Genomic DNA, 72,089 nt, shown 5'->3' on the forward strand with positions numbered 1-72,089 from the left:
ATTATCTCACTTAATTCCGTTCCACAGATATTGATAGTCCATGTGATTCGATGAGGAGGTAAATGAGTAAGGAGTGAGTGCTGTGAGGCAGGGCACGAGGGGATCAGGTTGGGGTGGGAAGAAGGGGTAACATGCTAAGGAAAGAGTGTACTGCTTAGGGCAACCTAGAAAGAAGAAAGCCAAGAAAACTGAAAATGGTGAAAATAAAATGTCTCCCTTCCAACCTTGTCAATGAGCACAATTACTATCTCTCCTTGTTTCCCAGTTGCTCAGTAAATGGTGTTTATTGTTTCTTTAGAAATGATATTGGGGGGGGGGCACTGGAGCAATAGCACAGCAGGTAGGGCATTTGCCTTGCATACGGCTAACCCAGATTCGATCCCCAGCATCCCACATGGTCCCCTGAGCACCGCCAGGAGTAATGTGCCAAGCCAGGAGTAACCCCTGTGCATTGCCAGGTGTGACCAAAAAAGAAAAAAAAAATGGTATTGGTAGCCACCCAGTCCATCTTTCACTCACTCACGTTCTTCTAACACTCCTCAGCTGCCGTGTTCTGTGCATGCTATTCCTCCTTCCTGGCACTCTCTTCCTGCCATTGTCTTCCCGTGATAGACCTTATTCAAGGCAATATAAGATAACAGTATTGAAGAGTAGTTTGGATTCCCAGCCTTAGAATCAAATTGACTTTCAATCCCTGTTCCCCTAATATCATCTGGGCGATTTTAAATAAGGCATTTCTCTCTTCCCAAGTCTCCTACAAGTTAACTTGATTTGAACTCATACCTCATAAATAATTTATATGCAGTACTAAACCCTGGAACAAGCACAAAATACTGTACCAACTATTTTTTATTATTCCCCTTTCCTTCCCTGGGCCCATCATTATTTTCTGGACCAGCCTTTTCTGATCAGGTCATAATTCTTGTTTGCATTCTTAACCTTTCACTCTCCTTCCTTGCAATCATGACAGATTTAATTTTTAATTTATTAAACATGTTTACTATATTTGTATTCTCCACCGTATAGAAGGTTCTTTGAGAGCAAAACTGTATTCGTGTATTAAGCCTAGCTTTAGCGCAATGTCTGGCAGAATAGAATCCCAACCATATTTGTCCAATACATGAAAAAACGAATGAGTGATGGGGCTGGAGCGATAGCACAGCGGGTAGGGCATTTGCCTTGCACGCGGCCGACCCAGGTTCTAATCCCAGCATCCCATATGGTCCCCTGAGCACGGCCAGGGGTTATGGTCCCCTGAGCACGGCCAGGGGTAATTCCTGAGTGAAGAGCCAGGAGTAACCCCTGTGCATTGCCGGGTGTGACCCAAAAACAAAAAAACAAAAACAATTGAGTGAATAGGTTAGAAGGAATGGATGAATGAACAAGCAAGTAGGTTATTTTAACCTACTGTAATTAGAATAGGTAAGGGTGGGGCTGTTCAGCTTGCCCTCTGTCAACAACCCAATATTTGATCACTTAGCAGTTTCTTGCTTCTTTAGTAACAGCCAGATTAGTCGTATGACATTTTATCTGTAAATAGCAGCGAAAGTGCCATTAGAAATATTTACTTTTTAGAAACCAGATGAGTTGAAGTTAAATTCATATTCATTAACTCCTCATTGATGAAGAACAATCAGTAATCCATGGCTGAGACTGTTAAATATGATGACAGCAATGATAATTTTGTAAGTACTAAGGTCTGAGTATTATCACCTTAAATCCAGAACACACTGATCTAATGAGTAGAAAGTATTAAACTGAAACTCTTGAAGGTCATCTTACATGCCAAGTAAGAGATATTAAGAGAGCTCTCTCCCTGTTCCCTTTGGTCCAACCTAACTCTTCTGTTTCCGTGTTACAGCCACATACACAGCTGCCTAGTGGGGCCCCTCACCAATATGTGATGCTCTCCAGTCTCCTGACCGTGAACTGTGCGTGGACTCTTGAAGTAAGCCACAGAGCCTTTAAGTCTCCACCCATGACATCACCTTCCCATCAAGTCAACTCACATTTTACTCTAAAGAATGTTTTTTGACTAACACTCTTGGTGTCTGCTAACAGAGGATACTAAATTTATGCAAAGTCTACAAAATCCTAGGCAAACATAAGGAAAACCAAATAAAAGGCATTTAAAATTCTTTATGATCTCATTAGTAACTCACTTTGCTTCTTATAACTAAATATTCTTTCTTTTGATCATTGGGAACTTTAGAGTGAGCAAACAATAAATTCTTTATCATCAGTAAAGTGTATAGTATTGTCAATAGTCTTGCTCTTACTGAATATCTAATTATTGTGGTGAATGACAAGGCCTAGGCAGTTTTCCTTTGCTGGTCTTTAAAATGAGCAAAGATCCCACTACTTGAGGATAAAAAACTAAGGAATTTTGTCCTGAAAACAAGACAGGACTAATTGAAGTCTTCTGAGTACTCATGGATTGTTCTCTGTACCTTGATCGTACAGGACTATTTATCTGAGGAGTTCTCCTTGGTTTGTGGTAGACTGTTGTCTGTTGAAACAGTAAAAGTACTGTTAACTGCAATATGGTTATGTTGACAAATGCAAAAAAAAAACATTTTGCTTCCAGAACTTAGTGAACCTTTTTGAAGAAATCTATTATTTCATAGCAATTCTGTTACAAAAGCACAATACGCTTTAAAATTACAAAGTAACTGAGGAAAAAAAGTCTTATGTAACACTAGAAGCAAAAAAGAAAAAATACTGATTGTAAAGTCCTGTCTGTGCTAATACTATAACTATATAAAAATTAGACAACATATTGACAGTAACTGAAAGACAAGATTAAAACAGCCTGTTCTTATAATGGAAAAATTAGAGATAAATTTTCTCTTTGGCTTAATTTCTATTCTTGCTATTACAGTTCACTTGAATACAAGACTGTCAATTAAATATATATAGTGCTTAAAATATTAGGAATGATAATAATTAACTTGTAGTTTAAACATTAAAAATATACTGTACCTAAATTTAATGTGTAATACAAATCCATTTTGCCTTCCCTTAAAATAGCTATTTCACTAAATAAAACAAAAAATACTTTGAGCATAGTTCTTGAAATTAGTAAGAATTGCATTATCTCTTGTCATCACAGATAACAATCTCAGCATTTTAATTCTCGTGGGGCCAGGGAGATGGAACAGTGAAAGCTGATTTCTCTGGGTGTGATCACCCCCGTGTCCTGGGCTCCAGTGGGGGTGATCCCTGAGTACGGAGTCAGGAAGGAGGAAGCCCTGGGCACTGTCAGGCATGGCACTAACACTGCAAAAACCATATTTTTCCAATAAAAAAATGAAAAAAAAAAACAAAATCATTTTCTTTAGTAAGTTTTTTTCTTGCTATCTGTTAACTCAGAAAACTTCTCTGGAAAAACTGTCATATATTTAAAGAAATCCTCAGGCAGACTAAGCTAGAAAATACTTCATATATATTTGCCTCATGGTTATAAATGCTCAAAGATGAAATACTGGCCGAGAACTGACCACCAAATTCGAATCACTGAATTATAGGCCTACATATTCAACTCAGAAAATAACCACACAGTCCCCTGTTTCTTGGACCTGTTTATTCAGTGACTTGCCCACAAAGACCTGTTGCCTATAAACAACATAATATGGGGTTAGGCTAAGTCTCACTTGAATAGGCATTTCCTTCTGCCAAGAAAATTCCACTTACATTTTAACATTTAGAAATGTTATATTAATTTAAAATTATGGAATACTAAGTTTTATATTAATTTAAATTTAAAATGTCATCCATCAAAATTAGCTTTTGCATCCAGAGTAAAATTAAGAGGTTATGAGAGTTTTCGAATAGTGTGGACGTCACCCCCTTGAACTCAGGCCTGTCCTTGTGTCCCGTCTATGCAATTCAATGCAATAAAAATGTTTCTCACTGCATCACTTCCTAGAGCCGAGAGGTTAAACCCTACCGGAAACTATGGAAAGACCTCAGCGGTGGTCTTCTCCATTGGTTAGTTAACACCATTCATGCTAGACTCTCCAATAGTTCAGAGGTCAGGGACATGACTCAATGGACTAGCACATATGCATTGCATCTGGGGAGCTCAGGTTTGACCCTTAGACTGCAGGCTTCTTGAGCTCTACCGGGGGTAACTCCTGAGCACCAATGGGTGTGGTCTAAAACTTTAAAAAATATTTGAAAGCACAGTTCAATTAGGGATCAACTGGACTGCATGCCCCAAATTTTCTTCTGTATACAATAGGTTTATACAGCAGAGTTGGCAGTTGCAAAAAAGAAAAAACAGCTAAGCCTAAATATTTAAAGTAAATAAAAGATAAGCAAATTGCTGAGTAAGGGACTACCCAATATAGGGTAAATGGTGACATTGAGGATATTTATTCTGGGCTAAATAAGGACCACAACAGAATGGTTTGGGGGAGGGTAGGTGGGATACTGTAAAACTGAGTTTAGAATGAAAAGCTAAAAACAGCATGAAAATAAACTGAGGAGAGTTTAATTGGAATCACAAAGACTATTTAAACAGCTTAATTAGCCTGAACTAAAGCATTTATGACAGATATAGTTGTCAAATAATATAAATGGATAAAAAAATACAATTGCATTGATGTAGACTAGAGAAGAAAAGCAGTAGACAGACAGTTAAGAAGACACCCAAGTTTTAGTCAATATTGGTGGTGATGCCATTAATTTATCAGAAGACCAAAAGGACAAATTGGAGGGAAGTGATAGTGACTTTGGTTTTAATTTTTTTTAAGTTTTTGAGGGACTTACTCAATGGTATTCTGGGCTCTGTGCTCAGGTGTCACTACTGTTAGGACTCAGGGGACCACGTGGCTCCAGGGATTAAGTCCAGGCCTGCACTCTACTCAGCCCGTTGAACTACCTGTTTGTCCCATGAGTATGTTTTCAGTTACTACAGTTTGAAAGCATCTGAGTGACACGCCTGTAAAGGACTCTAGTAGGCCAGGGAGATGCGTGAGGGCCAGAACAGAGGATCTAGTGGTGCAGACTTTGAAAGGAAACCCTGCTTCTGCCACTGAAGCGGCAAGTCACTGCTGAGTGACCGTGCATGTGACACTGCAACTTCAGGCCTCTAGCTTTCTGTACCTGAGAAACAGTAACAGTGATTGCATTTTAGGTTTGTTGTGAGCATTAAGTATTATTTTCAAATGTGTGGAAATCACACACGTGCCTGAAAATTAGTAACACTGTCGTCCCATTGGTCATCCATTTGCTCAAGCGGGCACCAGTAACGTCTCCATTGCGAGACTTGTTACTGTTTTTAGCATATCAAATACGCCACGGGGAGCTTGCCAGGTTCTTCCATGCAGGTGGGATACTCTCAGTAGCTTGCCAGGCTCTCCGAAAGGGACAGCTGACCCGGGTTTGATTCCTCCGTCCCTTCCGGAGAGCCTGGCAAGCTACCGAGAGTATCCTGCCCGCACGGTAGAGCCTGGCGAGCTCCCTGTGGCGTATTTGCTATGCCAAAAACAGTAACAACAAAGCTCCCAATGGAGACGTTACTGGTGCCCGCTTGAGCAAATCCATGAACAATGGGACGACAGAGAAAGTGCTACAGTGCTTACTGAAAATTAGTAAGAACTCAAAAATATAGTCTGTCCTTGGATGACTCCAATAATCTCCTCCTGTTGTCCTGTCTCACTGTTTCATCTTTTTACTCACCTTGAATTATAATCAAAGAGATCTTGTTATAACAAAGATCAAATCCCAAATACTTAAAAATGCTCAAAAGACTCAGCATTTCTGATCCTAGGACATCTGATTCTAGCCTCTGGGCCTTTGCACTTATTGTTCCCTCTTCTGCAAATTCCTCAAAGTTGGTTCTTTTTTTAATCCTTCTGCTATTTGCTAACATGACATTATCTTATAGGGTTCTACCCTGGGCATTCTCTATCCAATTATTCTTCATTTTTATTTTGTCCATAAAATATTATCATTTGAAATTTAAAATGTTTGTAAATGTTTACCTTCTCTGTTCTACCCCCAAAATTAGAATTCCAACCTTTTATTACAGGTGGAACCAGCAGTCTGTACTTCAACATTCCCTTAGGGAATTCTCATGTAGGCTTAATTTGAGAGCCACTGCCTTAGAATATAAAACACTGTCTTTAATAAAACTGTTCTGAAGGTATTCCAAAGCAAAATAAGCTTCAACGTCTTCTTGAGGAAAGTTGGAATGCATGGACAGCCTCTCCCTGAGGTCTGCTTTAGTGGAAACTAGCCTCCCACTGAAGCATCCCAATTCTGTCACCTCGCCATTTGACCTTAAACAAATTCTTACATACATTTTACGTGAAAGTATGTGGATCCTTAAAAATGACATCTGCAACAACAAACATATCTTGATTGCATGTCTGGCTTGATAGACTATATATGTAGTAACTGGCTTATATGATGTCACTATATTTAATTATTAAGTGAATTGTTGTGAATGTGGATTTTCAAAAATAGAGCACAAACTTCTTCCCTATACTGTGGAGCAGACTGACTCAGAAATGTAGTCTTATGCTAATGAAATACTCTGACTTGCATGTTACACTGAAGCAAGCCAATTAACCTTTCTGGCCCACGTTGTCCTTCTCACTATAAAGGAGCCAACAATTGCTACTCTTTTTCTAAAGACAGATGTAGTAAAAAATAAGTGAGATGAAAGTTGGCAAGTGCCTGGAGCTTTACAAGAGGAAAACACTCCACTTAATTGTTCAGCCCACCATAAAGATGTCAGGCACAGACCAAATGGGATAATCAAATTCCACAAAGTCCCATCAAATCACTGGACTGCGAATGGCACTTAAACAACAGTCTATCTGCATTTCCACCATGCTACAGCGATAATATAAACACTGGGATCACAATTCAGTGGTGGTTCCTAAAATATAAAAAGTAAAACCTCTCCCCAGTGGATCAGTCATCATGCCTTCCCCAGATCAGGGCCGACACTTTAGTACCCAGGTTCCTGGTTCCCCCTCTGTTCAATGAGTCCTACCCACCAGTACACAGGAACCACTGTGGAAGTGTTGAGCCAGTTCCCTTGAGCTACTTAATCTCATACGGGCTTTTAGAGATATTTTCTACCAAGTGGAAGAGAATGACTTAACCTTACACTTCATTGAGGGCTCAATGACTGGAAGACATCAAGGATAACGGCTCAGGTTGAAGTAACTCTGATTTAAATCCCATTCTTTTCCTTTTTATATATGCACTGTCTTCTGTAAATTCAAGCAAGTACTGATGTGTTGGAAATAGCTCAAAGGGCTACAGCACATGTTTTGCATACTGGAGCTCCAGGTTCAATCCCTGGAACCATATAGAGAACAACCCCCAAGGACTACCAAGTGCAACCCCAGAATAAAGCTATTCTTGTAAGTGTGTGTGTGTGCGTGTGTGTGTGTGTGTGCATCTGTGTGTCTCTGTGTGTGGCATAATAGTGGAACCTTATAGGAAGTGATACTTAGGCTTTCATTTCATTTCATTAGCATAAGACTCCATTTCCAAGGTTTGTCATCCAAAGTATCGGGAGGATAATACAAAGTCCTTTGCAGAAGAAATATAATTTTCACAGACGTTCCAAGAAGAGACAGCATAAATTATATTCAAGTTGCTGAAAACAGGTTTGAGTAAGGCACATTACTCAAACCTATAAGAACCTGTAAGAAGATTCTGCATAATTTCTTGTTAAATGGTCTTGGCTTAAATATGAAAGCCACCAGTAAGATTTTATGTTAAAAATTGGCTTGGTTATATTTGTTTTTTAAAGTGGTTGCCCTACCCACCATTTGAAGAACAAAGGAGACTAAACATCCATTATTATTAGCCTATGAATTAAGGAACACTGCTCAAGGGTATGGAGAAGTGGATATTTTCTAGAGCTATATGGAAGAGCAATGACAAGAGCTGACAACTGATCAAAAGATAGAGGGGGAAGTGATGAATGCCAGATTAAATGCAGACGCCACTCATTGAGCAAGAAATCCTGGAGGACACGTTTATTGGTGTCTGGTGTTAAATAAACTAAGAATGAACTGCCCACAGCACTCTCAAGTGAAAGCATTCAGGAATAACATGATTAATTAGACCTGAATCTTTTTTCATCATCATCACTGTTTTCTCCCTTAGTATTCACAGTAGCTGTGAAGCAGTATTGAGGAATTTGCTTCTTCAGAAGAATTAGACTCATTTCTGTCTCCAAGAGTCTGCACCTGCTATTCTTGTGGAAGGGATCCAATTCCCCCAAATGGCTAATTTAGATGTCAGTGTAAACACTGCTTCCACAGAAGGGTCTTGTCTGAGCATCCAACCCAAACTCCACCCTGTCATTCCCAATCATCCACTATTAGAACTTACCTTCTTTTATTCATTGACTTGTTCATTGCTTGCTATTTATATTCTAGAACCATGTTTTCAATGTAGCTTTGTATATTTAAACTAATTAAAACTAATATTGAAGACTAGAGACATAGTACAAGATGTAAGCCACTTGGATTGCACGTGGCTGACCCTGATTTGAATCCTCAACATCCTATATTGTCCTCTGAACACTGCCAGAAGTGATCCCTGAGCATTGAGTCAGAAGCCCCAAGTACTGATAGTTGTGGTCCCAAAACAAAATTTAAAAAGTAACTTTAAAATTAAGTTCCTCATTTGCACTAATTACACTTTAAGTATTTAAGTACCTCACATGACTTTTGAACACCATATTGGCCAGCAGAGATACATAACATATCCATCATAGCAAAAAATTTTAATAGCTCTATTCTAAGATATATGCATTAATACTTTCCAAACTAAGCTCCCACTTAACCCAGCAATACCACTTCTGGGAATATACCATGTGGGTTCAAAAACACACAGAAGGAATACCATTTGCACCTCTATGTTCATTGCAGTAATATTTACAATAGCCAGAATCCAGAAACAACCAGAGTGCCTGAGAACAGACAATTAGATAAAGAAAATGTGGAACATCTACACAATGGAATACTACACAACTATTAGGAAAAATGAAGTCATGAAATTTGCCTATAAATGAATCAAAATAGAGTATTATGTTGACTGACATGAGTCAGAAGAAGAGGGACAGAGGTTGAATGACTGCATTCATTTGTGGGATATAAAAATATATAGTATGAGACTAATATCCAAGATCAGGGAAAACAGGAGCCAGGAAAACTGGTCAATGGTTGGAAATTACCACAAGTGTGTGAGGGGCAGAGGGTGGTTACGATGGGGGAGGATCTAGTATGACAACAATAGTTGGAAATGATCACTCCGGGTAAGAACTAAGGGTTGAAAGTAGGTAGAGGGATATGCATCATAACCTTTCAGTATCTGTGTTATAACCTATAATGCTCAAAAATGGGTGGGGGGAAGGGAAGAGAGGTGCCCACCATAGAGGTGGGCTGTGGGGGGGGGCGGTTGGTAAAGGGAGGGAAACTGGGGACATTGGTGGTGGGAAATTACCCTGGTGGAGAGATGTGTGTTGGAACATTGTATGAGTGAAACCCAATCATGAACAGCTTTGTAGAGCTCTATCTCATGGTAAAAAAAAAAAATTCAAACTGTAGACAATGTTTCATTAGTGGACTAAGAAAGCTGTAGGTTGTGCAGAATGCAGTAGATGTCACATCAAAACATGTCACATCAAACATAGGGAGAATAACAATTTCTCAAGGAAAAATGATATATATATACATATGTATACATGTGTGTATCCTTGGTGATAGTATAAACCATCTTTCCTACTTTAGATCTAGTCCACAAAAGTTTGTAGATAGTACTATTGTATAGTATGAGCTCAAATTCTTGGTTAAAAATGAACAAATGGAAGGTTTCATAAAGCTCATATGATTTAATTTCTTCCAAATTGTGTTCCTATATGGTAGTAATTTTTATTCATATTAAAGATAAGGAAACTAAAGTATGAGCATTAATCGCTTTGTCTAGATGGTAAACTTAAAGGAGTTATGATTAAGAGTTGCTCCAGAACCAGGGAGATGATTCAAAGATTAGTGCATGTGCTTTACATGTGAGAACCTGCATTTGGTCCTGAAACCAGATGGTTTCCCAAACAGGCATGATTCCCTTCCCTCCAGTCCCCCTCCCCCTACACACACACATACACACCCTTGCAAGCAATATACTAGAAGTAGACCCTGAAGGTGGCTGGATTTTTGTCCAAAAAGTCAAATTTGGGTCTGGTTGACTTAAAAAACTATCATCTTAACCATGGGGGCAGAAGAGAGTGGTTCTTAAAGGATGAGATACGTGTCACATGTACAGAAGGTGACAAAAGGTAAGTTTGAGTTTCAGGAAGTTTTCTGGTATGAAAGGAAAAAATGGAGAATGTGAAAAACAGAAGAACACCTGATAAAGTCAGAAAGAGAGTGAGAGACATAGAAGGACTGCACTCATTTGTGGACTATAAAGTAACAGAAACGGAGACTAACACCCAAGAATAGCAGAGATAAGCACCAAGAGGATTGCTCCATGGCTTGGAATCAGCCTCACATGCTGGAGGAAAAGGCAGCTGAGATAGAGAAGGGACCATCAAGTAAAGGGTGCTTGGAGGGCCCACTCGGGATGGGAGATGTGTGCTGAAAGTAGACTATAGACCAAACACGATGGCCATTCAATACCTCTATTGCAAACCACAACACCCAAAAGGAGAAAGAGCAAAAGGGAATGCCCTGCCACAGAAGTAGAGTGGGGTGGTGGGGATGAGGTGGTGGTGGGGGAGGGATACTGGGACCATTGGTGGTAGAGAATGGGCACTGGTGGAGGGATGGGTACTCTATCATTGTATGACTGAAATGCAAGCACGAAAGTTTGTAAGTCTGTAATTGTACTTCACAGTGATTCACTAATAAAATTTTTTTAAAAAGACCTTCCAGAAATAAGGGGCACAAGAAAGAGCAAGGTCAGCATTATAAAATAAAGAGTGAAATTTTCATAAAGTTAGTACTGAGCAGGAAGCTAGAGACTTTAGCAAGAGTAATTTCAGTGAAACAATAGATTCAGAATCTAACCACTTTAGACCAAGGAGTAAAAAGTAAATGTAGACTACTCCAGAAACATCATTTGTGAATACAATGAAATAAGGTGAAATCAAGGCAGTTTCTGGTTATTGATTTATTTTTAAAATAAAACATGTGGGCATGGGCAAGTTAAGTTTGATCAAAAGTACAAGAGTACTTAAAGGAACCATTCCTGAGAAGGCTGTGAAGTGATAAAATCCAGGTGATAATGAAGAGTTTAGACTTGAATAAAATGAAGAAACAGACTCCTTTTGTTTACTGAGGAAGAAAAGAGGAAATAAATTCTTATAAAGAAAAACTAGGCACATGACATTATGGGAATCTCTAAGGGCCTTATTTTTCCTCTGAAAAGCATGAGAAATCTGTGCTTTTAATGGAAAATAGAAAGGGCATGGAAAAATGTACTTTTCTAATCAACAAAACTTATTTGCATTGAAATATGTATAAACTCTCAAATATCTGCTCCTACTTCTAAATCAACAAGTCAAAGTTTCCATCCATCAGGGTTCCCTGAAGAACTGGAAATACCAATTTTAATGGAAGTACATTCAGTGAGGGAAAATGGAATATTAGACCTTCCAGAAGGCAGAATTGGGAGTGCAGCTCAGTACAATAGAAGGTGGAATTTGTGAACTTTTGGTGACATTGGTAAGCAAACTTCCTTGAAATGTCTGGTATCTCTTATCCCAACATAGCTGCTGAACCTGGCCTCATCCCTCCTGTGCAAACTGAAAATGCTGAAGAAAAAAGAAATCCAGCCCAGAGCAGAAAAAAAATATAATATTATATATTATAACATAATAATTGTAGCTCTTCTTATAGGACTTATCAGACCGTCATGGAAAACTAAGTTGTACCCTTTTACTTTGAACCTTACTTTGGGCCTTATTCGTTCATTGAATCCAGTCTTTACTTAGAAATGCTTAAAATATTAACATCACAAAGTTGTTTGAAATGAGATAAACACATACACTCAAAAATCTATTCAAAGGTGTCTTTAATTGGTTCTAAAACATCCCCACCACTGCAAAGTAAAAATAGGAATATTGAAATTAATTAATTTCCAATCAGAAAAAAAATAATCAGTTTCTCTTTACCTGGATCATTTGTCATCTCCATTTACACTGCCATTTGTGTAGGTTCTCATTCCAACTCCCTTTCTTCAGTGAGTCAACATTTCTCTCATCCTATAAGAATCTTATTACACCCTTCATAACCATAGCTTTGTTGCAGACACATCACAAAATCCAGTGTAGCTTTAATCTTCCACTGTAACCACACACTGCCTTAGCATAGAGCTCATTAAGTAAGCAAAAGGGACTTAATTAATAATAGGGGTGTAACAAGACACCTGCATTGCATGTGACTGACCCAGTTCAATTGCCAACATCACCTATGGTCACCCAAGAACTTTCAGGAGTAACCCCTGAGCACAGACCCAGGATAATTCCTGAACACTGCCAAGTATGTCATCGTGCCTGCAAAAAGTTTTTTAGAAGTAAATAAAAATGAATAAGTAAAAGGCCACACAAATGTTTGAAGGCAAAATCAGATCCCTACCTCACACTGCATCTCAGAAGAAATTCCATATATATGTATATACTTACATATATATACATATGTGTGTGTGAGAGAGAGGAGAGAAAATTAAATACAAAAAAGGCATAGGAGGAAAAGACAAAAGGAATATAAAAGATATTAATAATATATATTTTTTGCTTTATATATTTTAGATATATACATATATTTGCTTTTTGGGTCACACCCAGCGATGCTCAGGGGTTACCCCACTCTGCACTCAGGAATTACTCCTGGTGGTGTTTGGGGGACCATACGGGATGCTGGGAATGGAACCAGGGTCAGCTGCATGCAAGGCAAACACCCTACCCTCTGTGTTATCGCTCCAGCCCCAAGGATATTAATAATATTAAAGAATTCTGATAACCTGAAAGTATAGGAGACCTTTTAAAATTTTTTCATAAAACCCAGGAGCTACAAAAGCAATATTAGTGAATTCAACTACATAAAATTTTAAAAGTTCAATACATCTCAAAATACTATGCTCAAGATCAGAAGAAAGTTTCACTTTTCACTACAGAGTTTAATTATTTCTTCCTTGAAGAACAATCTTATAAATATAAGAACAGACATTTCATGGATAAGGAAAAGCACAAAGCACTACACCATTCATAATAAAAGGGGTACACATTTACTCAATAAAAGAGCAGCATTAAACAAGATTATTGGTAAAGATCAAAACATTTTTTTTTAATTTTTTAATTTTACTGAATCACCATGTGGAGGGTTACATAGTTCTCAGGATTATATCGGTTATACAATTCTCAAACACCCTTCCCTTCACCAGTGCCCATCTTCCATCACCAACCCCCCCAGTATACCTGCCGCCCCCTCCCACCTCCCCAGTCCCCACCCTTGTACATGATAAGTTTCACTTCGTTTATGCCTTATCTCGATTACAAACCATGTTTCAACACACAACTCACTACCGTTGTTGGGGTTTCCCCCAAAAAAGGAAAGCAGTCCTATTGCCAAGGAGGCATTTGATAGTTCTCCACTGCTAAGAATATAGAGATTTTAAGTCCCGCTGTTTGTTACATAACTTTTCTTTTTCCCCCTTGCCCCGAGCCACCGAGTTCACGCCTGTTTAGTAATCGCCACGCTGCCTGACAGGGGAAAAAAAAAACGGAAAAGGATGGTTATTTCCCGTCATCAGCAGGCGTGGGGCTCTGGCTTAGTTGATAGACTAGTAAAGTGTCTGCAAGCAGTTTCTGGAACCGAAGGTCTTGCGCTGGTATCGGCTCCGGCTCAAGATTCCACCAGCGTCCCACTGTTCCATGTACATAATTTTTCCCCTTATATCCCATTCCCACGCCACCAGGTCTGTTTGCTTAATGGACATCACACTGTAGTTGACGACACGCCGCGTTTCTTCCCGAGAAAGAAGAAAATTTCTTCTCAGCCGGCGTGGGGATATAGCTTAGTTTAGTCTAGAGAGATGGCTACCACTTTGATTGCCTTCAATATTTCAGCAACAGACTTACTATTCTTGTTAGGATCTCCCACAAAAGTCCGACCCATTAAAAAGGAACCATTACATATTGCTGATGCTAAGATGACATTAGGTCGAGTGGCTGCTGCCTCAGCCGCGCGGTTTTGGGTTTCTGTATAAAGTCCATGGAAAGTACAACCAGAAATAACATCACTACAAACTTTTCCCCTTTTATGGTGCTCATAAGATGGAGAAGCCTAGAGAGAGGCTCGGCGTCTCCATTTTGCGCTCAGGAAAACCGCGGATCCTGCGCTGTGCTCAGGAGGGAGGTGTGGAGAGAGAGAGAGGTTAAAAGAATTGGGGGATGCCCGGTTCCCACTGTTTCAGCGCACCGTGGGGTCTCTGGTCCCATGCCGGAATTAGTTCAGTGGGCTATTTGGAGTCCAAGGGCGCTTCCTTGGGCTCTTCCATCATGCTCGCTCCACAGCAGGGTCCAAAGGGAAGCACACGTGGGGGAGGTGGGTTTAAGTATCTAGCTGCTGTGGGCGGGGGTCGCCGCCCCCGCCCCCTGGGGTCTCCCACAAGCACGCGCGCGCCTCCCGTTTCAGCTGGATCGCCGTCTCCATTTTGCGCTCAGGAAAACCACGGATCCTGCGCTGTGCTCAGGAGGGAGGAGTGGAGAGAGAGAGAGAGGTTAAAAGAATTGGGGGATGCCCAGTTCCCACTGTTTCAGCGCACCGTGGGGTCTCTGGTCCCATGCCGGAATTAGTTCAGTGGGCTGTTTGGAGTCCAAGGGCGCTTCCTTGGGCTCTTCCATCATGCTCGCTCCACAGCAGGGTCCAAAGGGGATCAAAACATTTTTTAAAGAATATGTTTGAGGATGCATTAGCAAGCGTTTATTGAAACAGATACAATCCTGGCCTGCTACTGGGAATATAAATTAGCAGAACCTCATTTAAAGCTATTTGATAAAAATCACTGAAATCAAAGTATGTGTGAAGCAGCGTCTGACTCCTGGGTGTTTGTCCCTAAGTAGGAACCAGTAGGTGAATCCTGGTGTTTGTCCCTTAAATTTACTTCCAACGGTGAAAAGCAGAAAATTGGAAACAACCATGTTATAGAAAGAAATGGGAACCATCACGTAGGCCGGGGGAAGACTGAGACAGTGTGACTGTGTGTTGAAATGTGTCTATTGAGCAGGTGTTCCCTGCCAGAGGCCCGACTCCACTGCCTCCAATGGCTGGGCCTGCAGAGACACCAAACTGCCGAAAATTTCAGGCACACTAATATCTAGGCTGAGAATTCCAGGGAATTCTTGGAGTGGAGGTAAGCAGCCTCCCCACTTCCTCTACCCACATGCTCCCGGAAGCCTCAGTAGCCACACCCACATCCTACAACTGCCACCGTGGAAGTAATTACCCAGTTAAATACTCTGGAGTTTCTGGACACCTCCAAATTCTACCACGCTGAAATCCTAGTAGGAGCAAACCAAATTAGATGGGAAAGGAACATCAGAGCCAACCAAACTCAATAAATAAAAACAATAACACAGGAGGCTTAGCAAGCAGCAAACAGCTTAGTAAACCCTCATTACACATTTTTGTTCTCTCTAACATAAAACAGAAAGAAACTTATCTCTAGACACTTCCCAAAGTGGGATGCCTCATTTTTTCTCTCTCTCTCTCTTGGCTTACAGCCAACAAAGATTAAACTGGGGAGGGAATTGAGATGACCCTGGGTAAGCTCATTAACCCTTCACGTTGCCAGGACTTCCTCCTCTATAAAATAAAAATTCTGAACAAGGCAGACTACACCATATTTTAGAAACATCTGGGGAGCCAGTGACTTGGCTGTTGTGAGAGGGTCTGTGCATTCATAATGTTTTTTAAATATAAATTACCCCCAAGAGATCCTATATACACCAAAGTTACAGAACTTTCTAAATCCAGTTGTCTCTAATTCATTCCCACCTCTAACAATCATTCATAAAAATAACAATCTTTTAAAGACATATTCTATACATACACATTATGCCACTAAACTGTCAAACTGCAAACATATTTGTGCTTTGGGACGTTTCTCATTTCCTTTTTCATACGAGTTTCCTTTTTTCTGCCTGTCCCTTCCACTTAGTCACCTCGCCCACAGGATGCCTTATAGTTATAGCTACGATCTTCATAAAGCAAGCAGAGGTCGGCCTGGCCCCTTTTAATAGAACACTTGAATTTAAAAAATAACTATTATATGAAAATTCTTGTTTCCTCTCATTCTTTCTCCTTTGCCACTAGCCAATCCAATGTAACTTTAGGTAAAAAGCAACCATTTCCACACAGTCTTGGCCATTTTTCCTTTGCAACTCCAAAGCATCACTCAATGCAGGCATTAGGCACCATATGTTGACTATTACTGAATCAGGGTCTTTACTAAAGAGATGAGAATAAGAGTATCAAAGGCAAATGAAGGCTGCCTTTGTTTATTGTGTGCCTGGATAAAAGGAGTTAATCACACTTCTTATTTTATGTGAAGAGTCCAGCAATCCAGAATTTCTACCTAATACAAACACTCTCAATTCAAAGGGAAAAAGACTTTTAGGGGGCTGGAGAGACAGCTCCACGAGGAAGGCACTTGCTTTTACACGGCCAACCTCCCCTGAGCACTGTCAGGAGTGATCCCTGAGTGCAGGGCCAGGAGTAAGCCCTAAGCAGTACTGAATGTGTCCCCTAAACAAAAAACGAACAAAAATCTCTTAGGATGGGAAGTCTGTATACAAAAATAAGAAATAATGACTCTCATCAAAACAGGTAGAAGCCTACAAAATATCATACACAGGTCCAAATAAATGCCATGTGGAATTTCATGAATTCTATACTTTTTTTCACTAGGTGATTTCAGATTATGTTAACTTTTGACAAAATTTGGATCAAATGAAGAAACCAAAGTCTATATTTTGTGTTCTCTTTGAAGATTGGTACAGGAAGCATATGGTAAAAAAATTAATACATATTTTACTGATGGGTGAAAATCATGAAACAGAAATTTGATTGGATTTATTGCAGAACAAAAACATTTACTTTGGCAAATCTCTATGGGCGGGATATTGAGATTATTTGCAATCCTACATTCCTCACAGTGTGTTAGCAATCTCTCACCATGCTTTACTTTGGGAACATACAATCATGCTGTTTTATAACCAGGCCAAAAAGCACAGGTATTGTAGAATTTTTCATCTCCGAGGGGCCAGGAATAACTGCCAAAAACTATCTGGGAAAATGGACTGTGCTGCTGATGTTAACAGCAAGACACACGTATAAAAGAGTCACCTGGTCAGTCACCCATCCACTACTGTGAACGTGTATTACAAATTTAATTAATAGCGAACAAAAGAGACAAAGATCAAAAGAGCATGATTGGTGGTATGTCCTCAAATCCCTAAAATAAATCAACACAGAACACATACATTGACCTGTTCTGAAAGGAACTCCCAACACAGTAATAGATGCTGGGTAGATCTCCAAGAAAAAGATTTTGGTCATCAGAGCTGTCAAACAAATAGCCTGACACAGCGTTGCAATGAATATTAATCATCATGGCATGAATTCAGGCCTCTGAAAAAGCTTGGGACATGATCCAGAATTCCTCAATCCATACTCCCATATTGTAGTCTATGAGCCATGGGGCGACTACCAGCATTGGGGTCAAGAGTCCTTAGCAGCACCATAGGAAAGGATTCTCTCTGAGGTTTCTCTATGGCCTATGCCAACTTATAACCTGTTCTTGATACACTTCACATAAAATAAGAAGTATGATTAACTCCTTTTATCCAGGTGCACAATAAACTACCTACTCTTGGAGCATAACGTAGATGGGTGTTTTTATACTCCCTACTTCTTCAAGATTGTCAGAGCTTAGTGAGAAGTGCAAATCTTAAAAATGTAAACCTATTGAAAATGTTTAGTAAAGCTAACTCAGATTTTCTAGACTAATACTGTGGATGTGTTCAGTAATTATTAAAGTATAATCTTAATCTCAGAGAGTCTCTTGCCCACACACCTGGCTGTCTTCCCCGGGGCCCCTCAAAGGGGTTGGGTTCCAGCTTCCCTCCCCACCCCGAGCAGAGCTCCTGGCAACTGAAGACCACCGGAACCTAGCTACAACCATGCTGGAGGCCCCTTTCCACACGTTTGGACAGGCCCTATGCACGCAGGTACGGGCAGAGGAACCCAGGTGTGTGTAATCCCATCAACGGCCAACATCCAGAGAGAGACTTAAAAGCAAGCTCTCAGAAGTGCATGGCCACAAAGCGGCCGCACGATATCTTTAGCCTTCTTCTCCCTCTGGGAGAAACTGGCAAGCTTCTGAGAGTTTCCTGCCCACATGGGACAGCCTTGCCAGCTTCCCATAGTGTATTCATGTGCTAAATCCAGTAACAAGCTGGATCTCATTCCCCTGACCCTGAAGAGCCTCCAGTGCAACATCGTTAGGAGGGCCAAGTTGAGATAGATTTCTAAGATCTCCGGGAAAGGACGAAATGAGATGTTACTTAGCCCACCCGAGAAATCTGTGATTAATGGGATTTCATGATAGTGATCATGAATCTTAATCTCAGACAAATCAAGAAGTACATGGAAGGTATAAATATAAAGCCTCCTTATTTGTAAATTAATGCCTACAATTTATAAAAATTCCTTAAAATAATCAATATCTGGAATTTCTGTAAATAGATGTAAAATTTTATTTAAATAAATAAAAGTTTAATAATTTTTAATGTAAATTTGTATGTATGGTCTCTGATTCTTCCAAAGTGATCAAATCGCCTCCACCCTTATTGCTCAACCCAAATTTAATAGTCATTAAATTGGGTTTTTACTTTTCCCCAATCTCATATCCAATCAAAAAAAAAGTTTCTATACAAAGTACGTTCTATATTTTCCACCTCTTCACAGTTGCCTCATCACCACCTGTCTGAGCAAAAATCACCTTTCTCCTGGATCATTGTAATTACTGCCAATTTTTTTTCTTCATTTCCCTTCCTGTTCTTCTCAAAGCTGTTTGCCAACAGCAGCCAGAATAGTTATTACATGAGTCAGACTGCTGGTACTTTTTTTTTTGCATGTAGGATAAAACTCAAGCCTATGCCTACATATCCAATCCCACTCTTTATTTTTCTTCTCCGTTTCTCTCCTTCATTTTACGCCATCTTGACCCTCAATACTAGGTTCACCCAGATACATAAATCCTCAGACTAAAGTTCCGGGGCCTTCTCAGAGCGGGAGCAGCCAACCTCTCCCCAACCCTTGGCTGCACACTGCCAGGGCCCAGCAGCCACACCCCTCAGCCGCAGGCATGCAAAGGGCCCAGCTTCATTGCCTCGTGACTAATCTAAGAAGAGATGCCAACTCAGTGAGACTCAAGAAAATAGACCAGAAAGTAGCATAGAAGCCCACTACGTTCAATGAGAAAAATAATAAACACAGTAAGCTCAACCAGCTGGAGCCAGAACGATCGTACAGCGGGTAGGGTGATTGCCTCACATGCAGCCAACCTGGTTTGATTCCTGGTGTCCCAGGTGGTCTCCCAAGCACAGACAGGAGCATTTCCTGCATGTGCCCCCAGGAGTAACCCCTGAGCACAGGCAGGCATGGTCCAAACACGAAAAAAGCAAACAGACAAAAAGAATGCTCAATGCTCAACTAGCAAGAAACAGCTCAGTCAATCCTAGTGACTTTCATATCACCATTGCGCAATATAACAATTTTCACTAATTTTCTTTTACTTCACTACCTTTTGATAATTCCATTTACCATCTTGTTGTAACAGACAATACAAAATAAATCATTTTGTACCCGCTAAGGGATCAGGCTTAGGAGGTGGGTGAGAAACTGGGGACAATGGTGGAGGAAAGGTCACATTGATAGTGGATTGGTGTTGGAACATTGAATACCCCAAACAACTATTATGAACAATTTTGTAAACCACAGTGTTTAAGAAATAAATTAATTAAAATACATGTTTTTAATTAAAATACATGTTTTAAAATACATTTGCCTTGCATGCGACTGACCCAGGTTCGATTCCTCTGTCCCTCTCAGAGAGCGCGGCAAGCTACCAAGAGTATCCCACCCTCACGGCAGAGCCTGGCAAGCTACCCGTGGCATATTTGATATACCAAAAACAGTAACAACAAGTCTCACAATGGAGATGTTACTGGTGCCCACACAAGCAAGTCGATGAACAATGGGACGACAGTGCCACAGTGCCACATGTTTATTTCCACTTTACTGTCTTTTGCCAGCACTTGGAGAGACTGGACCCTGTCCATCATTGAGTCTTTCCTCTCTCAACTCAGTGTTGACAGTTGCAAAAATAATCTTTCAACTGTACTTTCCAAGCACAGACCATTTCACCTTAACTGCTTCATCATAGCAATGATCATTGCTTTGGATGTCCTTGGCTGCAAGATACTCAGGGTTATTCCTGCTCCTCAGAGTCAGTCTGTGTCTACTGCTCACTCATTCACCACAATAAGGCAACTCTAAATCCCATCTCAGATCTTCCTTTGGAAGCAGCTGCCACCTTCTCTATGACCTCGTTGCAATTCATCTTCCCCCTTTGTCTAGTTCTACTTCTGCCCCTTCCCATACACAGAAGAGTGATCCCAAAAGCCCTCTCTAATTACTTTCTCCATGCTGGTAGTTTCTGTGTTGGATTGCTAGGATCGCAACCTACAACAGAATTAGTCATATTCTAAGTATGTTTTGGAAGGTTGAGCCAACAGGATTTATTGATGGGTGTGATAGAAAGTATTTAAGAAAAAGTGTGGTCAATGATAACATCAAACTTTTTTATCCTAAGCAACTGTAAGTACCAACTTGTCATTTACTGGCATGGGTAATTCTGCAACTTCTGCAACTTTCTGGGCTGGGTCTAGGACTCAGAGCTTGGTTCTATTCCATTGGTGATGCCTTTGAGGCATGATATACCAGGAGCCAGAGGAGAAACCAGAGAAGAAATTGGAGTGGGAGTTTTAGCATGTGAATGATGAAGATTTGCAGCTGGATGAGAACACCTTTCCACTGAGAAATTAATCCATTGTAATTTTAATCTGTCTACAAATTAGACTTTTTTGCATTTTATCACAGTATTTTTATTTTGGAATCTGTAATGAGATTACTTCATCGCCAATTAGCTATTCTAGCTCAATAATATCAAGCCTTTAGTTTTCTTCACCTGGCATGTGTGGATAAATAAAAATTATAAACTAACTTCAAAAGTGAATCTAAGATATAAATGGAAAAATTAACTGTCACTTAGAAAAATATTACTTTATTATAAAATATTATACTGAGACATTTTATTTCTGTAAGCTTCATTTTAATTTAGCTTTCTTTTCTTCCCTCCATTGCTGTTGCCATCATGAACAGTCGGGGACCACATGCCTGACTCTGGTGTTCACATATTTATTTGCATTGTTAACGTGCTTGACTGTAGTTGCTCGCAGAGGACTGCACTTTTTGAGTTTCATCACTTGCAGGTGTACTTACCAGGTACCCCACTCATTTAGCTGTCGTGCTCACCTGCACTTGGTTGTACATTGGAAATAATTTGCAATCCCTTGAACCACTAGTTAGAAGAGCTGCCATGTTTGTGCTCAATGCATGTGATGGCACTAAGGAATGAAATCTAGGCCTCAGGCATTCTAAGTGACTGAGGTAACCCCTTGTCCTCTCAGTTTTTGTTTAAGAAATACAGTTTCTTTGTTACTAGGAATTAACATAAGAATTAAATTGAAGATTCACTTTCATTTTGTCATGGAAGTAAAAGAGTCAAATAAAGACCAGCTTTTACTAAGATAAAATTTCTAATTGATAGAAAATATAAGGTGAGAGATATAAAATGACAGTGGAATAAAATAAGGTATAAAATTTTAAAATAAAAGTAACTGTATATAATGTAATTATAAATATATAATTTTTACACATTGTATAAAGTATATCATTTTTATATATTTATAAAATATATAATTTTTATAAGCATCTCTAAAACAAAATACAGTTTTTCTTAAAAAGAACACAGAAGACAACTTATTTTTTCTAAAATTAATTGCAGTTTCTACATACCTAAACAGGACATTATTGTTTGCTATCATTTTTGTTCCACACCACTAGTCTTTGAATTGGATAATAGAATTTTGTCTATGGAAATCTCTTTTTTAAAATATTTAATGGGAAGGTCTCAACAGTCACTTAAAATACAAGGAGGCACCATTCTTCTGCACTTTCATCTCAACTATGCCATCTCAGTCAGCATAGTTACTCTACTCACTGCATCCTTAGAGAGGTGGGGGCTCCCTGGAAAACTTCTTCATTGGTCTACCTGATGACCAGGCTTCTTTCCAGTGAGGAACAGGGATCTGGGGATTGAGCCAACAGTTGGGTACAGATATTTTTGTTCTTAACATATTAAGATATTCTTAGAGCTGACCAGGGCTTTTTGCTCTGGAATGATGTACTGGGTTCTGACCCCTAACTTAATTACTTCAGAAAATGGAACAACTCTTTTCTTAAAATTTGTCTCTCCTAGATTTGCTTCTTACTCTCAGCATTCTTCTTTTGGGATTGATCCTTCCCATCTTTCTTTCATACACCAGCAAATTTATTTCAGAACTTCATACAGCTCCTGTGAGTCACTTTTATATCCTACCTGTGCATAAAGAAATGTCAGGACTCGTGGTGTCTCCATTTTACTACATTCTCATCAGGGACAGACAATATTCAACCACGTAATAGTCCAAGACCCCATAGCAAAGTACTTGGGACTGAGTGTCTTAAACAATAAACTTATTTCTTCACAATTCTTTAAACAAAGTTTAAATATGGAAAAAAATAATTGAAATATAAACTAAAATTTAAGGATATTTGTGGCGAATATCACAAGACTATGGGTAAAAAAAAATTTCAGCAAAGTGTTCAGGCAATTCTGAATCACACCCCTAAATTTTCCTTCTTGATTTCCCCTTTTATCTTTGTAAGATTTTAAAGTTATTAATAGATTTCTGTTGCATTTTAATAAAATTAATCACTGATCCAAAAAGCTGAAAATGTTTTGAAAAAGCTGGCCTTATTATATCTTGTTTCTTTGTTTATTCTAATGAAGAATTTACTATAAGCTTCTTTAATCTTTTAAAGATTAAAACTATGAGGCTATTGGAATGTTTTTAATACCAATTTATGTAATCCTTTCAGTCATAACTAGATTATATTAATCCAAGTCATATAAGTCTGACATGAAGATATCTAATAAGTAAAAGAGATTGCTAAGCAATTCATCTGATCATTCATGGAAATCATCAGGTGACTATCTGTCACCACATTTTTCCTGGCTGGGCAGTAGTCATTTCCATTTCTGTAGCATGAGAACCACATGAAGATCCAGGAAAATTTGTCCTCAATAAAGTATGAACTTGAAAATCCTTGGCTGCTTAAGTGTGTCTTTCACATAATAAACACTCAGTAAATAAATCAAATAAGTAAAACTTATTTACTTATCTCATAATCATATCTTAATTTTTAAAAATCATAATAATTCAAAGATACTTTGGATTATTGAGAAAGTCATCATAATTTTGAAGTGTTCTTTTTGTTTCCTGCTGGCCTCAAGAAGGATTTGGAGATGATAACAAATTCTCAGAAGAACTGAGGACATTGGTGGTAGAAAATGTGCATTGGTGGAGGGATGGGTGTCTGATCATTGTATGACTGAAACTCAAAAATTTACGCTTGTTACTGTATCTCACGATGATTCAATAACAAAAAAAAATGTTTTTTAAAGAATTTGGGATCTCTTAGTAGAAATCAAACCTAATACCATTTTTTAAATGAAATCTTAATTGAATCAAGCAGTTTGGGAGGTTCAAACGACTTCATTTCTTTTAATATTCAAGAGTTAGATACCGAATGACAGGAGTCCCATGTTTTCTCAGGATGAAACTGATACTCCTACCCAGTAAACTCAGCCTACTTTCTCCGAGTGTATTTTTAGACCACACAGGAAACACTCAAGACTAAGGAAGTTGGAATGTGGCTGACCTTTTACCTGTAATGATACCAGCAGCACTGACATTTTCCCTGGGTGACGTGGGAACAGTGCTGACGGGAACGCCTTGCTGGACAACAGAATGCCTTCCTTTCATTTGACCAGATATCTATCCCTTCACTTTTGTAATGGCCTATATTTACTTCAAACATCATTGATTTTTAAACAGGACATACCAAGCTTTTGTTTATAGTCCACTACTTTGAAGAGAAATCATAGGAATGCTGTCACAGCTGCACTCTCCTTGGCGGAAGATTCCAGCATTAGTGAAGTGGTAAGCTAGCAAGAAAGCCCTTCTCGTCTGCAGCTAGACCATTCTCTTGCAGTAAGGCAAGGTAGTTCTACCCAGTAAACTCGAATATCTTATTAGTACAGCCTGAGTGAAAAATCTGTCTTTCAAATGCCTTGTCACATAATTTGAAGCAATTCACATACTGGGTTTTAATAGGTAATGGTGAAGCCTCCTTGTGCTTTGAAAGTCTTTCACACTCAGTTATTAAGTAACTGTCAGATCATTTGAACTTAATTGATAGGAAACTTTCTGTAAAACATGCTTCCTTTATAGTTGTAAATGAGCAGATGATGTCATCTGCCTTTTCTCTTATCTAATTATATTAATTAGAGAAAGGGTTCGAATTCACATCAGGTAAGTGGTATCAAAGGTACCTGCAGACATTTTTGCATATATTAGCTGAAAAAAGGACTGGAGCAATAGTGCAGTGGGGAGGGAGTTTGTCTTGATGCAACCCAGTTCGATTCCTCCATCCCTCTAGGAGAGCCCAGCAAGCTACTGAGAGTATCCTGCCCTCACGGCAGAGCCTGGCAAGCTCCCCGTGACATATTCGATATACCAAAAACAGTAACAAGTCTCACAATGGAGACGTTACTGGTGCCCTCTCAAGCAAATCGATGAACAGCAGAATAACAGGCTATGATGCTATTAGCTGAAAAATCACAATCTGTTGCCACCAAATTCCCCTTGATTAGAATCTGGAGTAGTCAGCATCATGTTCTCCTGAAGATACTTCCCAGACAACTTGTTTCCCTTCCCAGGCCACTGCTCTAGTGCTCTCCCTGTCTCCGAGGCTCATGCAAACTACTGCAAAGGTTCAGAACAACCCTCTTGTTCCCCCAGGAAGAGTTTTCTCAAAGTCAAATCCAAAAACACCTCTCCACACCTGAAATTCTTCAAGAGATCCCCTTTACTCAAAAACAGAATGCTGACTTTTTTTAAATTTAATTTTTATTTTATCACCATGTGGAAAGTTACTAAGTTCCCAGGTTTATGTCTCAGTTATACAATATTCAAACACCATCCCTTCACCAGTGCCCATATTCCACCACCAAAATCCCCAGTATACCCCCGCCCCCGCCCCCCACCCCCAACTGTATAACTGATAAATTTCACTTCATTTTCTCTTTACCTTGATTACGTTCCATATTTCAACACAAAACTCACTATTGTTGTGGGAGTTTTACCCCAAACAAGACAGCCCTACTAAGGAAGCATTTGATAATTAGTTTTCCATTAAAAGATTGTATGTTTTCAGTTTTTAGAAAAGGTCGCGCGGCCGCTAACGCGGCCCAGTCCCACATCCTGGAGCCGTGTTAGTTGCTGCTCAGTGTCGCCAGGGCTCCATCTGGAGAAGGTGTGGTGGCTGCATCTCCTCCGTCCGGATCCCCGGTGTTGCTGGCCCCGATTCGGGTCCTGAGCACAGAATGCTGACTTTTGAAGGTGATGTAAGAACAACTGAACTTAAAGCCTTCTGCAGCCTATTCCTCACCCACTTTCAAACTATGAATTGTTATTGACTGATGGAGCATTCATCAAAGAAAATTAATGTTTGAGTAACAGCTAAATTCTGTAATATTAAAGAGGTTGCTACCCAAACAAGTTATCTTTTTATAACTTTTTACACCCAAAAAAGTTATATTGTCAAGTTCATCAAGCCTTAACATATCAATTATTTTGGTGAAAGCAATTTGAATGTAGCAAATAGGCGTACTTTAAGTAACTGAAGATTTTATAATATAAAATCTATATTTTGTTATAATTTTTATTATGATTTTGTTCTTAATATGTGCCAGACATACATATATATGTTTCATATATACTGAACTTCTATACCAATATTTCTAATTATCCCAACCTACCACTTCTACAGCCAGGCATGTGGACAGAGAGTCTCTTGCCCGCACGCCTGGCTGTCTTCCCCGGGGCCCCTCGAAGGGGATGGGCTCCAGTTTTCCTCCCCACCCCGAGCAGAGCTCCCGGCAGCCGAAGACCACCGGAACCTAGCCACAGCCATGCTCGAGGCCCCTCTCCATACGTGCGGACAGGCCTCATGCATGAAGGTACCAACAGAGGAACCCAGGTGTGTGTAATCCCATCAATGGCCAACATCCAGAGACTTAAAAGCAAGCTCTCAGAAGCGATATCTTTAGCCTACTTCTCCCTCTGGGAGAAACTGGCAAGCTTCTGAGAGTTTCCTGCCCACATGGGACAGCCTTGCAAGCTTCCCATGGTGTATTCATATGCTAAATCCAGTAACAAGCTGGATCTCATTCCCCTGACCCTGAAAGAGCCCCCAGTGTGACATCGTTGGGAGGGCCAAGTCGAGATAGACTTCTAAGATCTCCGGGAAAGGACAAAATGAGAGGTTACTGAGCCCGCCTGAGAGAGAAATGGGTGATTAATGGGATTTTCGTGATCGTGACCACTTCTACTCTAGAGATGAGATAACTGAGTATTGGTACTTTGAATTTGTTCATTCAACTTCTATTCATTCTTATTTGACAGACTGCAAAGACTAAAACTGTGTTTCCCAAATTTCCATGTAGTAGGAGTTCTGTAAGCAAATTGGGTTCCAAAAGAAGACACAAATAAGTGAGATGTGGAGAAAAGAAGTACATCAAAATAGAAAACAACAACTCTTTGTATCTTTGTTATTATTTCTGCAGACACACAAGTAAGGTTCTTTATACTGTGTCCCCAGTCCATTGTCTAGATACTATGATGCCAGGAGAAGGTAGAATCAAAAGCAACAGTAATAAATTCTCGAACCTGGAACATTTCCATTGCTAGCTCAGAATTAAGTCTGGTTACTAGGTTGGCTACCAATGTAACCCACTAATACCTGACAGGTGTAGAGAGGGATCTGGATAGTCGAAGGAAAAATGACTATTAGGATAACTCATCAGTCTCTTTCATTCCTTACCTTTGCTCAATAGCTATTTACATACTTCTTTCCACAAATAGCTCACACACCTTAAATAGGATTTGAATCTATTGGCTTCTTTGTCAAAGTAACATTAGCCTGTCCAGACACGGTTGTCAAGAGTTCTCTTATTTACCAGCCTCTATGCTCAGACTTACCCTCTCTCCTTCAATTAAATGTCACCTACCTTTTGTGGCTATCATCTTAAACAGTTGAGAAGGCAAGGTCTTTAGCCCAATATTTAAAGACATTCTATTTTCTTGCCAAGGACAACACTTAATGGAAGACTCTGGAGAAAGACCTTCATCATCAAACTTATCTTCAGCTGTTTGGGGATTTAAACAGATTTTTCAACCTTGTGACTAATCTTTTAAGCACTGAATCATATTAGATTTAAATGTAAATAAGAAAACCTGACTTATCAAAGATATATTCCTTTCTTTATCTGGCTAATAATTACATAACTTCTTTTCTCTTATAATACATTAGCAACAGTAGGAGGACAAGCCAACATATACCTATGTTCTGTGTTGTTCTTAAGCTAAAGGTTAGAAGGCACATGGCCTGTTTTTGAGATAATGGTAGGTAACTAATTTAGCAAATGATATACCTCAGAATAATAAACATTACCAGAATCTTTAACTAAAATAGTTAATGCCCAGGTCACTCTCTAACTATGATTAGCTATTCAATGTCAGAAATTTTATATTTTTATTGTAGTAAAATCTAATTTTGATAACAATTTCTGTAAAAATTATCATATATAAGAAAGTCTGTTTTTAGGGCCTTTTAAAAATAAAATAATTTAAACGTATCATAGCCACCACCATGTAAACTCACCTATCAGCCCAGCATTACAAATTTACAACTAAATCTCTAAGGCAATGCAAGCCAAGCCACTAAAATTCACAAGGACCCTGATCTTCTGGCTTAAAACACTGGGGTGCCCTCAGGAGGGGGCAGGGAATACGGGAGCACTAATGGAGAGAAGTTGACAGTGAGGGTGGGACTGGTGTTGAAATACTTTATGCTTAAAGTGTAACTATCAATAACTTTGTAAATACCAGCTCTTTAGCAAAAAAGAAAAAGGAAAAGGAGAGACAATTTATGAAATAATTTGAACAGATGTTTGACTCTAGCTTCCAAAAGCAAAACTACTTCCACTATACCTTCAAATACCTGTCAATTGTGTGAGGTGTCTTCTTTACTCTAATGGTACACATTTTCCAAAGTATGGTATTGTAATGTCATTTTGTTTTAACTTACTTGATATTGAGTTGCTGATTTATTCTAGCAACCATCATTTAGTGAACTTATTAAACATCTACCGTGTGCTAGATATTTAGGTAGAAGGAATAGAAAATTATCAAAGACAAAATCATATGGAGTCTTTACTCAAGTGTTTACATTCATTTCCCAAAGGTAACAGAAGCTGAGAACTGGTCGTTAGTGTGAAGCATCTCACTGTAGAGGGAGGGTGGCAAAGGGACAGTGGTGGCAGGATGGACAAGAGGACAAGAGTCTAGGGAAGCTGGAGCATGTGGCACTTAAACGCATTATGCACAAACCCTGCCATTATCCATATTGTAAATTATGGTGCCTAAACTAAAATAATTTTAAAGTTTCTATCTGAGGCTGGAGCGATAGCACATCAGGTAGGGTGTTTGCCTTGCACTCGGCCAACCCAGGTTCAATTCTTCCGTTCCTCTCAGAGACCCTGGCAAGCTACTGAGAATATCTCGACCACACGGCAGAGCCTGGCAAGCTCCCCGTGGTGTATGCCAAAAACAAGCCTCACAATGGAGGCGTTACTGGTGCCTGCTCAAGTAAATCAATGAACAACAGGATGATAGTGCTACAATAGTACTACAGATTTATTTTTAATTTTTACTTAGAAAATACATCATTCTTTTATGAAAGTACCATAAATCAAAAAATATTTTTAAAAATTAATGCAGGGAAAGAATATAAGAGAAAAAAATTATATTTTTATTTCCCTTGATTTTATATTATTTACACCAATAGGTCCAACTTAAAAATGTAATTTATTGTAAAATGAATCACTTAAGAAATAAAGATCTTGGCAACGAGGATGAGTTTTATAACTCAATTACACGTACACACTCCTACTAATCAGCTGCTATATTGATGTTAGCTTTTCGTCAGAAATATGAAACTGCAACATGCAAAAGATGATTTCCCTCCAGTGAGGGTGTCCTAATTGGTTATTATTCATAAAGCTCTAAACGAGTGTCAAACATTCCTTCTAAAGAAGTCAGACACAAATGAATACTTGTGTTTTATTCCATTCACACCCAATATGCAGAAACGGGAGAGAGCTAATATATACTATTAGAAGTAAAAATCAGAGGTAGGTATCTCTTGCTGAGGAACTTTCTGGGTGCTCTGGAACACTGATATTGTTCTGTCTCTGGACAAGGTCCATATTACACAAGTGCATAGAGTTTACAAATTCCAATTTAAAAAATTCGGCAGCCGTGTGGGCGAGATACTCTTGGTAGCTTTCCGGGCAAAGAGTATATAACGAACTACTACTGTGAAGTCCTTTGGAGGTTCATGGGATTAGAACTTACTTTAGAAGCACTCCTCTAGTATAGAATAACATAACATGAGGCTAACACCCAAGGACAGTAGATAGATACAAGGGCCGGGATGATTGCCCCATAGCTGGACGCCTGCTTCATGAGAAGAGGGGAGAATAATAATAATAACAATAATAAGCAGCAGCAGTTAATAAGCAGAGGGGATGGAATAGAGAAGGGATCACTAAGAAAATGATGGCTGGAGGAACCAGTCGGGATGGGAGATGCATGCCGAAAGTAGATAATGGACCAAACATGATGACCTCTCAGTGTCTGTGTTGCAAGCCATAATGCCTAAAAGTAGAAAGAGAGTATGAGGAATATTGTCTTCCATGGAGGTAGGGGGAGGGTGAGAAAGGGGGGGTATACCCGGGATATTGGTGGTGGGGAATGTGCACTGGTGGAGGGATGGGTGTTTGATCATTGTGAGATTGTAACCCAAACATGAAAGCTTGTAACTATCTCACGGTGATTCAATAAAATTTTTATTTTTAAAAAAAAAAAATTCGGCAGCAATAGAGGCAGGGGGTGGGGTCAGGAGGGATATGAGGACATCAGTGATGGAAAATGTACACTGGTGGAGGGATGGGTATTCGATCGTTTTATGACTGAAACTCAATCATGAAAGCTTTGTAACTGCATTTCACAGTGATTCAATAAAGAAAAATTGGCAGCGGTTTTTCACTGTTCATATAATTTAGAAGTATTTTAGAGAGAGTTATGGAGCACAGAGCACTGTACTATGAACAGCATGTAGTCCAATGTCATTTTTCTATTTTTCATTAAAATTAGGCAGCTGCGGTATAATCGAAAATATGGGGCCTGCGGAGCTTTGGCCCTGCACTTCACGGATAAGCCCAGGGAGTCGTTTGTTTCACTTAGGCTCCCTTTTCTGAGCGAGTTCTGGACACTTACGCCATTTTGCTTCCTCTCTTCTGGTCATATAGTTGAGGTTGTCGCTCTTTTTTTTTTTTAATTTTTATTAAATCACCATGTGGAAAGTTACAAAGTTCTCAGGTTTATATGTCAGTTATACAATATTCAAACACCCATCCCTTCACCAGTGCCCATATTCCACTACCAGAAACCCCAATATACGCCCCGCCCCCACCCCCTACCCCCTACTGTATAACTAATGAATTTCACTTCATTTTTTCTTTACCTTGATTACATTCCATAATTCAACACAAAACTCACTATAGTTGTTGGAGTTTCCAACCAAGAGAGACAGACCTACTACATTTGATAATTAGTTTTTCATCGCTGGAAATGAAGAGATATGTAACCCCACTGCTACAAGTACATAACACTCTCTCTCTCTTTTTTTTTCTTTTTTTCCTTTTCCCTTTTTTTTTTCTTTTTCCCCCTCATCCCCCTTCCTGCACCTCATAGTATGGTGTACACCACGCCGCGTCGGCCAGCGTGGGGCTTTTGCTTATTTCACAGTCCAGAGGTGGCTGCTACATTTTAATATTTTAATATTGAAGGTTTTTAAACCTTCAATATTTCAACAAAAACTTACTATTATTATTTGGAGTTTCCCCCCAAAGTCAGACCTGTTCAAATGGAACCGTTTCACATTGCTGACAATTATAAATGTTAAGTCCACGCGGTTTTGGATTTCTGTATAAAGTCCAGGGAAAATTCTGCCAGAAATTACATAGCCCAGCTCACAGTCCCAGTGCATTGCTGTAAGAAGTCTCTGAATTCAAAGTCTTTAGGTGCAGAGTGTCCGATTCGTGCTCAGCGGCTCCGGATTTATCTGGGCCGAGGGCGTGCCGGTTACGCCCCCTTCCCATGAGTTCCTGGGAGTCCCAAAAGTAAAAACCAAATACCTGTGGGTTTGGAGTCACAGAAGATGGTGCCTGCCACGTGGGTGCCGCCAGCCCGCCGCTTTCCGTGCAGGAAGACAGGGTGGGGAGGAAAAAAAATCCACCCCCGGCAGCACAGAGTTGTAGCCCAGTTCGGTGTCCCAGTGCATCGCTATCGGATGCTGCGCTGGATGCCCAAATGTGTTACATCTTTGGAATCAAAGTCTTTAGGCGCAGAGGGTCCCACTCTTTTTTTTTTTTTTTGGTCAAACTCAGTGTTTTGCATTCAGAATATAAAATTAAGTAGACTCCCCCCAAAAGGTTAATTATATAATACAATTTGATGCAGCACCTCACCAAGGCAGCACAGGGTAGTGGAAGCCTCAGAACTAGGTACCTCTTCACCCCAAGTCCAGTCACTAACTTGCTGCCTGGCCTTAGGCAAAGCCCCGTTCCCCCGCCTTTTTTTGGCATAGCTAAATCAGTGGGGCCTAACTTGACCATCTCCCAAATCCTTTGGGCCAAAGGTTCTATTTCTGAGTTTAAGTATGAAGTAGCAGAACCCAGACCCTGGTTCTAAGGATCAAACCCAGTTTTCTTTCTCCAGATATCTAGGGGGTGGAAAGCAATTAAAATTTAGATGATCATATTCTTATTTCTCGGTGAGTGCTAAGAACATGACCATTGACCACATAAGGAAGATACGTCATCACTGCTTTTCAGATGCAGAAACCACCTCAGCAACCCTGCAACTCACCCGGGAGTGCTTTGGTGGGGCCTGAAGCAGGTTGGGAGTCGCTTCTGGGGGCCAAGGCTTCCTCTCCCCCAGGGCCTTGTAGCAGGCCCTAAAAGCAACAAAGAAGCTGAAAATAACTTCGACCCTATTGCAAAAATAGACTTTCTGTTTCTAGCGTTTCCCAGTTGAGAAAGAAAACAAGAATTGAGTTCCATTAGTAAGAACTGAATTATATGTGATTCTCGAAAATGGGTGCACTGTGTAAAGTGGGGGAAGGTCTCACAGTGGCTCCAAAGTACAGCTTGGTTTTTTGTTTGGCTTTCTTTATTAATTTTTTATTGTTATTTTACCTTGGAGACACACCAGGAGTGCTCAGGGCTTATTCCTGGCTCTGTGCTCAGGGATCACTCTTGGCAGTGCTCACGAGACCAGCTGTGGTGCCAGGGATTTATTTGACCAGGGGTTAGTGAAATAAAAGGCAAGTGCCTTACCTCTTGTACTATCTCTCCAGTCTGTCCTAGATGTATTAATAGTTGATATACACACTTTTACTAAAGCAGGTCATGTTTTATCTGAAAGATATAAATTATTGGGGATAGAAATTTTTTCTAAGTACAAAGTCAAAAGGCAAAAGTTGGTTAGTTTTTTTTTTCAAAAGAAATATGATCGATATTGTTTCAAACTTGACTGGTGAATGTTTTAGAACAAGTCTCCCTTTAGGCTCTGCCACTTGATTTACAAAATTTCCTTTTTCAAAAAAGCTCTCTGGGCTGGCAGACAGTAATGTCTTATTATGTGCCCAAAGAAGATACAAAACATTATAGAGAGTACTGCAATTTTCATAAGTTGTTGGTTCATACAAATACCTCTGAAAATAGAATATGATGGTTTCCCTAGGCTTTTTTCACTTAGACTCAATTAATAGGTGAAAAGCAGCTATTATAAGATAGCTTTGTGGGGGAAAATACACAAATTTTCATCATTCTTTACTGTGTGGTTTTTATGTGCCAGAATTCCTGTCGAATTTTTATCCGCAAATGCTACACCGAGGTTTGGGGTTAACACTATATATAATAAGACTACTTCTAAATCATCTGTTGTTAGCCTGCATGCTTGTTTTCCCTGCAAGTGAAGTGTGGGTATGTTCCCATTAAAGCTGCATTCTCCTGTCACTCCCCGCACCGGGCACAGTGACGTCACTGAGTACATTGATAGAGTGTCTCGGACACTGCTGTGTCCAATAGCGCTTTCTACTACTCCAGATACCGTGTGTGAAACATTAAATTATTAGAGCCTCTCACGCTTGAACCCAAGAGTAACAGATATTGCAAACAACCCGCCCATAGCCTTGTCTCCACAGAACTGATTACCAAAATGGATATAACCAGGCACCCAGGTGTTGGAGAGAAAAGGAGGGTGTCGTGGAGGCTTAATAGAGGCCAGTGAAGAGTTGGGGATCCGTTACATCTAACTTGAGACATGAAGGGTGAGAAGAGGAATAAAGAGAGATCAGGGAGATTGGGGAGCACTGGGCAGGGTTCAGTTTAAGTCTCACAGAGCAAACACAAGCTTTCAGCTTAACCAAATGCCCAATTGCCGGGCATGCAGCCGCCACTTGCGGGGGATAGTTGCCACTGGAACATCATGTAAGTAGCAAAAGCCATGACACTCACTGAACTGAGCCAGAGTCTGTGTGAAGAGTTCCAATCATTGTCCTGTCTCGCAGCGATTCTCCTCCCCTAGGCAGGAGCCTGGAATCTAAACTCATAGACCACGGGGACAGAGGAAGCATCACGTCCTGCTTGCCTGCAGGTTTGCATCAAATTGACTGAATAACTTGCCCCTGATTGCACAGCTAACAACTGTGTTTAAATCCCAACAGCTCAAACCCCAGGCCTCACCCTTCACCTCTGCCTCCCAGAACAGTGATAAACACACCAAGTTTCCTTTTCGCTTCCAGTGCTTTCAGTCCATGCGGGAAGGTGAATATAATGCCTACCCAGAGAACAGAATCTGTATGATGTCACAAGGCTGCAGCTCAGGCCAAAACTCCAACTTCAAGCAGTAGAGTCCACAGCACGTACACAAAAATGGATTATAGTCTTCCTCAGAGAATGGCTACCACCTGAGTGCCCCCCCAAAAAAATCTGCATTACATTTAAATAATCTCATTGCCCTATGCAAGATTGCATCTCTCTATCTGACATAACAAAAGAAAACAGAGATTTTGAAAATTTGTGTTATCAGGTCCACATCAGTGGCCCTTAAGTTTCACTGAAGCCTCATCATGGGGGCTAGAGGATGATTCAGTGACAAAAAGTTCCTGCCTTGCAACCTGAGTTGAACTCCTGGCAAATATGGACAAGCACCATGGGCTGGAGGGCAATTCCTGCAGGAAGGTCTGTGAGCACCACGGCCGATGTCTGTGAGCACCAAGCATGTGTGAGCTCCAGTCACGACAACAACAGCAACTAAGGTGGAGGTGGTGCTGACTGGGTGGGTGGAGGGAGGAGGTCGGGCACGATACTCTATCCCTGCTCCACTGGCACAAGTTTCAAGTATTCCCTTTGACATGCAGAGTAAGTTTTTAGTTCAGGCAGTGACCAGATTAGCGTCCCAAACTCCACAACAGGAAGACAGTGCAAGAACCCCAAGACCTAACTGCTCACCCGCTTGGACTAAGACCTGCAGCTCCAGAATGCTCCGTCTTGAGGGTGGCAGGGCACAGCCGGAGGTACAGGAAAGAAAGACACCATGTAGGTGCCCCAGGTTCTCTGGGGAAGAGGAGACAGCACGTAGTGGAAGAGCATTGCAAATGAGCATGGCAAGAAATAGGAAGCAGGGGAAGAGAAGAAAAAGTAAGAGTGGGCAGCACGAGAGAAAGGAACAGGAATGAATCGACCTCGAAGCACAAGTAAAACTTTCCATCAAGATCTCTTTCAAGGACAGAGTTTGCCTAACCAAGGCTGCTCAACCCAAGCCCAGTGTTGGCTCCCAAGGAAAGAAAACTGTGGAGCGAGGATTAGGATCCAAGACTCCAGGGAGGCACAGCTTAACCCTGACGTACAAAATACACTACTTCAAAGAATAAAGAAAATATGGAAAACATCACTTTGGTGGTCAATAGGAATATGAAAAATGCTACTTCCCTATCATCAGGGAAATGCAAATCCAAGCAACAATCCAATATCAACCATACCAGTGAGACTGGCACACACCACAAAGAACAAAGACAACCGGTGCTGGTGAATGTGGGGGAAGGGAACCCCCGTCCACTGCTGGTGGAAGTGTCCACTGTTCAATCTTTTTTGGAAAACAATATTGTTGTTTTGGACACTTTAACAGAAACTAAGAATTGAGCTTCCATATGATCCATGAATTCTGTTTCTGAACATCTACCCTAAGGGTCCAAGGTCTTGGTTTAGAAAGAACACTTGTGCTTAGAAAGAACACTATGGTCACAATAGCCCAAATGTAGAAACAACCCAAGGTCTGAGAACAGATGACTGAATAAAGAAACTGTTACATATATGTAACAGAATACTCCTTGGCTCTAACTAGAGACAAAATCCTGAAATTTGTTGCTACTTGGACGGACCTGTAGAGACCAGCTACAGAACCGTCTCTCTCAGATGTGGAATGCCAAGAGCATAGGAGGGAAGTAACAAATGGCAAAAAGGTAACGGGGCTCAAGAACTCGGCCCCAGTCCAAGCGTACCAAGGTGGGGGATGGTGGAGAGGAAGCAGGGCAGGTAGGTTGGCGGGGGAACAATCTGGTGGGAAGTGTGAGGTTGGAACACAGTGTGTATGATACCCTATCACTAACAGTATCATAAGCCATGGTGGCACACAATAGGCAGAGCTCGGGGATCACGTTTTGCTCAAGAGGAAAATTTGCAGCAGCAAATTTGGACTATTGCTGAGCCCTGAGCCCTCAAATTCCCCTGCCATGTAAAAAAAATACCAATTCTTATAATTAAATCCATGAAGATCAACAATATTGGTTTTTACTCTTATTTAAGGAGAAAGTATTAAAGTTTGCAATGAATGGGTGGAGGAGGAATGGAAAGAAAAGAACACAGAAACAAATGAAAGCAGCCTAGTATTCACTCATTATGAGGAGCAATCACAGCAGAGCCTGGCAAGCTCCCTGTGGCGTATTCGATATGCCAAATACGTAACAATAACAGGTCTCATTCCCCCAACCCTGAAAAAAGCCTCCAATCGTTGGGAAAGACAAGGAGAGGGTGCTAAAGTCTCAGGGCTGGGATGGAGACGTTACTGGCACCCTCGCAAGCAAATCAGATGAACAACAGGATGACAGTGTTACAGTGACAGTGAGTAGCAATGTTTCTAGTAAGAGTATAACCCCCCAAAAAGGGATGTGTGACTAAATTTTACAAAGTAGTTATTTATGTGAAAAAATAAAGTGAATCTCGTCCTTTCTGCCAAATGGAGAGAATACACAGAGTCTGGCTCCACGTGGAGACAAGGCGTGGAGGGAGCGGGCGGGGCAGGCAGTAGGGAGAGGCGCCGTTATCAGCAGAGGGAAGCCAGGGCGTGGGGCGCAGCCTGCTTCCCTCAAGACTGTCGGGAGATTAGGTGCGTAGAAACATCTCCACATAATTTAAGCTGTGAGAAACAGGAAACAGAGCAATCTGGGTCAGTCATCAACAGGATACTTAGGAGAGTTTATTTTACAAGCTAGAATGACAGAACATCAAGATGCTGTCCATTTAAAGCACTGAAGAGCACGTGTGTTGATCGGAACTGGGTGGAGAGGTAATGGGAGGAAGTTGTGATCTCTGACAAAAGCTCAGTGAAACAGAAAAGCATCCACCAGTCTCCAATTCTAGGAGATGAGACATGACAACCCGGCTCGTCCACCACCGTCTCACCACTTGGTTTCTGTGTGAAGACTAGTTCGAGATTTCAACAAAAGCAAGTGCTTTGCAAAATAATTACAGATGGGGTTAGGGGGAGGCTAGGGAATATAACCCCCCCAAAAAAGTTTGTTCTGTATATCATTTAAGCTACACAAGTTTTTCAAGAAATAAGCCACAGGAAAGAGTGAAAATTTTAGCCAACACTGCTACCAAATTCCTACACTCAGAATTCTTCATGGCTTGGAGGTCCTGTCAAGTCGTTTGTCTCTTATAATCACTAACTCAGCAAGGTCAAAAATCATACTCATACCCTCATCTACTGCTGGAGGGAATGTCCACTAGTTCAACCATTGTAGACAACAAGATAACACTCTTCAAAAAACTAAGAATTGTGGGACCGAAGAGCTAGTACAGCAGGTAAAGTATTTGCCTTGCACACAGCCATGCCAGGTTCAATCCAAAGCATCCCGTATAGTCCCCTGAGCACCATCAGGAGTCATGTGGTATACATACATGATGGAATACTTCTCGGCTATAAGGAAAGAGGAAGTCATGCAATTTGTTGTTATATGGATGGAACTGGAGAGTATCATGCTGATTAAAGTCAGCCAGAAGGAGAACAGATACAGATTGATCTCTCTGACATGTGGGATAGGAAGAAGAACAATAGGGAAAAAAATTTTTTATAAAGGCCAATAGCAACGGAATCTAAGAACTGGTTTGCAGAACTGAGCTTACCATGGCAGTGAGATGTAGGAGAACAAGGGGAGAGGGATAACGGGGAGGGAGAGGGAGGGAGGCCCAGAGGCAACTGTGGAAGGACATGGACATTCTGGTGGGTGTGTGGTGTTGGAATGTTGTGTTTATGAAACCCTATCGTGGCCTATCGTAAAATTATAAATCATGCTTACTTAATTTCTTTAAATTATGTTTACTTTATACTTGAGTTAGCTGGTGTTCAGGAAGCTTAAATATGTGTATTGACATAGTGACACAGCTCATAAGTGCAGGACAGAAATGGGTTCTCTCTCTGAGTGGTCCATGGGCCCCACACCGAGCCAGTTTCCCTGGGGCACCCCAGATGGAGCAGGTGCACTCTCCCCGCCTACTCCAGATGGAATCCCGGTGACCAAGAGCTGCCACAGGCAAAGCCCAGCAATGCGGGTTCCAGGACTAAATCTCCAGGTCGCATGATGGCAGAGGCACTGGGCTGTCCCTTTCCGGCTCCCTGCCCACTCATCAGCCTGGCTGTCACACCCACAAAGTGCCTCCAGGTGCCATCTTAGCGCACCGACAGCCCTGGTCCACAGATGCCCAATTGAATGCCAAAATGGATTAGTGTCCTACAGAAATGTGTCTGGAGCCCAATCATTTACAGTCTAGGATTCCAGAAGCACGAGGCTGCTGCACCCATGATATTCAAAATAAGCAATGGACAATAAACTATCCAGCATCAGCCCCTGGCAGGCAGGCTTGAGTGGTGGTGGGAAAATTCAAGCAAAACATAATGCCCAAAAGTAGAGAGTATTGAGGAAAGTGCCTGACATGGAGGCAGGGTGAGGACTGGGATGGGGGAGGGGGATATGCTGGGGACACTAGTGGTGGAAAGTGTGCACTGGTGGAGGGATGGGTGCTCGATCATTGTACAGCTGAATCTCAAACAAGAAAATCTTCTAACTGTATCTCATGGTGATTTAATTAAAAAAAAGTAAATTAAAAAAAAGTAATTAAAAAAAAAGTAAAAGCACATTGATTAAGCTGATGGAGTTGGGCATGAACTCCACATTATAAATAGCAGTACTCCTACATTAAAAAAGAAAAAGAGTTGCAAAGAATCCATTCTTCTCTAGTGAATTGTATTGCTCCATGATAAACATTTTCTTGCCATTATGTAATTCCCATCAATGGCCAACATCCAGAGACTATAAAACCAAGCTCTCAGAGAACCTGGCAAGCTACCAAGAATTTCCTGCCCACATGGGAGAGCCTGGCAAGCTCCCCATGGCATATTAATATGCCAAAACCAGTAACAATAATGGGTCTCATTCCCCTGACCCTGAAAAAGCCTCCAATGCGGCACAGTTGGGAAGGACGAGGAAAGAGAGGCTGCTAAAATCTCAGGGCTAGGACAAATGGAGACATTACTGAGACCGCTCAAGAAAATCAATGATCAACAGGATGATGATGATGATAATGATGTAATTTCCAAACTCCAACAATTTGTATATTGTGGGAAATTTATCAATTTCATAGAAGATAATCTTAATCATACAAAATATTACAATATTAGAATCATCATCATCATCATCAAGGCTAGTCCGAAAGTAGTGAGTGGTCGCAAGGTCAACCTAAAGTCAGCCTGCAGCAATAATATTAGAATACAAATGTTTATATTTGTTATTTAACTAATCTTTCTTCTCGGTTTAGAGATGAGGAAACAACAGATACAGGAAGTAAAGGGACTTGCACAAGGTCAAACAGTTAGTAAGTGGCAAACTCAAATCCATCCTAGAGACGAGGTCTCAAGTTAATCGCTTGGTAAAATTATAAAAGTAGAGCCTGGCAAGCTATCGAGAGTATCCCACCCGCCGGCAGAGCCTGGCAAGCTACCCGTGGCATATCCAATATGCCAAAAACAGTAACAAGTCTCACAATGGAGATGTTATTAGTGCCCGCTCAAGCAAATCAATGAACAATAGGATGACAGTGCTACAGTGCTACAGTTATTTTTCTAGTCTTTTTAAATAATGGTTATTGGATTATTATCATTTCACATGACTTTTCTGCCTTCATTTTCAGAAATCTCAAAACCCCTTGAGATTTACAATATTGTTTTTCAGGTTCCAGATTTACTAGGCTCTGTAATTTTAAAAAACCTAAGTTACCTAAAGTGGGAATATAAAACAGCTATTATGATAAATAACTCAATTAGTCCCAGAAAACTCTTGCACGTAGTGCCAACTGCTTCTGGCAGGGTTCTGTTCTAGAAGCTGAGATCATTGCTCTTCCCTGTGGTCCAGCATCTCCAGAATGACCATGAACCCTAGTCACAGACATACATTCATTACTATGCGAGGGTATACGTATATGTCTTTCTAGTTGTTCATGATGTGCTTTAAAATAAATTGGGTTGTCAAATATAAAAGAAATATGCCTGAATGAAAACTTATGTCTGTATAAGACACAAATGCATCTAGAACAGTGACTTGAACATTTTATTCGGCTATTGAATATTTGATGACAAGTGTATAAATAAATAAATAGGTAGCCTAATGTATAAATGATCACAAAATCAGACAAGAAAGTGAGTGACTAGCACAAAATTATGAAGTTTAAGTTGATCTGCAGAACCTGGAAATAAATTTATCCAGAGGAAAAAATGAAAAGCATATTTTCCCAAAAATCATAACTCATTGACTAAGTAAGCATTCTTACTTACTCAATCTCTATTAAAATACAATTACTGTTACAATTACTATTTTACAAAGTCAGCTGCCTGGAGTCATATTTTTAAAAAGCAAATAAAGTACCCGGTAAAGGGAATTTCATGAGATCTCACTCAAAATTGAGGAAGGAACTTGTGGTCAGGTTTTTATTTCATCTATAATTTCCCACGTTTTTCAAAAAGCCATATTCTAACTTTTTCAAGGAAGTATTGTGATTGTGAAAATAGAAATTCTGAATACCTAACCTAAATATTTACACACTGCCTTTTTAGTTAAACAATTGACTTTGTTCTCTAGCATTTAGGTAAAATATTTAAATATTTTAAAACATCAATAACAAGAAAATATAGTCTAAATTTGTTGGTTGTAGGGTAGAGCTTCATAAGAAGGAATTGGCAATGAAAAATGTTGAAGTACATGCAATCCAAAAAGTTTTTTTAACGAGTTCAGAAAGTAGTGACCATTTATTTCTTTTAGCACAAAAACACATCTCTTCCACTTTCCTTTACTTATGTAGTTAAAACTTTGATAAGTAGCATTTGCATCATAATAACAATAAACCAACTATATTGACTTTATGTAGGATTCACTTCAAAGAAGTATTTAGCTTTCCATGAATTGATTTTTCATAGCATCCCTATATATTGAGAAGTAATAAAATCTTAACTTCAGTATACAACTTTAAAAAAAATTCACTCTTATAGCACAAAGGGTAGGGTGTTTGCCTTGCACTGGGCCAAACCGGGTTCGATTCCTCCAGCCCTCTCGGAGAGCCCAGCAAGCTACCGAGAGTATTCCGCCTGCAAAGCAGAGCCTAGCAAGCTACTCATGGCATATTTGATATGCCAAAAACAGTAACAAGTCTCACAATGGAGATTTTACTGGTGCCCACTCGAGCAAATCAATGAACAACAGGACGACAGTGATACAGATACAGTATACAAAATTAAAATTCGACAAAGTGACTTGCCAAAGGAGACCCAGTCACCATACATAACCACTAATTTTTTAAACAGTTTAGAATTTATGTCTTCTTTTAATACAATAATATGTTCTCCCACTTGGTTGTTCTTAATTTATGTAAACAGAAGCAGTCATGGTAGACTGATGGGAAGGACAGGTCAACTTCCTGGACAAATTTGAGAATTTTCAGGTTGGATTAGCCCAAACTAGCAGTGACACCAAGATTTGGGAGAAAGAGCAACAAAGCAGAGTACTGTGTGCATTTCTGTGACTAAATTCAGTAAGTGACATGGGAATTTACTATTACCAGATATCAAAATGTAAACAAAATGAGAAATAGAAGTGCTTTGTAATAAACTTTTCCCCATGAGTCTCACATGAGTCACACTGAATCCTTGAGCTGCGTCTGCACCTTCAAATCAACCCTGAGTCAGCTCTGCCAAGTGTAGCTGGCATTGCTCGTATAGAAGTTGGAAAGCCATCTTCTCCAGAGAGCATATTTCGTATGAGGCTTCCACGAATTGGGGTATTCAGTTCAACCTTGTCTGTTTCTAATGCAGACAACAGGAAGTAAAATCCAAGACGTGTTTCTGTTACTAGAGATTCTATTTCACAATACTCTAGAAGGAAACAGATCCCATTTATGACATTGAAATGAAACATTCATTAGAAAGAAATTAATTTAAAGATCCTTGGCTGCAAAAGTTGCAAAGAGGCATTTAGAATCCCATGGTCACCTCTTTCAAAGTGCCTTGAGTTGCCAGAACTGATGCATTTTCTTTGCATTCTGGGTCACATTACTAGGGGTAGGTTCCACCTGATTCAATATTTCCTTGATGACAAAAATGACCATTAAGAGCTGAGCCATGGGGGCAGCTGAGCAGGTTTTCAAACCAATTGTGGAAGAAACCAAGATATCCCTAGAGAAGGGAGGATAAAGACAACTAGGTTAAAAGAGAATGTTCCAATAGGTACTGTTGTTAGCACCTCTTTGAGTTAGTGGAAGAGATGAGGGGTCAGTTTAGACAGTACCGGTAGGGATCCGAGAAATAGTACAGCAGGTAGAACATGCACTTTGCACATGCTGACCTGGTCTGAGCCCCTGAATCCCTATGATTCCCCATCAGGAGAGCTCCGAGCACCCCTGGGTGTGGCCCATAGAACAAAAAAGAAAACATTTTTAAATGAAAATTTTAAAATAAACAGTAGAGAGAGCATCAACTAAAGCTATGAAGGAATGCAAGCCACACATATTAAAGTGTTTCTAAACATATGAACCCTGAAAAAAATACAAGCAATAGGGGCTGGAGTGATAGCACAGCGGGTAGGGCATTTGCCTTGCACGCGGCCGACCCAGCTTCGAATCCCAGCATCCCATATGGTCCCTGAGCACCACCAGGGGTAATTCCTGAGTGCATGAGCCAGGAATGACCCCTGTGCATTGCCGGGTGTGACCCAAAGAAAAAGCAAAAAAAAAAAAAATACAAGCAATAGACTGCATAGATCTCCAAAGCAGACATCAGGAAACAAGATTTATTACAAGTTTTTCTAATGCTATAATGCTCTAAAAGGAAACATCCCATTGATCAAATTCATCATCATCCCATTGATCGTCGAATTTCTTGAGCGGTCTCAGTAACGTCTCCATTTGTCCTAGCCCTGAGATTTTAGAAGCCTCTCTTTACTCCTCCTTTCCAATAGTGCCGCATTGGAGACTCTTTCAGGAGAATGAGACCCAGCTTGTTACTGATTTTGTCATATGAATGCACCATGGGGAGTTTGCGAGGCTCTCCCATGTGGGCAGGAACTCTCGGTAGCTTGTCAGGTTCTCCCAGAGGGAGAAGTAGGCTATAAGATGTCGGGAGCTTGCTTTTATAGTCTCTTTTGATTAGTCTCCAAAAGGAAACAAGAATCTGACAAATCTGGCACCTCTAATAAAAGATACAAATCCCTCTATACCATTTTGAAATCACTGTATCACTGTCATCCTCTTGCACATCTATTTGCTCGAGCGGCGACAGTAACATCTCAATTTGTCCCTGTCACATTCAGGGGAATGAGACCCATTATTGTTACTGTTGTTGGCATATCGAATATGCCACAGATAGCTTGCCAGTTTCTACAGTGCTGGATTCTGCATTGCTCTCTTCCTGGAGCTTGTCTTATAGTCTCTGGATCTTGGCTGTCATTGAGATTACATGGAGCCGGGGGCAGTTTGTGGGTGTGATTGACTGCCAAACTACTGGAAAACTGGGGATCTGGGTGGAGGAGGTTCAATCCTGATCTGAGCAGGCTTGGAGATCTCAGCCACGGGTCCCACACACTTGGGTTCCTCTGTCACTTCCTTTATGCATAAAGCTCATCCAAGCATGTGGAGAGTGGCCTTGCACATGGCCTTGGCTGGATTCAGGAGATCGTCGGCTGCCGGGACTCTGCTCAGGGTGGGGAAGGAAACTCAACCAGCCCTCCTCTGGGGGGCCCCAGTGAAGACAGCCTGGCGCAGGGGCAGGAGGTTTGTGTTACTGGAGTGTCCATTCAAATGCCACTGTCAAAGAGAGGGAAGAAGGCCCCACTGCTGTGGTCACTGGATGGTCCGGGAGCCCCTAGTGGGAGCTTCAGGAATGCCCGTGCTTCCTGAGGTACTGAACAGTGAGGGCCACTTCATCACCAGCACTTCTCAACAGATGTACCGCTTCTTCATGGATGCACGTTCTACATTAATGCCATTAACCTGCAAAACAGCATCTCCCACGAACATCTCCCTGTCTGGTCAGCTGTGTGGTCTTTGAAACCTTTGGCAAGAAGACGGACTCTGTGCTCGGTACCTCTTTACACTCAGGCCTAAGCTGCCGGCACTGTCTGTGAAGTGCAGCAGTTATTCGCACTGCAATTGCTCCCACTAACACAGACATCTTGTTTTTGAATTGCGAGGACCATTTTTAACCAGGCAAATCACTCCCTAACTAAGTCCAAGGGACCCAGCCTGGCAGCCGACCTCCACAACCCAACCATCGCCACATTCCAGGCTGCTTTCCACATGCTCGGGTCGAGCCTCACACATGAGCAAAGTCCCACGGAACCCAGAGAATGCGGAACTTTGTGATCTTGGACTCTGGGCTCAACGGGACCCGGGAGCAGAGCTCCTCTGCCTGCTTCCCCCAGTCTCCAGTGACCCGGGGGTCACACCCATAAGCCACTCCCTGCTGGGCCAGATAGTCTCCTCATCAGCCACCAATTAGAACTCTGGGCTGCTTCTCAGGAAAGGAGCAGAAAATGAAGCCCCCATAACCATACCACCGAACTCCACGCCAGGGGCGTCCAGAGGGGGTGGGTGAGAGCCCTCCCCACCCAAGGGACCCAGCCCTGGCAGCCGACCTCCGCTACTCAACCACCGCCATGCTCGGGCCGAACCTCACGCATGGGTGAACATATTCCTAGACACATCATCATAAAGGAATGTGTGTGTGTGTATGTGCGCGCGCACGCGCACCTCTCAGAGAGCCTGGCAAGCTACCAAAATGGAAGAGTCTGGCAAGCTCTCCATGGCATATTCAATATGTCAAATACAGTAATATAACAGTCTCATTCCCCTGACCCTGAAAAAAGCCTCCAATTATTAGGAAAGACGAATAAGAAGAGGCTGCTAAAATCTTAGGACTGGGACGAATGGAAATGTTACTGGTGCCCACTCAAGTAAATCGATGAACAACGGGATGACAGTGATACAGTGATACAGTGAGGACCATTTTGAAATACTTTCCTTAAACCCCCTCATGCTGCCTCCCCTGCAAATCCATCACTCACTTTGTAAGCTAACTATGGTTTTGCTGAGTATAATGTCCAGGACTTGTTTTTTTCAAGCAAGATTTCCACCCTTTTTAATTTCTCAAAAGTTCTACTTTCCACCGAGCTCACTAACTCTAAGCAAAGGAGAGTTCTATCGGCTCTTTTTCCTAATCATACAAATATTAGAAAATATTGCCTGAGCTCTTAGAAAGAGCAATGTCAGGTTGAGGATGAGTTAACAAATTCTTTTTTTCTTTTTTTTTTTTTTTGCTTTTTGGGTCACACCTGGCGATGCACAGGGGTTACTCCTGGCTCATGCACTCAGGAATTACTCCTGGCAGTGCTCAGGGGACCATATGGGATGCTGGGGATCGAACCCAGGTCCGCCACGTGCAAAGCAAACGCCCTACCCGCTGTGCTATCGCTTCAGCCCCAAGTAAACAAATTCTTAAAGAGAATCTCAAAGAACTCCAGGGGTGTCACTCAAGCAGTAAAGTTTGTGTCTAGCATGTGCAAAGTCCTGCGTACCAGTGTTGGCATTATATGCACTGCTGGATTTGGCCCACACAGGCTCAGTAGTGATTTGGAGGCCCCCAAGTGCTGCCAGGAATGCACCCCTAAAAATAAGAAAATCTCAATGAATAATAAAGTTTTATTTGAGCTTTGACACTTCCTGTATGCCCTTGTATAATTCAAGTTCTTTCTTCCATCAATTCTTACTGATACCTTGATGTGTCTTAAATATTAAGGAATTAGACACTAAACATGCTTTTCTCTGCTATCTTTGCTACTTGCACTAAATGTTTTGTGTCACCCTCTAAAGGTTAAAGTTTAGAATTTTCAGTAAATTCAATGACAATATAGACTTGAGATGATTATGTATCATGTATGAATAATCTCATTTCCTGCTTGCTTTCAATGGCAATGATTATAATTATCAAAATTATCGTAATAATTCTGTGATACTGAATAAAATACCCTTAATTAAACCCAAATGTCAAATGCCATTCACAATTCAGAATTTCCCTGGTTGAGAATGATGGTATAGCCGCATTTTCACTAGCTTATATTATTGTCATATATTAATGATCATTAAAGCTCATCATATTAATAATATATTATTGTCTCCTACATCTTCTGTGAAAACTTCAGGAGCGTAAATATATTTCAAAAAGAAAGAAATACGCGTTTCTCTATCTCATTGTCAGATGGGAGAAATGACCCAGGAAAATGAAAGAATTTAACATAAGTAACAAATACAGGTGTCTGCAGTCAATAGCAAGCAGAATTCCTGAGGCAGGAATGGATGTCTCAATCTCTCTCTTTCATTGTGACATACATGCCAAGGGCATCATGTGATCTTTTCCCCCCTCACAAAAAACAGCACTGCAAAGGTCACCCTATTTCTCAGTTCCTTCCTGTTTTACAGGTAGCAGCACTCTGAGGTCCACAGAGTTCACTCAACTTGCCCAGGGTCAGCTAGTTCATTAAAAGGCCTTTTCCTTACCTTCTCGACATGGTCCTTTCCCAAGCTCTGCATTGTTCCATTTCATGTTCCTTCACAGAGCAGCTAGAATAGATTTCCTCATTCAGCAAAAGGACACCAGAAACCTACCAGCATCCTAAATCTTGGGTGCAAGGTAAATCCTACTCTCCCCTCTCTCCAACCAGAAAAAAAATCCTGAGTCAAAATAATCAACTAAATTAACATGGAGGCCTAGCTTGACAGGACCTTAAGATTAGGCAGACCAGGATGTGTAATCTGACTCTACCCTTTACTAATTATGTGGTTTTCAGCTTTTATATTGTCTTATGAAAATGCCTCAGAAGTGGCTGGTGAAGATTAAGTAGATAATGTTGGGGTTTTTGTTAAAAAAATAAGAATACAATAAGGTGTAGTATTACTAAGGTGTACTGACTTGGATGGAGGGTGGGAGTGATGCTTCCTAATACCTTTCCTTTGTTCTTCCATCAGATGGCCTCCTAGACTCATTTCCTGCCATGAAATCACACTGGTGGGGAGAAGTATTGATCAGTTACAAAGCCTTTCCAAGACTTCACTTAGTGGGTTGTATCTGCAGGATTTCCTAGCTCACTCACTATCTCTCTCTCTCTTTCTCTTTCTGAGGCTGGCTTGCTCAGTAATCCCTGGCTTCTAAATTCCTTAGCACCTCTGAGTCATCCACCTGCCCAAACACATGCACATTCCTGCAAGGGAAAAAAAATGAGAATCTTGCCTAATAAGTTTTCAGTTAACAGTAACTCAAATGAGAATTGCTAAACTAAAAAACAACAAGTATAAGCAAACTTCCCCCAAAACCTTTATTAAGTGTATAATGCATTGGATTTATAAAATCATGGGGTATTATATGAAAAAGCATAAGGAACACCTATCAAGTGAGCTCTCCTGGAAGAAATATAATAAATGTGGGTAGACACCAAGTGAAGACCTGGAAACACAAAGACAGTTCAGGCTATAGAAAGACAGGCATATCGGTGTTCTGAAGAACATCTAGAAGACACAGGGGTTGCAGAATGATCTACAAGATTGAAGCAAGATAGCACCTGTTTAGAAAGACTTCAGTGAGGAGTTCTCAAGGGCAGTGGGGAAGTAGGAAGAGCAAAGTGAAATTCTGGAGATAGCAGAAAGAGTAAATGTTTGGGAACAGAGAGCAAAGGTACAGCAATTGGCCAAGTTCTCCAGAAAACTCACACCTACAGCGGAAACAGGAACCGGAATGAATCTTACTAGAAAGCAGGTGTGATCAAGTTGAACACTTGTTGGTATTAATCGGCTAAATTTATCACACATGGAATTCAAACCCAAAGCTGAGCAAATAACTTGAAACCTACAGAAGTGAACTTTTGAACTCACACGGATCACTGAAAGGTAAAGACACAGAGGAGAAATAAGAAACTGTTTCCTTGTCTACTGAAAAGTGTAAAAAGAAGAGTCAGAAAATGAGAAAAGCGGGGCTGGAGAGATAGCACAGCGGGTAGGGCGTTTGCCTTGCACGCGGCCGACCCGGGTTCAAATCCCAGCATCCCATATGGTTCCCTGAGAACGGCCAGGGGTAATTCCTGAGTGCAGAGCCAGGAGTAACCTCTGTGCATCACCAGGTGTGACCCAAAAAGCAAAAAAAAAAAAAAAAAAAGAAAATGAGAAAAGCTACGTGAAGCTTTTAAAAATCAAAATTTGAGATGTTTTATTGCCATGTCCTGCTTGCCACAATGATTTCCAGTGGCTCTTCAGCTAGTGCAGTCCGACATCGCATCACTAGACTGTGAGTGGATGTTATAAATATTTGGTGACTAAGCTGGGCATGTTCCTTACTCAAGTCGTAAGACTCACATGCATAACCCTTTCTGAAAACCTTGATTTCCTGTTCCACAAAGACCCAGCAGGCTACCTCGATGACAACTTATGTAATACAATGGCAACTTTCCTTTAACTAAAGCCTGAAATGTGGCAGGCAGCATTCTAGTGCTTTTCTCAGCATCTCCATGTCAATGCTTAAGAATTCTAAGCTGACTTGGGATAGAGGTGAAATGGGCTTAGAGAACAGAAACCACCCGAAGTTACACCACTAGTCACTACAAGGAGACAACCCAGCTTTACCTGCCAAGTTCACATTGCATTTGAGTGCTCTTGCTCAAAAATAAGATGACACCAAAACTTTCTCAAGCCTGTACCTCAAATAGGAAGGAAGGAAGGAAGGAAGGAAGGAAGGAAGGAAGGAAGGAAGGAAGGAAGGAAGGAAGGAAGGAAGGAAGGAAGGAAGGAAGGAAGGAAGGAAGGAAGGAAGGGAGGGAGGGAGGGAGGAAGGGAGGAAGGGAAGAAGGGAGGGAGGCTCATTATAGACCTTTAATTTTTCAAACAGAAAATTAAGTACCCAGCAAATGGCAAGGTTAATTAAATATCCAAGCAATGGAAAGAAGGTTAGATTTCTTTAGGTTCCCAAACACACTTGAATCCACATAACAGGAACTCTGGTATCAAGACCTTTTAAATGCTGGAATGAAAAGAATTGCATATGAGGTCTCCTTTCATTACCACTAAAATCTCACTAACCAAAATAATATTGCAGGGAATAATCCACAATGGCCCAGACAGAAACACTTGCCATTTTAAATTTTGATTAATCACAGCCACCTCCTCCCAGCCTCCTCTCGGGATTTCAGGGGAAAGGAAGTGGCTGCCCTGGCCGGGGCGCGGCAGGGAGAGGAAGGGCTCTCCACACCTCTCTTGACCCACAGCATGGGAATTCAAACTCCTGGGATGGGCGCCCTGCTGCAAGCAGCAAGAGCAGCATTCTCGACAGAAGCCAAGAGGCCTCTCCTCCCACTGCTTCTGGGCCACGGAGCCAGTCGGGAAACACGAGCGGCCTTGCCCTTCCCACCACACTCAGCTCCAGCACCTCTCATCTTACCTGAGCCCGGGAAACAGCACTCAGCTGCACACTGGACTGTGACAGCGCCCTGATCATGACTTTTTCAACCTAATTAGACCCTCCTACGCAGTGCCCAAAAACTAGTGAAAAGTGTAGGTGAATGACTAGGTAAGTGTGAAGACTACAAAAACGCACCTTTCTATTCTAGAGTGTGAGGGAATGGCCAGGACTTAGTTCAGAGATGGGGGTCAAAGGAATGCTGGACACAATAGAAAGAAATTAAAAGTCTACAGGGAAAAAAACACAAAGCTTTAAAGCCCTGTGCCTTACCTGAAAAAAACAGTTGTGGAATTCAAATCAATTTTATTTTCTAACTTAGAAAGTATATTTCAGGCTGAAAATGCAAGGCTCCAATATTGTATATGTTTTCTTACCACATGTGCAATTACAACATGAGCAGGATTTAAGTATCTCTAATTTTTCCAAATCTCTCTCAAGTTTACTCTCTAGGGAGAAAAAAAATAAAGATGACACTTTGTTAAAAAGCAAGAGACCTAAAAGATCTAAATATGTGTCTGATTTTTACTTGCTATTGTTTCGGGGGAGCAATAACACAGCGGGTAGGGCGTCTGCCTTGCACACAGTCGACCCGGGTTCGATTCCTGCCTTAGCCCGGGCAGGATGGGGAGAGGAAGGGCTCTCCACCCCTCTCAGAGAGCCCAGCAAGCTACCGAGAGTATCTCGCCCGCACAGCAGAGCCTGGCAAGCTATCCGTGGCTTATTCAATAGGCCCAAAACAGTAACAAGTCTCACAATGGAGACGTTACTGGTGCCCGCTCGAGCAAATCGATGAGCAACAGGATGACAGTGACAGTGACAGTGATTATTTGGAGGAGCACACAGTGGTGCTCTCCTGACTGTGCTCAGAGGTCACTCCTCGAAGTGCTCTTGGGGCCATATGTCATGCAAGGGGACGGGTGGAGCCAGGCCAGTCATGTGTAAAGCAAACATCCTTATTTCCTTTTGAGAACATAAAACCTTACTGTGAACACATGATCATCAGTGGACTGTGGAACATGCTGGTTTCGTGGTCCACACGCTCTTCCTCTCCTGCTCCACACAGGGTTTGTTCGGGCACTTGTTTGCTGGCTCCGGACTCCCAAAGCTGCTGCCCTCCCTGCCTCCACACTTTCCTGTCCAAGTCGCCCTCCGCTCCGCTACCCAAGGGGCATTCTAAAACTTCAGCATCTTCATGCTCTTCTCCTGATTTTCAGTGGCTACCCTATTACCTAGAGCACATGTTCCTAAAGTACTTTGGACATCAAACGGGGATTTCTTCAGTTTGAATCATGGAACACTTTACCTGTAAGCAATAAAGTCTAAGTTTAGAAACCCTGGCTTAGAGCAGAGATCTCCTAAGTAAAACTAGAAGAGAAAACGAGACTCAGGAAAAAGAGTTAGAGATACTTAAAATCTGTTCATGTCGTAATTGTATATTGGGGAAGGTGTATACAATATTACAGCCTTAAATTTTTAGTCTGATACAAATTTTCTAGGCTGGAAAATATAATTGATTTGAGCTCCACATACTTCTTCAGGAAAGACACAGTGCTTCACAGTGCTTTAAAGCTTTGAGTTTTTCAGCAATACCATTTCTGGGATTGTATCCCGAAGGTGCAAAAAAAGCACAGTAGAAATAACATCTGAACTGTATGTTCATTGCAGCACTGTTCACAGTAGCCAGAGTCTGGAAGAAAACTAAGTGTCCAAGAAAGAAAACTGTTTTAAGAAACTTTGGTACATCAATGCAATGGAACATTATGCAGCTGTTAGGAAAGATGGAGTCATGAAATTTGCTTATAAGTGGATGATCTTGGAGAGTATCATGCTAAGTGAAATGAGTCAGAAAGAGAGGAACAGACATAGAAGGACTGCACTCATTTGTGGAATTTAAAATAACATAACATGGGACTAACACCCAAAGACAATAGAGATAAGGACCAGGAATATTGCCCCGTGATGGGAAGCCTGCCTCATGAGCTGGGGGAGAAGGCAGCTGGGATAGAGAAGGGATCATGAAGTCAGTGATGGTTGGATGGATTGCTCGGGATGGGGGATGTGTGCTGAAAGTAGGTAAAGGACCAAACATGATGACCTCTCAGTGTCCATGTTGCAAACCATAGTGCCCCAAAGTAGAGAGAGTCAGAAGGAAATTGACTGACATAGAGGCAGGGGGAGAGGTGGGATGGTGTGGGGAGGGGTGGGGTGGGGAGGGATACTGAGGGAAATGTACAGTGGTGGAGGGGTGGGTGCAACTCAAACATGAAACCTTTGTAACTATATCTCATGGTGATTCAATTAGAAAAAAAGAACAAATAAAGCTTGGGTTTTTTGTAGATTTTTAATTTTTAACTTAGCATGTAGCAAAGGGTATCTAAGATGATCCATAGTAGAACAGAAAATTACTATTTCCATATTGAAATTATTATTATGATGATATTGAAATATTAAAGATTTTTAAAATTAAGAATAATAGAATTATAAATTAATAGGCTAAAAACTGAATCTTTGGAATAATAAATGTGCCCCGGCCCATTCTTTCACCTAACATCTGTTTTCTAAACAAAGGAAGTGAATTCCACAAAGGCAATGGTGCTGTCTTCATTCTTCTCTTCCCTTAGGCATATCTGAATGAGGTGCATTCTACATGCTATCGGATGCTATCAATGTTTGAGTTTTATGAAATTAAGTTTTTATAAAACAGATTCATGGCAAGTATTTTAAGTTAGATGGAAAAATATGTACACTCCAGTTTGCTAGTTATTTTGTCATAATACAAAGGTTATTCAACTGAAAGGTGACTTACACATTTTCATTCACAGTGAAGCAAAGCTTCCCGAGTGTCTCGCATTTCTGTTGAGGACTAAAAACTGTCAGATTATGAATTGTTAAAATAAATGTGCCTATTGTGTTTCTTTAAGATAAAGATGACATTTCGTGGTAAGTCAGAAAATAACTCTTATTTGAAATTAATTTTATGTTTTTAAATGGAGTATGGAAGACAGCATCTGAGATTGTCACCCCAACCTCACCCATCCTTCTTGGATGCTTCTGTGTAACGCCTCCTCCTGAGTGTGGGCAGAACCTAGGGACTCACTGCTAGCAAAGAAAATATAGCAAACGTTGCTTCTGAGATCATCGTTTAAAGGTCATGAGTACCACCCTACTCACCCTTTCTCACACTCTCTGTGGGGAGTACCAGTGGCCGCTGCCAGTAGCCACTCAGGACCTGTGATTCTCTTGAAAGAGGGTTCTCCCAGCCTTGGGCCAGCACTGCTCAACACCTCAGCTGCAGCCCAGAGACAAAGACATAAAACTAATTCACTCCTGGCATCCTAACCCACAGAAACCATGAAATAACAAAAGCCTCTTGTTTTAAGTCTCTGAATTGGGGCAAAGTTTGTTACACAGAGAGAGATAACTCCCAGTTGGAGAAATGGCTTCCCATCATTAATGAGTTGGTGGGTGAAAAGAAAGCATTTCATTAAAAACAGAAAACACTCTCCCACTCACAGTTAAAAATTAAAATTAGCCCCTTTTTAGATATATGATTTACAAGATTTATTTTCCTTTTTGGGTCAAACCTGGCAGCACTCAGGGGTTACTCCTGGCTCTGCACTCAGGGGTTATTCCTGGCTGTGCTTGGGGGACCACAGGGGAATAAGCCCAGGTTGACCCAGTGCCAGGCGGCAACTTACCCGCTGTACTATCATTCCAGTCCCAAGATTCTTTCCCTTCTCTCATACAAGAAGTTGCCCTTTGATTTTGATGATAATTTCTATCTTGTGCAGCAGTGTTTTGGTTCGATATGGAATTTTTCACTTTGTTTCCTTGATGTTGGAATTGAATCCTCTGATGCATTACTAAGGCTGATATCAAGAATCTTACCTCCTATTTTTTCTTCTCTATATTAAATTGGTCCCATGCCTTACATTCAAGCCTTTAATCCATTCTATATTAACTCTTGTGTGTAGTGTTGAGTGACCCTGAGAGCCCCCAGTGCGACATCATTAGGAGGGCCGAGTCGAGAGAGACTTCTAAGATCTCAGGGAAAGGACGAAATGAGAGGTTACTGAGTCCGCCCAAGAAATCAGTGATTAACAGGATTTCGTGATTCCTGTGAGTGTTGAGTGATAGCACAGCGGGTGGGCGTTTGCCTTGCACGAGGTCTGCCGGGCTTCGGTTCCTCTGTCCCTCTCGGAGAGCCTGGCAAGCTACTGAGACTATCCCGCCTGCACAGCAGAGCCTGGCGAGCTCCCCATGGCGTATTCAATGGCCAAAACAGTAATAAGTCTCACAATGGAGACGTTACTGGTGCCCACTCGAGCAAATCAATGAACAATGTGATGACAGTGCTATAGTGTTAGTGTTCCGATGGCTGTCCAGTTTACCCAGCATGTTTCAAGAGATTTTCTGGGAATGACTGTATGGTTTTTTGTATATTAGTTTTATATTTATATATATGTATATATATGGGTTTATTTCTAGGCTCTCAGTTCCACTGACCCATGTATACCTCACCAACAAGTTTTAGCAATGATATTCAGTATATTTTTAATTGAGAAAATATGTTTAATTGACTTAAGGACCAAATCCATCATTTCTGAGCATTTCTTTTTGTTTGTTTGTTTGTCAGTCACCCCAGTGGTACCCAGAGGCAACTCCCAGCTCTCTGCATGCAGGAACTTGTGATGCCAGGGATCGAAACCACATTCCCACATGCAAAGCATGAGTTCAGCCCACTGAGTTATCTCTCTGGCCCCCGAGCACATTTCTTACATACTGTATTAGCTGGAGCGATAGCACAGCCATTAGGGTGTTTGCCTTGCATGCAGCCAACCTGGGTTCCATGCCTCCATCCCTCTTGGAGAGCCCGGCAAGCTAACGAGAGTATCTCACCTGCAGGGCAAGCTCCCCATGGCGTATTCGATATGCCAAAAACAGTATCAACAAGTCTCACAATGGAGACGTTACTGATGCCTGCTCGAGCAAATCAATGAACAACAGGGCAACAGTGCTTCTATATTAGCAGCTTTGTTCAATACTTAGGAGCCCTATTATCTCCTTAAATCTGCTTCAACCTTTGAGGACATGAACTATCCTTACACTTTACTTTGCTTATCTAGAACGTGGGGGAGATAATAATTAAATCACATAGGTGACGTGGCATGGAGTAAAATTTCAACAATTGTTTCTTCTCATCCTTTTGCCTTTGTGTGATGATATTAGCCAATAAGTGCTAATATTGCCTAATATTGCTAAATAAAGTCCAGACCAGACTGTCTCTATATCTCTAGTGAACAGGCACATGTACCTACAGATACAGATTAAGTATAGGAGCTCTGACTAATTTGCTCTTATTTTTGTATCTCCAGTAGCCTGGGATATAATAAATGTTCAATTAATCATCTCCAAATTCCCTGCACATTCCTGCCTTGCACAGATTTGGGTTCACAATGTGGTTCAGGAAGGCTATTGTCAGAAGCAGGATATGACAGGAAAATCTGAGAAAGAGACATGGAGGAAACTAAAGTTCAATTGGAGCAAAAACCTATCAGCAATACAATGGGAAATGAATCACCAATGCACTATTTACTCACACATACAAAATGTTCCAGTGACATCAGAAAGTTTTTTAAAAATATTTACAAGAAAATTGACAATCTTAAAATAGAATAATTTTAGCTAAATAAATCTTATTGACAGAATTATTACAATTATAGATTACTGACACAGGATTAAACAGTCTAGGAAATGAATTTCATATGCTCACATAAGTGACAACTGTCAAGGCTTGTATCGGGATCTCATAAGTTACCTAAGGGAGTCCTTCCATCTGTCTACCCTGTATCTGTACATACAAACATACATACATACATACATACATACATACATACATACATCTCTCCATCTGACTCCTGCTCTATCCTCTAGCTTTCATTATTTCTCAGTGCACATTGGTCTCTTCAGTTGACAGAGAGGAAAAGGGCAAGGGTCAGCAACAGGCATACAGATCAGACCCATCCTAGTCCATTGACTAGACGTAGAAAGCTTCCTTTCCCTCTCATACATGTCGGTGAGAGGGAATGCTCAGTCACAACTAAAATACAGATCTGCCATGTCCACACAGGAAAAGTCACTTTGGAATCTACTATGACAAAGCACATACATTTACTATTTTCATTTTCTCATCCACAACTACGAATCATTCTTATATAGTATCCTGGCACATGTGTTTTCATCTGAAGATTTCATTGGAACTGTTTTAATTGTTGCCAGATAAACTTTGTAATGTTCTATTTTAAGTTTCTGTATAATCTTTAATTATGTCATCATGTAATAATTTATAATTTCCTTAAGGATTAATGTTTATGCAATTACCAAATGCTGTTTTAATTAAAACTATAGTACTTATTCTTTTTATCTGGGTTGAATATTGTGCATAAATAGGGTTTTGCTGAGTAATAAAATAACCCTAAACATTTTCACCAGTTCCCATTGTAATTAATTCTATTACATTAATTAATCCTAGTATAATAACTAATTATTATACTAAATCACATTAATTAATCCTACATCATCAGCCATACTGTCCCCGGAAGATATATGAGATATATATAACAGATACTCACTAAAAATTAGATGAATTTATAACTAGCCAATTATGTTCCTATTTATGTTTCTAGGGAAGGTCATTTTTGCAATGTTGGTTTTGATAATACGAAGTCCATAACAAATGTATTAGCAGATTTTTTTATTAAAAAAATTGTTTTCAGGGGGCTGGAGCAATAGCACAGCTGGTAGGACTTGCATAAGGCCGACCCAGGTTTGATTCCCAGCATCCCATATGGTCCTCTGAGCACCACCAGGAATAATTCCTGAGTGCATGAACCAGGAGTAACCCCTGTGCATTGCTGGCTGTGACCCAAAAACAAAACAAAAATTGTTTTCAGAAAAAGAATAACTTGCCTTTTCATCTATATTGTCCCTTAAGCTTTTCTCATTTGTTTTGGCAAACAAATCAATCTTAAGGTGTTATTGTCATAGAAGTGCAAGTAATTTGCCTTGGTCTTTTATTCTAAGATGGGTTTTAAAATTATTCTATTAGTCAAGCCCACAATTATTCAGCCTATGGGTTAAACCTGTTTGTCTGTCACAATGATCTGTCCAGGGAGTTGAGTGAAGTTCACCTGATCAGTGAAGGTGGCAGGTGACTCCTCAGAGCTGCTCGGGACCCCAGAGGTCATGGCCCGGCAGTGCTAGACCTGAGGTTGATACTCAGTGCCAGTGGCGTGGTGCTGCTTAGTCCGGTGGGGCAAGGGGCCATTGGGGCCACCCCAGAGACCAAACTCAGGCCTTCACAGTGTCAGGGAGGCTCCTGCCCTCTGGAGCAATCTCTCAGCCCTGCGTAGGATTTTTTAAATCGCAGCTGTTTCAACTCATCCCAGATGCTGCAGATTAGAGAAACCACAGCAGAGCTAGGTACTTAGGACTATTCATCTCCAGATGCTGCAGGATAGAGTAACCACGGCAGAGCTAGGTACTTGGGACTATTCATCTCCAGATGCTGCAGGATAGAGTAACCACGGCAGAGCTAGGTACTTGGGACTATTCATCTCCAGATGCTGCAGGATAGAGTAACCACAGCAGAGCTAGGTACTTAGGACTATTCATCTCCAGATGCTGCAGGATAGAGTAACCACGGCAGAGCTAGGTACTTGGGACTATTCATCCCAGATGCTGCAGAATAGAGTAACCACGGCAGAGCTAGGTACTTAGGACTATTCATCTCCAGAGGTGATCATGGAAGGAGGCCAGAATGTGGAAACCAAGCAGATCAATTAGCAATGTAATGCTGGTACTTCTAGTAATTTTTCTTAGATATTTCTTTTTATTTTTCCTTCTAGTCTTCCCTCTCCTACTGTCGTGAGGAAAAGTCTCACAGCTGGAGTGTTCTCTCTCCCTGTGCCCTCCTCACCCAGCCCCTCAGCCACCCACACAGCCTCTGGAGCAGCCGTCTGCACACCTGCTCTCCCACAGACCCTCAGCTCTGTAGTTTTCAGCTGGCTCCCAGGGCTTGACTAGCAAGGCTAGCAGGGACTTGCAGCCTGCCTGACCAACAGGTCCTGACTACTGAGGACAGCGAGGACTGGCGAGGACTAGCTGACAGTTCCACAAGACACTTTCTAGAATCCACCCCTTTCGAGCTCCTAAGCTCCAGCTCACCTAGTTAAGGACTCTTTCTTTGACTCCCTCAGACCCCACCAGTACTTGTACCATCATTACGCTTTCATCTTCGTTCCAAAACCAAGCATGTGGGGCTGGACAGATAGCACAGTGGGTAGGGCGTTTGCCTTACACATGATCCACTCGGGTTCAATTGCCAGCATCCCATATGGTCCCCCAAGCACCGCCAGGAGTAATTCCTGAGTCAGAGCCAGGAGTAACCCCTGAACATCGCCGGGTGTGACCCCAAAAGCCCCCTCCCCCAAAAAGCATGTGCTAAGGGTAAGTTGGCACACGTCTCCCAAGGTTTCATAAGGCTAGCACGTAACAAACATCGAAGAGGTCTGCGATAAGCAATGTGTGAGAGAAGAACAACACCCTGCCCACTGGGACTCAGAGCCAAACACTGTTTGGCCTCATGTTTCCTCATCTCATGCTCCCTCACCACACCCCTAGGAGGCAGGCTTTCATATTTCCTGTTTAGAGGCAAGAATAGAAAGCGGCACACAGTGAAGTTCACCTGTCAGAAGATTGTTTATGGGCATTCATAAACAGTGAAAGTGAGAATTTATATTCCCCTTTCTCACCTACTGCAGCTTTCTTGATCAAATTTACTCTGAGCACTCAGGTAAACATCCAGGGCTTTTGACGACTAGAGTTGTCCAGAGACATACCCTCTCCACTGGAAATGATCAAGTTGATGTGGTCTGACCCAGACAAGTGCCCTTTCTCTTTCTACATTGTTTATTACCATGAGATCTTGGTATTTAAATAGGATTATGCTATTTGGGCTGGGCACTTAAGATATCCCTAAGGGCCAAGGCTGAGTAATTTTCAGGTAATGAGCTTTAATGTCCAAGGAAAGAGACATCCTGAATCACCTTCTGAACCTGTGCCATGGGCCTGCAGTAATAGTATCAGAAGCTCTAGGACCCTGCGCAATTGATCTTGTGACTTGAAATTGAATCACTTTCAAAGCTGCTTCCAAAATGGTTTTTGCCCTCCTGACCTGTACTGTATTACAGCTACACTTCTGCAGGCAGCTGGTGACAAGAGAAAATGATCGTTTCCTGGTGCTTCCACCTTTGTTGAGGAGGTCTGGGTCCTCTTTCACTCTCAAAGGCAGAAGGTTCTGCGGGCCGCCTTTTCCCTGGCCTGAAAAAAAAAACAAAATGGGGGAAGATGCAGAGGAAAGGAAGACCCTTCCCCAAGATCCTGAATTCCCTTCTCTGAGGACTCTGACTCACACCACTGAGAAAGTGGCCCATGTTATGTAACCCCTTGTTCGCATCACCAGGGGGAGAAGCCCTGTCAGTGTACAAAGTAGAGTGAAACTCATTGAGTCAACTCTACTTAGAATTGGAGATCATAAAAATCTTAAAGCTGGTGCTCTCTCCTCTCACAGGTGAGGAAACAGCCTAAGAGAGAGAGGGAGATTAAGTGACTTGCCAGACATCACACAGCTTCAAACCAAAATTTTGGCTTAAAAGCAGTTCCCCAGAATCTAAGCTCATACTCCGTTTATTAAAATATACTGCTGAGGGGCGGGAGCGATAGCATAGTGGGTAGGGCATTTGCCTTGCACGCGGCCGACCCGGGTTCGATCCCCAGCATCCCATATGGTCCCCCAAGCACTGCCAGGAGTAATTCCTGAGTGCAAAGCCAGGAGTAACCCCTGAGCATCTCTGGATGTGACCCAAAAAGCAAAAAAAAAAAAATACTGCTGAGCATTTTGTTTTTGTTGAAGCCCATGTTCTTCCATTACCATGTCTTTCCTTCTCTCTTTTTCTCTCTCTCCCTCACATTTCTCTAAGTAAATATTTCTCAGTAAAGTTATTTTGCTTTAGCATCATCCTCAATGGGGAAAAACTAAGCCTTCCCTCTGAGAACAGGGACGAGACAAAGATGCCCACTCTCTCCACGTCTGTTCAATGTAGTACTGGAAGTACTTGCAATAGCGATTAGGCAAGAAAAAGATATTAAGGGCATTCAGGTAGGAAAGGAAGAAATCAAGCTCTCACTATTTGCAGATGATATGATACTATATTTAGAGAACCCTAAAACCTCTACCAAGAAACTCCTAGAAACAATTGACTCATTTGCAGGCTACAAAATCAATACCCAAAAGTCCATGGCTTTCCTATATGCAAATAATGAGAGAGAAGAAAGTGACATGAGAAAAGCAATCCCATTCACAATTGTGCCTCAAAAAGCAAGTACCTCAGAATCAGCTTAACTAAGGAGGTAAAGGACTTGTATAATGAAAACTACAAAACGCTGCTTCAGGAAATAAAATAGGACAGGAGAAATGGAAAGACATCCCCTGCTCATGGATTGGAAGAATTAATATTGTCAAAATGGCAATACTCCCCAAAGCATTGTACAAATTCAATGCAATCCCTATAAGGATACCCTTGACATTCTTCAAAGAAATGGAGCAAATGCTCCTGAAATTCATATGGAACAATAAGCCCCCATTAATAGCTAAAGCAATTCTTGGGGGGAAAAAGTGGGAGGAATCAACCTCCCCAACTTCCAACTCTACTACAAAGAGGTAGTCATTAAAACAGCATGGTACTGGAACAAAGGCAGAGCCGTAGACCAATGGAACAGGGTTGAATACTCTGACACACACCCCCAAATAAACGATCATCTAATCTTTGATAAGGGAGCAAGAAATGTGAAGTGGAGCAAGGAAAGCATGTTTAACAAATTGTGCTGGCAAAACTGGACAGCTACATGCAAAAAAATGGATTCAGATCTCCAACTATCACCATGTACAAAAGTCAGATCAAAATGGATTAAAGACCTCAGCATCAGACCAGAATCCCTAAGGTACATTGAAGACAAGGTCGGCAAAACCCTCCAGGACATTGAAGACACTGGTATCTTCAAAGCTGACACACCACTGGCCAAGCAAGTGAAAACAGAGATAAATAAATGAGACCATCTCAAACTAAGAAGCTTCTGCACCTGAAAAGAAACAGTGACCAAAGTACAAAGACAATCCCATCCAATAAAGGGTTGATATCAAGGATATGCAATGCACTGGTTGAACTCCACAAGAAGAAAACTGCCAACCCGATCAAAAAATGGGGTGATGAAATGAACAGAAACTTTCCCAAAGAAGAAATCCGAATGGCTCAGAGGCACATGAGAAAATGTTCAACATCAGGGAGATGCAGATCAAAACAACCATGAGATATCATCTCACACCACAGAGACTGGCCCACATCCCAAAAAACAAAAACAATCGGTGTTGGCATGGATGCAGGGAGAAAGGGACTCTCCTTCACTGCTGGTGGGAATGCCGACTGGTTCAGCCCTTTTGGAAAACAATATGGACGATTCTCAAAAAATTAGAAATTGAGCTTCCATTTGACCCAGCAATACCACTCCTGGGAATATATCCCAGAGAGGCAAAAAGGTATAGTAGAGATGACATCTGCATTTCTATGTTCATTGCAGCACTGTTTACAATAGCTAGAATCTGGAAAAAACCAGAGTGCCCCAAAACAGATGACTGGTTAAAGAAACTCTGGTACATGTACACAATGGAATACTATGTAGCTGTCAGAAAACATGAAGTCATGAAATTTGCATAAAAGTGGATCAACATGGAAAGTATCATGCTGAGTGAAATGAGTCAGAAAGAAAGAGACAGATATAGAAAGATCGCACTCATATGTGGAATATAAAATAGCTGAGAGGTACAAGCTTACAATGTTGCGATTCCTGACAGACATTTCTCTGGACTTAGTTACTTAAATACTAAAATACAGAAATCCAAAACCATGTGGCTGCTAGTGCAGCCACTCGACCTCATATCTCTTCATTCTCAGCAATGGAAAACAAATTATCAAATCCTTCCTTTTCAGCAGGTCCGACTTTAGGGGGGAGAAACTCCAAGCAATAATAGTGAGGTTTTTGTTGAAATATTGAATGTACTCAAAGTAAAGTGAAAGTAAAGTGAAATTTATCAGTTACACAGGCGGGGTGGGGGGCTGGGGAGGTGGGGGGGAGATATTCTTGGTGGTTGAATATGTGCACTGGTGAAGGGATGGGTGTTCGAGCATTGTATGACTGAGACTTAAACCTGAAAGCTTTGTAACTTTTCACATGGTGATTCAATAAAAGAATAAATTAATTTTTAAAAAAAGTTATTTTGCTTTACTACAAGTCTCACAATGGAGACATTACGGGTGCCCGCTTGAGCAAATCGATGAACAATGGGATGACAGTGCTCCAGTGCAGTGCTACAAATAACTAATTAAAATGCAAAGCACTACCTAGTGGACTGGGTGGATGGTGCAAAGGGCTGGAGTGTGTTCTTGCATCTGGAAGTCCCAGCTTCCATCCCTGGCATCATATGATCCCCCAGAACCAGAGAGTGTGGTCCCAAAACAACCATCCAACAAGCAAAAACAACAGCAAAGTACTACCCTAAGAAAAGAAGTTCATTTAACTGTATTCTAAGGTAAAAATAATGTATCATCTAAAAGATAGCAAAACAGAGAATAAAAATAAAAGAGTTGGTTATACCTACTTAGATCTTTAGGCGGGAGGAAGAAGTAAGTATTTAAAATTTTGAGCTGGGTAGACAGTACGGCCATAAAGCGACTTGCCCTGCATGTGGTGATCCCAGGTGTGTTTCCGGCATCACGTACCGTCCCCTGAGTGTTGCCAGGAGTAAACCCTGAGCACAGAGCCAAGAGTAAGACTTACACACAGCAGGTGTGATGCAAACTGACTCCTCCCCCACAAAAAAACCATTTTAGAGACTGCTCTTCATACTTTTGTAGATTAAAAGTTTGAAGCTTATAGCAGTCAATTAATCTTCTCAAGTGTATTACCAGCTGAATAATCTTGAAGAAATTAATGATGCAATGAACTTTAAACTTTTTGTCTGTAGAATGGATGTATTCACAAGGTAATTATAAGATTTAAGTAAAATAGTACAGATAAAATATCTGAAACTTACTATGCACATGAGAAACAACTATTAATAGCATTGTAAACCACAAAATCTCAATTATGATTAATTAATTTTTGAAAAAGAACCTCTTGCTCTCAATAACCGCTGTTTCTCCTCCACAACAAAGCTATTAGTTAATCGGTTACTAAGGGACCCTTACTTAAGTTTGGGAGGAACTATTATTGTGTCTAGTTACTTATTTTACTTATTTTTTGGTTTATGTTTTGCCTCCTCTATTACAAGGTAAGCTCAAAAAGGACAAGTCCAATTCTGTCCTTTCCCTCTTTGTCCCTAGTTTCTACTACAGTTTCTGCTCATCTTTTTTGAAGAGGGGGAAAAGCCAAGCAGAATATCCCAGAGCAGAGAGAGAGAGAGGGAAAGCTATATGCAAGGCATATGTGCAACGCTTCTAGCCACCCGGTTGGGATCCCAGCACCACACATGTATCCCAACACCATCAAGAGTAACCCCTGAATACAGAACCTGGAGTAAGCCCTAAGCACCATCAGGTGTGCCCCTCAAAGAAATTCGTCAGAAAAGTGGGGTCACTTAATATCATTTGGAGAAACTTCATCTGTTATAAATAGCATAAATAAATTTGGCTAGATTGTACTCATTAATAATCCCCCCATCAGCAACACGCCTCATTCTCTCTCTTGGTTACTATAATAGCCCATGTGAATATGTGAATAATGTGTAGCACTGTAGCACTGCCGTCCCATTGTTCATCCAGTTGCTTGAGCGGGCACCAGTAACGTCTCCATTGTGAGACTTGTTGTGACTGTTTTTGGCATATCAGATCTGCCACGGGGAGCTTGCCAGGCTCTGCCGTGCAGACAGGATAGTCTCAGTAGCTTGCCGGACTCTCTGAGAGGGGCGGAGGTATCAAACCTGGGTCAGCAGCATGCAAGGCAAATGCCCTACGTGTATAAAGACTAATTCTCCTGTTAATTCACATTCGTCCATGTGTTTTCTTCTGTTATATTCAAACTTAAAGTTGAAGAAACAGCTTCTGGGGAGTCCCATGGGACCGTGGCAGGGGGTATAGAGAAGACGAAGCAGAAGCCGCCCTGAGCGTGTACCGGGGAGGACCCTTAGCTGCAACACGGCTGACATCATTCCTTCCCCCTCTCTCCTTTAACCAAAGAAAATCAGGCATGTATAAAACTATTAGAAAGGCCCAGCAAATGGTTCAGAACACAATATTCCACAGTGCAATACACAACACTCTGCATTTTCTACTTTGTGTAACCAACAGCTAGAATTTCTGTTTTAGTTTCCAACAAATACACTAATGTTTATTTCTTTCAAAGGCTCAAGTTTCTAGAGAAAGTAGTTAGGCTTCCTTAAAGTTTCCCAAAAGTTACCTGTCCTCTTTTGAGGATGAGGGATTAAACAAATTATAGATTTTAATTCCCTTCTAGTTTCTTACAGCTTGACTAAAATTTGTTATGACTGTGTCAAACTGATTTCAATATATTTTCTTAGACCCACAAATGATGGTTGTGTAACACTTCAAAAGAAACAAATGGCATAAAAAAAATTGCCCAGACTGATTCATTTTGTTAAACAATGGTTTGGAATTTGCTTATTGTGGGTGTTACAGTCTAAGTAGAAGGAAATTCAAGTGAACATGCTTGTGCCTGTTTCTCATGCTTTGTTGTCATGTTGAAATTATTAATAGCTTTGAACAAGAAATTCACACTTTGGTTTTGCACTGAACACTGTGTGGACAGATGTTCTCTCCCCTGGAACAATCTCTTTGGCACTCTTCAGAAAGTCTTATATATTCTCATAAGGCCCAGTGATTAGTTGTGCTGGGATTTATTTATGAGTTGTCTTCTTTTCTGGTCTAAGCAGGAACAATGAATGACTAATTCATCATTGTATTCCCAGCATCTACTATGCAAAACACTTGATGAATAAATTACTATTAGAAATCCAATATTTTAATAAAATTCCCGTTTATAAAATATTTTTCTCTTACAGAAAAATAAATCCTTCTACCTTGTATTATAGTGTTCTGTTCTATGCTTGTTGCCAAATATCATCACATAAGCTAAGAGCTGTAAAGTGCCATTACATGTACCTTCATCGTAGTGAGCTCACATCACTTTCCTGTTTCCCAAAGTCATTTTATTTCTCCCTTATACAATATCAAAGATTATACTTTAGCATAACTTGGCAGTACATTGATGCTTAATTCTTGAAGTCTCTGGCAACTGCCAAAGTACAGGAAGAGAGACAAATACAAATCACCATACTCCAAAAAAAGGAGAAATTAAATGTTTACAGAATTAAGTTGTCCAAGCCTACACAGAAATTAAGGATTCAATTCTAAACTAATGAAGCGGCTCTGGTTGACAGTAAGAATTAGTTACCCAATACATCTCAGCAAACCATGAAACAACCTGTACATTCTATATACTCTATCTTCAAATAGAAATAAATTAGATCATGTGCACTTGCATTAAAAATGCTTTTCTCTGGCTTTTTGATGAGAAACACCATCTCGCAGTAAATCACCATAATGACATAAAGAGGAGGAACACCCCCTATCTGTTTTCTAGACCTTTTAGAAAACATGGAGCTGTCCTTTGGCCAGATATGCAAATCTACAAGAGAGGTGATATTGTAAACATAAAGGCAATTGGTGCTATTCAGAAAGGAATGGCCTATAAATGTTACCATGGCAAATCTGGAAGAGTCTGCAGTGTTACCCAGCATGCTTTTGGCGTTATCACGAACAAACAAGGAGAAGGCAAGATTCTTGCCAGGAGAATTAGTGTTCATATTAAGCATATGGTGTTTCCGAGTGTGAAGTTCCAGGTTGTGGTATTTTGAAAGAACAGTCAGGAGAAAGAGTTGACGTTAGAGTATTGCTGAAGAAAGGAGAGGGTTTGTCTTTTTTGTAGCCTTGAGTGTCCTGAAAGGTGTCGCCGCCTTTTGTCCCTGATACAAAAGGGTCCGACCCTAACCTGGAAGAGGAGAAAGCTCACTGTCTAGAAATTGCTGCCCTTGGGGCACATCTAGGGGGAAAGTTCACTTTGTATGTAAGTTGCTGACTTTCTGTATGGTACTTGGTAAATTTGGTGAAATAATCTTGGTTTAAAAAGCACCCACTTTGGGTGATTTAGACAAAACTTGATTTACTGACTAGGAAAGCAGTCTAGCCTATAAAGGAATTCAGTGTTGTACATGCTGTCACTAGTCAGAGTAGTTGAAGCCAGAGTTTTGCCACAAGGAATGTCAACAAAAAGACTTGTTCTCCAGCCTGCTAATAGGCCGAGGGACTTCTAAGAGGACTCTAAACTGGTTCTAAATATTCATTCTTAGTCCGATGAACACTTTGGAGAGCACAAGGATTTTTAACAGCTCTTAATTTTTGTTGCATGGGCTGGAGCGATAGCACAGCAGGTAGGGCATTTGCCTTGCACGAGGCCGACCCAGGTTTGATTCCTCTGTCCCCCTCAGAGAGCCCAGCAAGCTACCAAGAGTATCCCGCCCACACAGCAGAGCCAGGCAAGCTCCCCATGGCATATTTGATATGCCAAAAACAGTAACAAGTCTCACAATGGAGACGTCACTGGTGCCTACTCAAGCAAATCAATGAACAACGGGGTGACAGTGACAGTGCTATTGAGCATATTAATATGCTGTTAATTGGCATATTAGTATCAAGCACTCTGAGAGTCGAGACATAGTCCTCAACTGGGTAAAGGAAAATGATCAGAAAATGAAGAAAACCAAAGTGAAAGGGGTCTGAGTTCATCTAAGCACCAGCCCGCTCCACCCAGAGAGACACCCTTGGCGAGAAGCCTTGGAAGGAGCCTGAGCTGCCAGGGTCCTTTCCCGGGATTCTGGAGTGAGAGCCCAGCCCTGACACAGCAGGGAAGGCTTTGCCTTGCACACAGCGGAGCTGGCTTTCATGCTCAGCCTCTATGTGGCCCCCGAGCCCCGCCCGGAGTGATCCCTGAGCATGGAGCCAGGAGTAGGTCCTAAGCGGCAGCTACATGTGGCCCCCCAAAACAATAATAACAAAATCCCGGAGAACATGCAGGACATGCAGAGGCCAACGGACTTGATTTCAACATGGCGTGATTCCCCAGAGCATTGCCAGGTGACCCTGTTGGACCCCAGCGTTGTTAGACAGAAGAAGCACCTCAACAAGCCAAAAGTAGCCCCCAGATTCCCTGAGCACCACTTGGGAGATCCAGAACTAAATGAACCAGTTTAAGTAAATTAAAGTATGTAAATTTAAGCATGTAAATTCTATGTGATTTTACTTACTTTCAAAATAATACACGAAACACTTGAATAAACCAGTCTCATGTTCAAATGTAATAGTATGAATCCTAACGAGTTTCATTTAAGCATTATCAGGTCCAAATGAGAGCCTGGACTTGATTTTTTTTAAAGAGCATATCTGTACACATACATTTTTATTTTTATGGGTGGTGAGGCCACAAGATTCTCAAACATAATGCTGGTTTTTCTCATTCACACAACACACAATACAAGTGAAGTGCAATTGTTCTTGAGAAAAATCAACACAGTGTTTGAACTTTGTATGACTTTTGGAGGAAGAGGTTTTAGACTGCCAGTACCTGGTGGTGGTGTTTGGGGTGGGGGTTGCGATGGGTGATCCCTGTTCAGTGTTCTGGAATCTTCCCAGGTGTGCTCAAGAGACCATGCGATGTTGGGGACCGAACCAAGCTTTCCACATGTGAAGCATGCAGAATGTTCAGGGTTCATGTGGTACCAGGGAGCGAAGCCAGGGCCTCACATGTGCTCTTCTGTTTGACCCACAAACCTCCCCATTCCCTGTCCTCCCTATGAAACAAGTTTTTAAGTTCTAAGTTGTTGGGGATGGGCCCAGGCACTCCCTGCCTTTGTCCTGGAAATAGGGACTGGCTGTGGAGAAACTGATGTGACGGAGAGACATGTCCTGACAGCCGACCTGGGCAGGCAGCCAAAGGGCCACCGTGCTCTGGTGGCCAGCCTGGGATGGAGGTCTAAGGGCCACCATGCTCTGGCGACCAGCCTCGAGAGAAAAGCCAAAGGGCCACCGTGCCTTGAGAGGAGGCTGAGGGAAGGCTGGCCCGCATCCGCCTTGGCCAGCCCCAAGGCCACATCTCCATTCTTTATTTCTCAAGAGCTGAGATGTCACTGTCACTGTCATCCCATTGCTCATCGATTTGCTCAAGCGGGCACCAGTAACATCTCCATTGTGAGACTTGTTGTTACTGTTTTTGGCATATGGGATATGCCACGGGTAGCTTTCCAGGCTCCGCCGTACGGGCAGGATGCTCTTGGTAGCTTGCTGGGCTCTCCAAAAGGGACAGAGAATAGAACCTGGGTCGGCCAAGTACAAGGCAAACGCCCTACCCAGTGTGCTATCCTTCCAGCCAGTGTTGGTTTATTAAGTGCAACAGTATCTGACAAAATGATATGTGCTACAAATCAGCAAATTTTTGAAGCAGTTCAATGGTTGTAGAAAAACACAAAAACAGAAATGAATCTCTAAGAAGCTCTCTTGAAATGGAAACACCTCCAAATACAACTCCCAATGTAAAATATTTCAGTGCCTTTGCCACCAGAACTCAGCTCTGAAACAAAGACCATAATATAACCCAAATCAAGTGCTACAGTAGCTATACCTCACCCGAAACTCAAGAATCTCGATCAGTCCTATCTAAATATGTTTATATGTACATCACTAGAAGCTGAAATCATTTGCACAGAGAGCAACAAAATGTGTAAAGTTGCAAACAGTTATGAAAAATTGTAATTGTAAGGCATAGAGTACAACTTTAACCAAACTTTCGCTTTACCTTCTTTACCTTCTTCTTTTTTTTTTTACAGTTACAGATTTATACATTTTTGTGCTCATGTTTCTCCCTTACAAAGTTTGATAACCCATCCCTTCACCAGTGCCCATTCTCCACCACCAGTAAACCCAACATCCCTCCCCCCCTCCCCAGTCCCGTCTCTCCCCACCCCACACTGCCACTATGGCAGGGTATTCCCTTTTGTTCTCTCTCTCTGATTAGGTGTTGTGGTTTGCAATAAAGGTGTTGAGTGGCCATTGTGTTGTCTCTAGTCTATATTCGGCCCGCATCATCTTTCCCCCACATGACCAACAACCACATTTTACTTGGTGTTCCCTTCTCTGAGTTGCCCAGAATGAGAGAACAGCCTCCAAGCCATGGTGACAACCTCCTGGTACTTATTTCTACTATTGTTGGGTGTTAGTCTTATAGTCTATTATTCTATATTCCACAGATGAGTGCAATCTTTCTATGTCTGTCTCTCTCTTTCTGACTCATTTCACTTAGCATGATACTTTCCATGTTGATCCACTTATATGCAAACGTCATGACCTCATTTTTTCTAACAGCTGCATAGTATTCCATTGTATAGATGTACCAGAGTTTCTTCAACCAGTCATCTGTTCTAGGGCACTAGGGTTTTTTCCAGATTCTGGCTATTGTAAACAGTGCTGCGATGAACATATAAGTGCAGATGTCATTTCAACTATATTTTTTGGCTTTTCTGGGATATATTCCCAGCAGTGGTATTGCTGGGTCAAATGGGAGCTCAACCTCTAGTTTTTTGAGAATCGTCCATATTGTTTTCCAAAAGGGCTGAACTAGCCGACATTCCCACCAGCAGTGTAGAAGGGTCCCTTTCTCCCCAAATCCTCTCCAACAGCGGTTGCTTTTGTTCTTTTGGATGTGTGCTAGCCTCTGTGGTGTGAGGTGGTATCTCATAGTTGTTTTGATCTGCATCTCTCTGATGATTAGTGATGTAGAGCACTTTTTCATGTGTCTTTTGGCCATTCGTATCTCTTCCTTGGTAAAGTTTCTGTTCATTTCTTTGCCCCATTTTTTTTTTTTATTTTTAATTAGAGAATCACCGTGAGGGTACAGTTACAGATTTATACACTTCTGTGCTCACACTTCCCTCATACAAAGTTTGGGAACCCATCCCTTCACCAGTGCCCATTCTCCACCACCCGTAAACCCAGTGTCCCTCCCACCCTCCCCAATCCCATCTCCCCCCCACCCCACCCTGCCACTGTGGCAAGGCATTCCCTTCTGCTTTCTCTCTCTAATTAGCTGTTGTGGTTTGCAACAAAGGTGTTGAGTGGCCGCTGTGCTCAGTCTCTAGCCCTCATTCAGCCCGCAACTCCCTTCCCCCACATGGCCTTCGACTGCAATGTAGTTGGTGATCGCTTCTCTGAGTTGACCTTTCCCTGGAACGTGAGGCCAGCCTCGAAGCCATGGAGTCAACCTCCTGGTACTTATTTCTACAGTTCTTGAGTGTTAGTCTCCCACACTGTTATTCTATATACCATAGATGAGTGCAATCTTTCTATGTCTGTCTCTCTCTTTCTGACTCATTTCACTCAGCATGAAACTTTTCATGCCCATCCACTTAACTACAAAATTCTTGACCTCCTTTTTTCTAACAGCTGCATAGTATTCCATTGTATAGATGTACCAAAGTTTCCTCAACCAGTCATCCGTTCTGGGGCATTCGGGTTTTTTCCAGATTCTGGCTATTGTAAACAGTGCTGCGATGAACATACATGTGCAGATGTTGTTTCGATTGTACTTTTTTGATTCTCTGGGATATATTCCCAGCAGTGGTATTGCTGGGTCAAATGGGAATTCAATATCTAATTTTTTGAGAGTCGTCCAAATTGTTTTCCAGAAGGGCTGAACCAGTCGGCATTCCCACCAGCAGTGAAGAAGGGTCCCTTTCTCCCCACATCCTCTCCAACAGCGGTTGCTTTTGTTCTTTTGGATGTGTGCTAGTCTCTGTGGTGTGAGGTGGTATCTCATGGTTGTTTTGATCTGCATCTCTCTGATGATTAGTGATGTAGAGCACTTTTTCATGTGCCTTTTGGCCATTCGTATTTCTTCCTTGGTAAAGTTTCTGTTCATTTCTTTGCCCCATTTTTTGATGGGGTTGGATGTTTTCTTCTTGTAGAGCTCAACCAGTGCTTTATATACCATTGATATCAACCCCTTATCTGATGGGTATTGTGTAAATATCCTTTCCCATTCTGTGGATAGTCTTTGTATTCTGGTCACTGTATCTCTTGCGGTGCAGAAGCTTTTTAGTTTAATGTAGTCCCATTTGTTGATCTCTGTTTTTACTAGATTGCTTAGTTCCGTGTCACCTTTGAAGATACCCTTATCTTCAATATCGTGGAGGGTTTCGCCGACCTTGTCTTCAATGTACCTTATGGTTTGTGGTCTAATGTTGAGGTCTTTAATCCATTTTGATCTGACTTTTGTGCATGGTGTCAGTTCAAGGTCTAAACCCATTTTTTTGCATGTGGTTGTCCAGTTGTGCCAGCACCATTTGTTAAAGAGGCTTTCCTTGCTCCACTTCACTTCTCTTGCTCCCTTATCAAAGATTAGATGGTCATACATTTGGGGTTGTGTGTAGGGATATTCCACCCTGTTCCATTGGTCTACGGCTCTGCCTTTGTTCCAGTACCATGCTGTTTTAATTGTTACTGCTTTGTAGTAAAGTTTGAGGTTGGGGATGGTGATGCCTCCCATCATCTTTTTCCCAAGAATTGTTTTAGCTATCCTTGGACGTTTGTTATTCCATATGAATTTTAGGATTGCTTGATCCATTTCTTTGAAGAATGTCATGGGTATATTTATAGGGATCGCATTGAATCTGTATAATGCTTTAGGGAGTATTGCCATTTTGACAACATTGATTCTCCCTATCCACGAGCAGGGTATATGTTTCCATTTCCTCATGTCCTCTTTGATTTCATGGAGTAGCGTTATGTAGTTTTCT

Source organism: Sorex araneus, chromosome 6 (genome assembly GCF_027595985.1).
Source record: "Sorex araneus isolate mSorAra2 chromosome 6, mSorAra2.pri, whole genome shotgun sequence".
Lineage (NCBI taxonomy): Eukaryota > Metazoa > Chordata > Mammalia > Eulipotyphla > Soricidae > Sorex > Sorex araneus.